Source organism: Channa argus, chromosome 12 (assembly GCF_033026475.1).
Source record: "Channa argus isolate prfri chromosome 12, Channa argus male v1.0, whole genome shotgun sequence".
NCBI lineage: Eukaryota > Metazoa > Chordata > Actinopteri > Anabantiformes > Channidae > Channa > Channa argus.
In genome coordinates this window covers 23,021,355-23,072,596 of record NC_090208.1, presented here as the reverse complement: position 1 = coordinate 23,072,596, position 51,242 = coordinate 23,021,355, and the positions used below count along the sequence as shown (strand labels likewise).

General features: G+C 37.9%; 8 protein-coding genes and 1 long non-coding RNA gene across 11 annotated transcripts; all 9 read right to left on the bottom strand.

Annotated features, from left to right (window-relative positions):
• Positions 1-1,101: 1,101 nt before the first annotated feature.
• Positions 1,102-5,373, bottom strand: LOC137138245 (uncharacterized). Its single transcript, XR_010915917.1, has 5 exons — positions 5,315-5,373; positions 4,823-5,168; positions 4,430-4,706; positions 4,278-4,312; positions 1,102-2,788 (listed from the first exon to the last, which is right to left on the bottom strand). It is a non-coding gene; the product is annotated as an uncharacterized lncRNA (long non-coding RNA).
• A 4,534-nt stretch (positions 5,374-9,907) lies between these two features.
• On the bottom strand, positions 9,908-11,525 carry LOC137138240 (uncharacterized). The gene is made up of 6 exons (XM_067525284.1): positions 11,462-11,525; positions 10,949-11,293; positions 10,791-10,832; positions 10,554-10,664; positions 10,382-10,413; positions 9,908-10,180 (listed from the first exon to the last, which is right to left on the bottom strand). Exons 1-6 carry the CDS (start codon positions 11,505-11,507, stop codon positions 10,058-10,060), a joined length of 699 nt encoding a protein of 232 aa, XP_067381385.1. The 5' UTR covers positions 11,508-11,525; the 3' UTR covers positions 9,908-10,057.
• A 4,928-nt stretch (positions 11,526-16,453) lies between these two features.
• On the bottom strand, positions 16,454-17,894 carry LOC137138243 (uncharacterized). Its single transcript, XM_067525288.1, has 6 exons — positions 17,849-17,894; positions 17,357-17,698; positions 17,217-17,258; positions 16,998-17,108; positions 16,858-16,892; positions 16,454-16,773 (listed from the first exon to the last, which is right to left on the bottom strand). Exons 1-6 carry the CDS (start codon positions 17,892-17,894, stop codon positions 16,663-16,665), a joined length of 687 nt encoding a protein of 228 aa, XP_067381389.1. The 3' UTR covers positions 16,454-16,662.
• A 2,608-nt stretch (positions 17,895-20,502) lies between these two features.
• Positions 20,503-22,299, bottom strand: LOC137138241 (uncharacterized). The gene is made up of 6 exons (XM_067525285.1): positions 22,240-22,299; positions 21,764-22,105; positions 21,627-21,668; positions 21,408-21,518; positions 21,259-21,290; positions 20,503-20,753 (listed from the first exon to the last, which is right to left on the bottom strand). Exons 1-6 carry the CDS (start codon positions 22,283-22,285, stop codon positions 20,631-20,633), a joined length of 696 nt encoding a protein of 231 aa, XP_067381386.1. The 5' UTR covers positions 22,286-22,299; the 3' UTR covers positions 20,503-20,630.
• Positions 22,300-26,220: 3,921 nt separating this feature from the next.
• Positions 26,221-28,188, bottom strand: LOC137138239 (uncharacterized). Its single transcript, XM_067525283.1, has 4 exons — positions 28,128-28,188; positions 27,335-28,027; positions 26,788-26,901; positions 26,221-26,697 (listed from the first exon to the last, which is right to left on the bottom strand). Exons 1-4 carry the CDS (start codon positions 28,180-28,182, stop codon positions 26,510-26,512), a joined length of 1,050 nt encoding a protein of 349 aa, XP_067381384.1. The 5' UTR covers positions 28,183-28,188; the 3' UTR covers positions 26,221-26,509.
• A 3,545-nt stretch (positions 28,189-31,733) lies between these two features.
• Positions 31,734-33,889, bottom strand: LOC137138379 (uncharacterized). 2 transcript variants are annotated; one of them, XM_067525511.1, is made up of 5 exons: positions 33,830-33,889; positions 33,037-33,729; positions 32,502-32,615; positions 32,368-32,411; positions 31,734-31,936 (listed from the first exon to the last, which is right to left on the bottom strand). In XM_067525511.1, the coding sequence occupies exons 1-5, from the start codon at positions 33,882-33,884 to the stop codon at positions 31,814-31,816; spliced, it is 1,029 nt and encodes a 342-aa protein (XP_067381612.1). In that variant the 5' UTR covers positions 33,885-33,889; the 3' UTR covers positions 31,734-31,813. The 2 variants fall into 2 exon arrangements, with proteins under 2 accessions (XP_067381612.1, XP_067381613.1); XM_067525512.1 differs by having other exon boundaries at positions 32,502-32,600.
• A 3,858-nt stretch (positions 33,890-37,747) lies between these two features.
• LOC137138364 (uncharacterized) lies at positions 37,748-39,970 on the bottom strand. Of its 2 annotated transcripts, none has more exons than XM_067525484.1 (5): positions 39,859-39,970; positions 39,066-39,758; positions 38,520-38,660; positions 38,386-38,429; positions 37,748-37,954 (listed from the first exon to the last, which is right to left on the bottom strand). In XM_067525484.1, exons 1-5 carry the CDS (start codon positions 39,911-39,913, stop codon positions 37,832-37,834), a joined length of 1,056 nt encoding a protein of 351 aa, XP_067381585.1. In that variant the 5' UTR covers positions 39,914-39,970; the 3' UTR covers positions 37,748-37,831. The 2 variants fall into 2 exon arrangements, with proteins under 2 accessions (XP_067381585.1, XP_067381586.1); XM_067525485.1 differs by having other exon boundaries at positions 38,520-38,633.
• Positions 39,971-42,084: 2,114 nt separating this feature from the next.
• Positions 42,085-44,376, bottom strand: LOC137137678 (signal-regulatory protein beta-2-like). The gene is made up of 6 exons (XM_067524239.1): positions 44,270-44,376; positions 43,843-44,184; positions 43,410-43,754; positions 43,002-43,127; positions 42,867-42,895; positions 42,085-42,772 (listed from the first exon to the last, which is right to left on the bottom strand). Exons 1-6 carry the CDS (start codon positions 44,310-44,312, stop codon positions 42,641-42,643), a joined length of 1,017 nt encoding a protein of 338 aa, XP_067380340.1. The 5' UTR covers positions 44,313-44,376; the 3' UTR covers positions 42,085-42,640.
• A 4,160-nt stretch (positions 44,377-48,536) lies between these two features.
• On the bottom strand, positions 48,537-50,270 carry LOC137137636 (uncharacterized). Its single transcript, XM_067524154.1, has 5 exons — positions 50,167-50,270; positions 49,351-50,052; positions 49,099-49,224; positions 48,973-49,016; positions 48,537-48,873 (listed from the first exon to the last, which is right to left on the bottom strand). The coding sequence occupies exons 1-5, from the start codon at positions 50,219-50,221 to the stop codon at positions 48,739-48,741; spliced, it is 1,062 nt and encodes a 353-aa protein (XP_067380255.1). The 5' UTR covers positions 50,222-50,270; the 3' UTR covers positions 48,537-48,738.
• Positions 50,271-51,242: the final 972 nt, after the last annotated feature.

Sequence of the window (51,242 nt, the reverse complement as noted above, 5' to 3'; positions counted from 1 at the left end):
GGAACTCATTTTTCATGTAAATTTACATTATCTGTAAAACTAAAACTTAAATATGATGGAACATTTGGGAATGGGTAGCTGCAGAAAGGACAGAGCCTTTATTCAAACATTGCCTTCATTCCTAATTTGTCATGTTTCATTTTTTCATTTTGATCACATTTTATTAAAACATCTCTGTGGTGCTTTAATTTGCTGTCAAAAACTTTGTAGTTAGAGTTAAAAAAAAAGATTGTTACTCGCTTATTTCATGTATTTGAGGATTAATGCTAAATTTATTATGTGCAGTCTGCAAGTTCACACTAGCCAACTGAAAGTTCAGTTCACACAGGTTAAAATGAATTGGCTATCTGAAAACTATGAACTACTTCATGTGAATTTCTTCATTCATATCTTCAATCTATCATTGAATGCTCTTAGTGGTTCTGAAACTCTGGTTCCCTGATCTCTGTACAGTCTGAGTGAATCTGACACACAGAGCAAAAGGCTCTCCCTCATCCCACCTCTCTAAATCTGGTTAACTCAGAGTGTAGGCAGATGTGTTGATGATTCATATGCACTGTTGACATACTTCAGTTGCAAAATGATCTGTTCAGTTCTCCATTTACAAAAAATGACTGTGTTAATAGAATAGCTACCTCGTAGTTTAGAACTTCTACTGTAAGAATTTTTAAAGTGAATCAAATGGTTAAAAACTGTTTCCTCACACGCATTATATTAGAACATACATAAAATAGAAAATAGATCACTAATGTTCTAATAATTTCCCAAGTTGTTACTTTTATCTTTCAAACATGTTACAAACGGGTACAGATTGTCCTGGGTCACAGTAATGTTAAAAAACCCATGTTTTAAATGCAGTTTTATTATGATCGTATACACATCAAGAAAGTGATGCCATACTCTTGCCATTGTTTCTCTTTAACAGCACTGTACTATGCCGGTGTACTGTGTGTATCTTAGTTGAGACTGAGAAATGAGAAATACACTGTCATCTGGCTATGAAGACATAAGGCTGCACAAAGCTTTCAATTTCCTCCTAGCAGGGTGATGATATATAAATAGAAAAATAATTTCAAAGAAACTTTCGTTTATGTGGTTTGTAAAAAAGGGAAAAGCTTTATTTATTGCGCAGGATTGTTTCACAGCATTCATACTTAATTGTATTTCTACATGTACAACAAAAATGTTTCCACATTCTAAAACAAAGCATTAAAGTTTTTGAGTTAAAGTAGTATATATAGCTGTTGTTACATGTGGTTTTACTGCAGAAAACTGCAGGCCAGTCCTGCTGTGGCTTTCGATTTGACTGATACACTGTTTGTTCACACAACAGTGGAAAATAATCGAGGGAGGGGGCAAAACACTTGTGGCTTGTCTGCAAGTGCGTACAAACACCGCCAAGAGAGAAAGTGATGCTTTTTATATTATTCATATGCAGTCACACAGTCAGGAGATCAGTGCATTATCGCCATATCTCACATAGTAAACATTAGTTTGTTTCCTAAGTGTTACAAAAAAATGTAGGTTGATCAGTCGAGTTGGTGATTCACATGTTTTTCACACTGTGTTCTTCCCTCCAAACTGGCATTGCGTACCCAACCCCACTCAGTCCTCCCTCTTTGCAGAGCTTTACTAAAAGGAGACTTCAGAGTTCTTAGCTGGCTCCTCCTCCACCAAACCGCTTTAGTCTAACGACTAATATAGAACAAACAAGTTAAATAAGGCAGACTGGCAGAGCATGAGAATCAAAACCCAACACCAGCAAGAAATTACTGTCTTTATCTTGATGCTAAATTTTATACTAATTAGATTTTAGAGTAATTTTTAGTTACAATTTGCCAATCTTAAATATGTATAACACTACACAGATCTGTTTAGGAGATAGCTGCCATAACTGTGGTGTAAATAAATATAGTGAAAAGCATCTGCAATGTAACCTGAAGTCATGTCTGGGTACATAAGGCTTCTTGAGGTGTGAAGGTAGATGTTCATGTAACTTAGAGTAAAGTACTGCAGTTATGTCCGTTTGTGTACAGTAGGAATTTAGATACAAGTAGTAATTATAGCATTATTTTGGTCTACAACAGGAAATTACTTGATGTGTGTGGTCATGGGAGAAATCTTCCTTGGAAATCTTGGTGGACGTCATTTTTGACTCATGCAGTGTTTGTCACCACAGACTCTTTGTTTGTTCCATTATTTATGTCTTCACTTTTTTTTTTGTTCAGGTCTGAACAAATACCCAGGCTAATAATGAACCAAAACTAAGTATGCCAGTTTTTACTGCTTCATTTGATACTGGGCTAAAAGAAAACTTTGAAGTTGTTGAGCTCTGTCTTGCTCAAACCACATTGTTTTGTCTTCCTGTAAAGTGATGTGTGTGTGTGTGTTTCACTTCGTCACCGACAGACCATTTGATTCTCCTTATGGGCATCAAGATAGTCATCATTTTTAGTATAATTTGTTGCTTATCCTCATCAAATATGTCCTTTATCTCTGATTATTGGAGAGAGACATGTGAAAGTCAAAAGAAAATGAAGAAAAAGAGATGTGAAGCTACCTACAGCTGCCTATTGTCCATTTATATAGAGATAAATAAAAAACTCAAACATAAAACAACTGCAGATTAATATGTCACATCAGTTATATACAGTTCCAGCTTGATTTATCAGTTGGCAGTATAAATGACATGAGTTTCCACTTCTTTCTCCAATGCAGGTTTTCTGCTTCTCACGGTCTCTGGAAGGAATCTCAGCACTGCAGAATTTGGGCGATCAAAGTCTAGGTTCTGTAAATCAAAATTGTTAATTAAGCATCTTTCAGACATGAAGTGTGTCAGTGTGTTTAGGACCTTTCTATCAAACAACTGCTGGTGTACCCTAGTGATGGAACCTTTATTTATTGTGGCTCTGATGTGCCGCCCAAAAAAAAAAAAAAAGTGTTTCCCAAATTTTCTATAATGTTGTGCCTCCTGTGTCTGCTGATTTGTGCACGGAAATTGAGCGGATTTTCACATGAGGACTGTTCTTCCTCAGGTGATCTCCCGCTGTGAGTTAATGTCTGAAAGGCCGCTCCCAAACGGGCTTTAGTTTGATTTTTGTTTCAAGTACTACATACACAAATTCCACAAAATCTAGGAGGTTTTGTAAACATGAAATAAAAAGAGAAAGCAATCTTTAGCAAGTCACTTGAAATCTACAGAATAATGTGATTGTTTTCAAAATATATGAGCTCATTTGAATTTGATGGCAGCAGCACGTCTGGACGTTGGCAAAGGGGCGTGTTACCTGTTGTTGCATCAACTTATTATTTTATCGACACTGACGGCTTCAGAACTGAGGAGACTTTAAAAGCATTTTTTTCCCCTTCTATTCTTGCTTGACATAGAATTTCAGCTGCCCAACAGCTTTGTTGTTTTTTTTGTCTAACGCACAAAATGTTTTCAGTTAAGCAACTGGACTGTTTAGCTACAGAGCCATGCTCTGTACGGCCACACATGTTTCTTTAAAACGTGAATATGTTGTGAAGCATTAAAGGTTCCCTCCCAGATGTGCAAGTTACTCATGCGGTGTGGATTGATGCAACTGCACAGTACCAAAGATGATGGGTTTTTGTACTGTGCACTGATTTAAATTTTTAATTTTTTTTTTAAATCACTCATTGAGCCTTCCATGATTTACAAGATGTATTTCAAATTTTGGCTTATTAGATCTCAGAACAGTTTTCCACATTGCCTCAGTCAAACGTTCTCTGGGATGCTCTTAACAATCTTTTACTGACTTGTTTCCAATAAACCTCTAAAGCCTTATCGCAACTTTTTTCAGACATTGCTGGTAACAACATAAAAAATGAGCATATATTTTCTTAAAGTAATTAACTTTTCATATTCAACATTTAATGTTTTGTTATTTGTACTATTTGCCATAAAAATATAGGTTTCAAGTGATTTACAAATCACTTTATGTAATTTCTAAATAAAAAATAATGACCCCCCTTTTCTGGCAATTGGGTTTGTATATGTAGTTAGAATGTAGAGTTGTAACGCAAGTGGAAGAAAAAACTTTTTTTTCTTTCTTGACTAAATATCATTTAATCAAGTGGCTGGATCATTGACATAAGACTCAAGGAATAAAAATCCCCCATTCACAAGTAGCATTTTAATCACATAAAAATTTATGTAATGCAAGTAAAATTGTTAATATTCCAAAAAAAATCACATATTCTTCATCTTAATCATCCAACTTATTTTATATAAGTAAAAAAAAGAATGGCTGTACCTTTTTTCTTTCTTGCTTTGATTGTCCAGTCACAGCTAAATAGCAAAAAAACAGAATTCTTACTTCATTATATACTGACAATGTATTTTTTATAGTGATAAGAGGGTTCACTTCACTGACTATATTAAGAAAATAGGAAAAGTCAACTCTACCTTTGTGAAGTTTCCTGATTTTAACAGCTAGAACAAAGACGACTACAGTGAGGATAACAATCAGAGCACCCAGGATCACAGTCATCAGGTTTATTGTTCCATCAGGCTCCTCTACAAGATAAAGCCTACAGTTAAACTCTTTTTAACTTAGTGCCTTAACACAAGACGAATAGTGAAAGTATTTACCTTTTTTTACTTTTCACAACAAAATCTTGAGAGTAAAAGAGAACCTTACTTTCAGTTTTAAATTAAACTTCTTCCACAGATTGACCGTTTCCTTTGAAAAGAGATGAGAATAAAATGAAGTGAGATATATTGGTTTTCATACTACTGTGACAATAAATCAGAGCTACGGTGAATCACTAACAGAGGTTATTTAAACTGTAATCTTACCTCGAACATTTAAATGCACCGCACTGGAAATGACTGTATTTTTTCCTTTGTAAAATCCACAGAAATTACAGTCCAGAGTCTGATAAATCTGCTCGCTGTATTTTAAGAAAGACTGTTGAGGAGTTGGAGCTCATTTCAAATCCATGTTGAAATCCATCACAGTATGTGGTTCGGTTATCAGATTTGTACATGGAGGAGATGCAGCGTGGCTTAGTTGTGTAGGCCAGTCTGAACCAGTCTGTCTGAGTTGGAGTGGTTGAGATGTTGGAGCACAGCAGAGTGACTTCTTCACCAGACTGGACCTCCACAGTCTCCAAAGTCTCAGAACCTGAGACAGAGATCCAGCCTGAAACAAAAAGTAGATAAAGAAGTCTGTTTGTATGTGTAATATTCAAAGGTTAATAATATGCCAACCACAACAATAATCTTACATTCTGAAGGGTCTTTTGTTACATTGTTTGTTACCCATAATAAATAAACAGCAGTACTTACTGATCCCGCAGAGAAGCACAGTTACTGTCATGACCAGGTTCTTCATTGTGCGTTTGATTGTGTCACAGCAAGGACACTTTGACAGAGCCCTTATAAAGTGGTTTAGATGGGCAGATGGGCGGGATGTCTTTTCTTTTTCATCTTAAACTACCGGCAGATGCTACTACTTCAAAACTGTGCTTAAGTACAGCACTTATTTAATACTGCTTTGTACTGTGAAGCTTATGGAATTACAAATCCAAATCAAATGTGACTTAAATAATTTGAGGCCTTAGCAGTTCTTTACATAACAATCACTACTGCGAAAAATGAAATAATGCATGTCGTAAAGAAATAATTTAAATAATTACAATAATTTGTACATAATGTAAATAATTTAATCTCAATTTATTATCCTTGTTCCTTAGCACCACACAGAAACGTTTGCCTCATTGTGCAAATATTTTTATGGAATTTTTAAGGAGTAAATGTTTAGTGAAAGTCATGTTTCCATTGACAGTTGTAGCAGCAGTCATGGTTGCAGACTGGGTACATGCATTAATCAGCAAGGGAGGTGGATCCTCTCGGAAAGTTGTGATATTAGCATTAGCAGGACATTAGCATCTTGTCCACTGACGCAATTTTACAAAAGCTGAAGAAAGCGCTTATTTTTCTTGCTGTTATTAATGACGAAGCATATATATATTTTGATTATTACAGACCACAGTTTTACACAATCTAGAACATCAATATGATGTTCACATAAATATGTCAGATATTAATGTTGCACCAATACAACTGGAAGCACCCATTAAAAAGTCTTGCAAACTTGCACATTTCACTGGGAGCCATAACAGTGATGTGGGTGCCGTCCATGCATTCGGTAACTCGACGAAAAAAGAATTGATCCTGAAATCACTTGGTTCATCATTTGGTTGATAACATTTCTGATCATCGCCATTATGCCTTTGCAAAACATGTACACACATTTCCTTACTGTTGGCTTGCACAGTTAATATAATGTTATTAAGTTCCACAGTTTCCAAGTTTTTTACAGAGGTATGGTGACTTGCATGTTAAGAGACGGCGAAAAATGCACAGTTGCCTCATCAGGCTCCATGTGGCAATTGTATGACAATGTCTACACGTGTTTAGATCATGTGCACCTGAAGATGGCGGCACTGACGAGATGTGTCAACTCACTAAATTTGTTTTTAATTTTCTTTATCTTCTCCTGCACTCGCTCTGCGCTCTCAAACATCCAAAATGACCGATACACACTTTTGGAGTTAATATCGTCGGTGAGTTTGGACTAAGCCGACCTTCAGGGACCCCTCGACAGACATTCTCCCCAGGGTCCTTTGTTTAGTCGGCTGCCACAATCTGAAAACAAGGAAAGAAAAACGTGCTAGAGTGCTGTGTAGAGCTCTTCAAATGATCAGCCCCTAAATAATAAACTGGATGACCTGCATGCACGGATTAAACACCAGCGGGACATTAGGAGCTGCTGTGTTTTGGCTTTCACAGAGACGTAACTGGAGCCATGCATCCCTGACTAGTCCGTCACTCTGGAGAACTGCTCAATCTATCGGCATGGCAGAACCAAGGACTCAGGCTCAAGTCAAAGGGGGGGAGTATGCCTTATGGTTAGCTCTGCGTGGGCCACAGACATCCGTCTTTAACAGCTTACTGCACATCAGCCCTGGAGTTTGTCACCATTAAAGTCAGACCTTCTGCATCCCTCCCCAGGCTGAAATAGTGACAAGCCCTGGATGAGCTGTACAGGATTACTAATGGACATGAAACATGTATCCAGATGCCACTTTGATTGACTTAAACAGTGCAAATATGAAGAAGGTTCTGCCAAAATACCATCACCAAATCTCTATTCCCACCAGAGAGCTGATTTTAGATCACTGTTACACTACATTCAAGGACTGCTAAAAACCCCTCCCCTGCCGTGCTTTTGGTAAAACAGATCACTGTGCCATCCTGCTGCTACCTGCATATAAACACAGACTCGAAAAAACGTTCCCAGGTCATTCACAAGTGGAACATGATTATTGAAGAGGCCTTACAGGACTGCTTTCCAATAACAGACAGGCCGATGTTTTAGGATACACCTGACTGTGACACCAGCGTGTACACAGATTCTGTCATAGGTTATCTCAGTAGGTGCATTGATGACATGGTACCCAAAATCTCCAGCTGCACTTAGCCTAATCAGAAACCATGGAATAGACCAGGGCTTCGTGCTAAAGTTAAAGCATAAAGCACTGCCTCCAATTCAGGAGACGTCAAGGCTTACAAAGAAGCTTCTGGACAAGCTCAACACCTTTTACAACCGGTTTGATGCAAACGCCTGTCAATAGACCGCATGTGGACAAAGAAGACCCCATACTTGGCGTAGACACAGCTGTAGTGAGACAGACCTTTTAAGAGAGTAACCCCCCCCATAAAGTACCTGGGCCTGATTGTATCCTGGGTCGGGCTCTGAAAGCATGTGCTGACCAACTTTTGCTGGGGTGTTTACCAACATCTTCATCCTCTCTCTAAGTCAATCACTGTCAGCCTCCATTTTTGTTTCAGTCCCAAGACACCAGCAGTTACCAGCCTTATTGACTTTCATCCTGTCGCACATACATCAGTCATCATGAAGTGCTTCGAGTGCATAGTCAAAACCCACATCTGTGCCTCCATATATACTGGACTCTCTACAATTTACCTATAGAGGATGAGGCCATTGCTCCAGCAGCACACAGCGCTCCCAAGCACCTGGACAAGGGAAATGCATATGTAAGAATGCTCTTTATTGATTACAGCTCGGCATTCAGTGCTATTATTTCCTCCAAACTGATCTTGAAGCTAAATAATCTAGGACTAGAAAACTCCATCTGCAGCTGGATATGTGATTTCTTGACCTTAGCCTCCACATCTGCTCTACATTGATCCTAAACACCAGGACACTGCAGGGCTGTGTCCTCAGCCTCCTCCTGTACCCCTTGTTCAACCATAATTGTACCTTCAGGCACAGCTCCAACTCCATCCTTAAGTTTCCTGACGACACAACCATATTGGGTCTTATCACATATAACAATGAGACCACCTACCGAGATGAGGTCAAACCTCTGGCCAGCTCGTGTCAGAACAATAACATATCTCTTACCTTCATCAAAAATAAAGAGGATAGTGGACTTCAAGAGACAGCGTGGAGAAAGACACACACCCATCCCCATTGGCAACGCTGAGGTACAGCAGGTTAAAAGCTTTAAGTTCCTTGGCTTCCACATCACAGTGGACTTGGTCACTACATACAGACACTGTGGTCAGGATAGATTGCTATCAGCTGTATTTCCGGAGACTACTGAAGAAGGCATGAACACCAGCATCCTTGCCAATTTCTACAGGTACACCATGAGTGCTGCTGACAGGCTCCTTCACAGTGTAGGAACTGCTCCAGTCACATCCAGAAAGCACTACAGAGATTGGTGCAGATGGCGCAGAGCATCTTCAGAAGCAGTCTCCTTCTATTGAGGAAATTTTCCACAGACTGTGTCTGGAGAAGCCGAGCAGCAATATTAAGGACGACAGCCATCCAGACTATTAGACTATTAGACTATTGGCTGTTACCATGGGGCAGACAGTACAGGAACCTGACTGCACTAAAAGACTGAAAGACAGTTTTTACCACCAGGCTTTCAGGCTCCTTAACTCGACATAAATCCTCAATCAACTGTAATACTACTATCTGTGCAAGATATCACGTGTGCAATATGCTGTTCATCACTTGTGCAATATTAATGTTCATCTCACAATTTTATTCAAAAACCCTACTCATACAGTAATTATGCAGACCTTTACTCAGGTACGTACAACTCTGCCCTTACATACACACACTTTATATTGTGATAATGCCCTTACACAAATTGCACATGTATATAGGTCATCTGAGCCCAAATTTGTAATGTTGTGTGTGTGTGTGTGTGTGTGTGTGTGTGTGTATATATATATATATATATATATATATATATATATATATATATATATATATTTTTTTTTTTTTTTTTTTCTTAGGGTTTGTATACAGTTTTTTTAAATTTTATAATTGAGCCAGTTGTGTCCTTCTTGTCTATAAGGATTTTATTGCATTATTAACTGGGTGTTAACTCAAACGCATATGACAGACTAATCTGAAATCATTTGAAAGTGTGACACTTTGGATGCTTACATCTGTAGGTGTGTGAAGTAATGATTGATGATTGTAATACCTCTGTTTGCTGTCATGACTGAAGTCTTTCTGTTGTAGACACATTAATCTGGGACTCCATACAATGTTTGTCTCCATAGGGTGCAAATTTAACCTATTGTTACTTTTTATTCTCCATTTAAAAAAAATGATATTTCAACCATTGAGTTTTGAGGCCTGTTGAGTTTCACCTCAGCTGTGCTCACACCACACTGTGCTGGTAAACAGTAAAACTGAAGTCAATCTCAGGCAGACTCCCCCCACAGACATTGTTGTTTCAGACTCCTCCTCCATCACACACACCAATCATCCTCTTTCCTCTTTTACTTAAGACAGAAACATTGATTCAAAGAGAAACACAGAAACAACAGACTTTATTGACAAATATAAGTCAAATTCTAATCATCTGGCATCGTGTCTTTACAACTACTACTCATAACTACACAAAACTACAATCAGATGGACATGATAAAGCATGACTTCCACTCTTGAACTGCAGTTCCAGTTGTTTCCTGAATTTATCTGGTGGCAGCATACACAACATTTGGCTCTGGTTTTCTGTCTGATGTAGGCCTATGTTTCCTTTTTGGTTTTGCCTGGAAACTTAGAGCTGCATAGTTCAGGTCATCTGAGCCTAGATTCTGTAAATGACAGTGTCAAATATTGTGTAACAAACACTGGATCTGATTTTGCAAAGAATGTAAGCAAAGATAATTTTAAACTTATTTCTACTTTAGAAAACAGTTTTAAAAAAGCCAGAATAGTTGCAACAAACATCAGATTAATATTGTTTCCAAATGCAACTAAAATCATGCATTATGCGAAAGAAAGATACACTGTACCTGGTTTCTTTCTGGGTCATGTTCGGTCACAGCTAAATGGCAAAAAAACAAAAACAAAACAGAAGTCTGATGGTACAATTGGTACAGTTTATACAAAATGTATAATTTGGATTTGTTTATGATAATCAACCATTTATAAGATGATGTGCAACAAATTATAAACTGGCTATACCTGTCCGAAATTTCCTGATTTTGACAGCTAGAACAAAGACGACTACAGTGAGGATAATAATCAGAGCACCCAGGATCACAGTCATCAGGTTTATTGTTCCATCAGGCTCCTCTACAAGATAAATCCTACAGTTACACTCTTTTTAACTTAGTGCCTTAACACAAGATGAATAGTGAAAGTATTTACCTTTTTTTTAACTTTTCACAACAAAATCTTGAGAGTAAAAGAGAACCTTACTTTCAGTTTTAAATTCAACTTCCTTCACAGATTGACCGTTTCCTTTGAAAAGAGATGCGAATAAAATGAAATGAGATATATTGGTTTTCATACTACTGTGACAATAAATCAGAGCTACGGTGAATCACTAACAGAGGTTATTTAAACTGTAATCTTACCTCGAACATTTAAATGCACCGCACTGGAAATGACTGTATTTTTTCCTTTGTAAAATCCACAGAAATACAGTCCAGAGTCTGATAAATCTGCTCGCTGTATTTTAAGAAAGACTGTTGAGGAGTTGGAGCTCATTTCAAATCCATGTTGAAATCCATCACAGTATGTGGTTTGGTTATCAGATTTGTACATGGAGGAGATGCAGCGTGGCTTAGTTGTGTTGCCCAGTCTGAACCAGTCTGTCTGAGTTGGAGTGGTTGAGATGTTGGAGCACAGCAGAGTGACTTCTTCACCAGACTGGACCTCCACAGTCTCCAAAGTCTCAGAACCTGAGACAGAGATCCAGCCTGAAACAAAGCAAAAGGAAATGTACTCCTAACTGACAAACCAACAATTAGATATTTAGCATTCAGTATAGTATTTAGTAATCTACACTTTTATATTAGTTACTGGATAAAGAAAAAGTCAGCATAGTATTTGGTGCTACGTATTAATAATTCGACCCCAGTACTTACTGTACTTGCAGAGAAGTAAAGCTGTTATTAAGGTGGTACTCCTCATTGTGTATATTAACGTGTCACAGCAAGGGCACTTTATATGGTGTAAAGGGCTTCTATGGAAAGGGGAGGAGTAGTGAACAGTACATGCTAGGCAGCTCTGTTTCACCATTTTTAAATTTGTACCAAAAAAAGATGCCACAAAGCATTTCGGACAGTTCATAAGAATTTTACAGATAGACGGCATAAACAACTCAACAATAAAGACAGAACAATCAGCACATCAGTAAACTCCTGACAATGCAACACAAAAAAGACTAATAAGTACATCATATATACTTTAGTTTATCATAAATAAAGCTGTTACTTTATTATCAAACACAGGCAGTTTCTTCTAAGAGCTGTGACCATCTCTTTTGTCTTGTCTACACAGAGTTTTCATATTGTTTTTTTTGTTTTACTTTTCTAACTGTTACCAATATGATCTCTTACCATATTATAAGCAATCTTGATTATGGAAGCAGCTCTGTGTGTTCAGTGGGCTGAGCATGTATCCCTGAGGTACACCAGTAGTTGCCATGATGGAGCAAGAGATTTATGGCCACAAATTCTGTCAGAAAATGCAGGCTATTCTCCGATGGTCACTTCTCATATCCAGCAGTATAGCAGTTTGTTTTTTAAGGTTAAGCGTTCAAAAAGTCCCCGTCTGTTAAAGCCGTAATACGTTATATCACTATCTACACAAAATCACTATCTACCACCCTTTACTCATGTGTCAATTAGTTTATTAGTGACAGTAATTTTCATACCAAAAAAACTAACTTTAGATTAAAAGTGGAAAAAGAAAAGCAACCTAACTCAACATCGGTGGTTTTGCGGGTCAGTGGGTATAACACCAAGTTGTGATACAGAAGTCTCACAGTTTAAATCTGAGCCCATGTAAAAGATGTTTACTTGAGTGAGACACTCAGCACTAGAGGAAAGATAATTCAGTCATTGATTTAAAACCTAAATACCTTAGTCACAAGAGCAACGCTTCATACATCTTTATGACCCTGATATCAGTGGACAACCCTTTCTACCAGCTGAGCCACAGTTGCACCAACTTTAAGGGTTATTTTGAAAAAATAATTCTTAAAAGGTAGAGATTATATACATTCCTTTCCAAACAGTGAGGCCAATTCCTTTATTTTTCCTGTAGACTGAAAGCATTTGGGTTGACCATCAAGAATTTAAGACTAAAACCTTCCTCTTCTTACCCCAGATGAACTCCTTTGTTTTTCTTTGGTTTGTTTTTGGTCATTATCTTGCTGCATAATAAAGAATCTCCCAATCAATTTGGTTAAATTTGCAGACAAAATGTTTCTGTAGACGTCGGAGTTCATTTTGCTGCTGCCCTCATCCGTTACATCATCAATGAATATTAATGAGCCCGTCCCAGAAGAAGCCATGCAAGCCCAAGCCATAACATTATCACCAAGAATTTCTGAGGCTTATCAATGTACTTTTTGGCAAATCCCAGCCTGGTCTTCCTATTCTTCTCGCTAATGAGTGGTTTGCATCATCTTGTGTAGCCTCTTCAGCGAACAGAAGACTGTGATACCTTTACTCCTGCCCCCTGGAGGTTGTTGCTGATGTCGCTAACAGTTGGTTTGCTGGGGCAGCAATATGAAGGTGGCAGAGAGAATGATCACAGTCAAGTGTTCCACAGAACGCTGCAGGAAATGACTTTATTATTAGTTCAATAGCCAGTGGCCATTAAACTGTTCAACTCAACCCCCTTCTGTAAAAAGGAGGGGGACTATATAGTCAAAATGGACAAATAGTGTTGTTTTAACTTTCTTTACATTTACTCCTCTAGCTGCATAGGAAAGTGGGAAAGTGCATAGGAGAAAACAACGTTTTCAATCTTTGTGTCTGTTTTCTCTTCAGGCAAGTTTACTAAAGGCTGAAGGACATTTAAACCTTGGCAACAATATTTTTAGTAATGATTAATAATAATTAAGTGCAGAATATACTTGCGCTTGCAACAGCTGTGATAGAAGCAAAAGCAACATTGTTTGCAGGTCTTAATTCAAGTGAAATACTCTATGCACTAATACAAAGGCCACTAATTTACTGAAACTCTTAGGACCAAATCACATAATAAAGTAATTTACATTGAGGTTTGGGTCACTCTTGTCACCTAAACTCTGTTATGGTAAGAACAAGCTCTTCTTTTGGGACTTACATTTGCCCCCATCTGGATGAAGTCGTTGATTAAATGCCCAATCAGCTCAATAGGATTCAAATTATTGAATCGTTGTCTTGAAATACAGAGTGATCTGGTGTCTGGTGTCTCATCCTCTTGGATGATAATTTTCTCAAAAGGTCATCTCTGATTACCTCAAAAATGACTGTGGACCCTGCTCCTAACCATGAAGTCATTCCCTAGACAGAGTTTACTGGAATGTTTGGGCTTTGGTTTGGCAACACTATGCTGTTTTGTCCCTAAACAGCACATCTTGCCACTTCTTACAACACTGAAAGAAGAATGTGCAATAATGGAAAAAGATTTTACAGTAGGCTGAGTGCTGTGCCAATTATGTACTAAAGTTTCTCTTAGGCCATTCAGCTTATGTTTCAGCATTTAGAGTTTGGCTTTTTCTTTTCTTCAATACAGGAACGTTGCCTTCTGTGATAATTATACCTGGGAGATATGAAGGCTTAACTAAGCACATTCATCTTTTTTTAAAAACATGCTGGTGGGAGAGTGTAGAATTGTTTCCCCTTAATTCTGTGCATTTGATACTGCAAAGGTTCAATGTAATTTTTGCAAGTTTTTTTGCTTTATATGTGTATTATAATGTTTAGTGGTATACTGTATATTCAAGAGGCATCATTCTATAGTATAGAAAAATACTAGCTATGCCTTAGGTCTGCTTATCATTTTGTGGTTGTCTTTTCACCCTTGCCATTTCTTTATAAAAAGAGGAGAGAGGACCGTTTTAGCCTGTGTGCCATGATGTCACAAGGTTCCCCACTGCCTTTGCAGTTTTTATGATCTGCACTGCCCATTTATACAGTGCATCTTATCGAGTTCTGAACACACTTTAATCTTTCATAAGGCTGACATTACATTTTATGTTGTAGTGACAGCACAAAGGTCAGAAAGCTGAGCTGCCTGTTTGATATCGCTGCAGATCAAGGGGTGCATATGTAGGAGCACAGATGTGAACAGAGAAGTGTTGCATTCACATAGCTCAGTGCAAATCAAGGTGTTTGTATTTGGGCCTGAGAAGTGCTGTGAATAGACGATTGAGAACTTTTTTCTCAGTTAGCCCCACGGTTTTAAGCCTGCAGGCTTTGTCTTCAAATCTTTGCCAAAAAACATTGTCAACAAAATTCTATATTCTGCTCCTTTGTCAAACCCTTAGCATTTTATATTGATGCTAAAGTTACCTTTTGACATACGTCTAAAAGAAAATCAGCAGTCCTTTCAATTTCCCGTTTTTCCACCTTTAAAACCAGAGTCAGAGCCTGGTCTGATAGATCTCAGGTAGATGTGTGTTTCTTAACCCTGTAGTTAAAAACAAAGAACCAGAAAACCTCACATTGCATTTGGTTTGGCTGCAAGATAAATTCATGTGTGTGTCAGTGTATTTAACAGGTGGTAGTTACTGTATCATATCTAAAAACGTTACAGATATCACTGAATCTTCACAGAATAAGTATAATAAGTATAATCCCGGTATGTGTAAATACATAAATAATTGACCACAAATACAATAACGTACATCAAATAAACCCATTGCATAGGAAAGTTATTTTAAACATTATGTTATGATCAGTAAAAGAAAAACGTGAATGGGGAAAAATACTTCCAGACTATGGCTGCTCCTTGTAACATCTTGTTTGTCTGTTTTTCTTCATCAGGCCTCTTCTGCCCAGTGACAGTGTTAAAACTATCAGGCTAAATACAGAGGGGACAGTTTCTCTGGATGACGAATACTGCCACAGGTAGGTTGACATAGGAGTCAAATGGAAACCCTACACATCTCATACCAATGCTAAGGGCTACTTTAAGTAAATATCAGACTCCAAATGCCGTGAAAAGGTGGCACAATATGACGTAGAACAATGAGATTGACTTGCTTTTGATTTGCTAAACCAACCAACTGACCAACGTTGCTGAGTCTTTGTGCTGAATAAACTGGAACCCCATAGCAGGGTCCAACTACTGCAGTAACACTGGTTTCCCTGCACAAACCAGAGCAATAGATGTTCACCAGGGGCCTGAAAATGGCCTGCACTATATGGTATGTTTGTACTGTAGGTATCTCATATAAAAGTCAAAAGTTACTGTTTGTGTCTGTAAAGAAAGTGACCTGTTTGAAAAGACACTGACGTAACCAAATACATGTATCCTGTACTGTATATGATAAATACATACTAGTATGAAGGAGCAGAAAAACCTTTGCATGGAAGTAGTACAGTTTTTGCTGTATGTGGTTTTATTGTAAAGTTAAGATCAATCCTGCTGTGGCTTCTGATTTGGCTGATAAGCATTGTTCTCACAACAGTGGAAAATATTAAAGGGCCTGAAGACGTGTTCCTTGTCTGCATGTAACCCACCCTCAATACATTTTACCATAGCGAGTGGTAATGACTGAAATACAAGTCATATGAATGTGTGATAATCAAATTCAGTCTGGGATGTTATGATTTTCACTCTCTGCTGTCTCTTCCTACTAAACTAGTAATGTGTAATGTGCACTGCACTCCTCTCACTTTGTAGAGTCCAAGTACACTGGCCAAATTTTAAACAATTATGTCTGTTTTCCGACATCATTTGTCTGAAAAGAAATGGCAGGGATGAAAAGACAACCACAGGATGATTTTTAAACTGCATGAATGATGCCTCTTGAAAATACAGTATAGCAGCATTCATTTACACCCCAATCCCAAAAAACTTGTGAAGATGTGTAAAACGTAAATAAAAACAGAATACAATGATTTGCAAATCTCATCAACCCATATTTTATTCATTTGTCATTTACAGCTTATCCTAATGTCATATTTAAAAATAGATCTCTCATAAAGATTGGAGACAGACAAATGTCAAAGACATAAAGAAATGAAAGAAAGAAATTACCATTCACCAAAAATGCCAACTGTTTGCTTATTTTCACCAAAATACAAATAAAATATTTTCATGAAAAAATAGCAGCTCCAGTTTTTCAGCTGGCAGTATAAATAACACAGCTTTTCACTTCTCTCTCTGATGCATGTGTGTTGATTCTTGTCACTGGAAGAAATCTAGGTGCTGCAGAGTTTGAATAATCGGATTCCTGTGAATCATAGTATTTAGAGTCACATACTGTGCAACACAAACTGTAGCTAGTCCAAAACCACTTTAAGTAAAAATTTTATACCTCGTTTATTTCAGGCTGTAGTTGTTTAGTCAGAGCTAAATGGCAATAAATAGAAAACAGTTTAATTAATTTTTTACTGACTATATACATGTTGACATAACCTACAAGATAAAGTTCAACAAACTATAAAGTGAGTGTACCTGTCTGAAGTTTCCTGATTTTAACTGCTAGAACAGTGACCACTATAGTGAGGAAAACAGTCAGAGCTCCCAGGATCACAGTCATCAGGTTTGTCATTCCATCAGGCTCCTCTATAACAAAAGTGGTTATTCTACTTTAATCTGGAGCCTTTAGACACGGTTAATACTGAACACATTCACCTTGTGTAATGAAAGTTTGAGAGATGAGGAAAACCTTACTTTTGGTCTTAAAAGCCAGTTCATTGTCAGATTCACCTTTCCCTTTTAAAACAGATCGGGAAGAAACAAAGACACATTTATTGTAAATATGTTGAGGAGAAGGGCTTTAAAGATGTTGAACTTTCAAAGTATAATCTTACCTTCAACTTTTAAATGTACTGCAGTGGAAATGACTGTATGTGAGTCTTTGTAAAAGCTACAGAAATACAGTCCAGAGTCTGATAAATCCACTCGCTTGATTTTTAAAAAGACTGTTGAGATGTTGGAGCTCATTTCAAATCCATGTTCAAATCCATCACAGTATGACGTCTCATTATCAGCCTCGTACATAGAGGAGATGCAGCGTGGCTTGGATCTGTTGACCAGTCTGAACCACTCTGTCTGAGTTGTCATTTTGGAAATGTTGGAGCAGAGCAGAGTGACTTCTTCACCAGACTGGACCTCCACAGTCTGTGTCTCAGAACCTGAGACAGAGATCCAGCCTGAAACAAACAGCAGCAACAATAACAGACTGAATTCTTATGCAAAAGTTGATGCAATAACGCAACAGCAAAAATTAATCATGTAATAATAAACACATTTACATTCTGGTGAGCTGTTTGTTAAATTACTTAATAATTACCAATACTTACTGATGCTGCAGAGAAACAGTGTTATTGTTACTGCCAAGCTCCTCATTATACATAAATTGTCACTGGAAAGGATGGTTACACTGACTCTTATAAAGGCGTTTTGATGGGCGGGTCTGTCTGTCGCTTTTCATCTTGCTGCTCAAACATAGGGCCAAGTTTTTACATGTCATTTATATTCAAGCTCCAGCAAATATCTACTAAGAGAAATGCTGACAGGTTAACCCACTGTCATGTGTGGTGCTAGGAGGGTTAACGTCCTTTGATACAATTTTACTGGATAAATGTTTCGGATGTTAAGACAAAACAAAAACTCCCTACCAACTTAGGCAACCACCTTCACATACTCTATGTCAAGAAAACAAAGCCAGGGACCTGTTTCTGGGGAAAAACTATTGAAACCACATCAGCCAAACACACTGCTCCACTAGATGATGCAATTAAAAATGGGGAAGATGAAGCTGACATGTGTAGCAAGTGGTGATTTGGAGAATCATGGGCAACAACTTTAAACAGTTTATTGAACATGCATTGTGAAGTAACAGCGCACATTACTTTGTGAAACATTGTATCTGCCACCCGTGTTTTTAATAATTTTGGTGCAGATGAATAAATTTATCCGGGTAACAGAGTGATTGACATTTTCAAGAATGTCATTCAGTTCTGCTGATGATCCTGGTCAGTTTGAAATTCTTCGCTTCTTTCTTAAGAGATTTAATTTACATGTCAAAACATGTGCCTCCATGGACCTGTTCATTTAGTGACACAGTAACAAATGCAGGAAGGACACAGTGTTTCTATTTCTATTCACTACATGTGTTAGATTCATATCACATATGAATAGCACTGATGCTTTATTTCAAATTCATTAAAATATTCCAATATTTTTAAATTGGTAAAAGTGAATATAATTGTCACTTTTTGTTTAAGAATATGTGATAGAAAGATGCAAGACTCTAATGTTGAGCCAGAGTTAATGTGGACTTGAACTTGTAACACTTCTTTTCAGCAGTTCTGAGTAATATGGTTGCTCACAGATCAGATCAGTGAGTCCCAGGGATTGGGAAGGATGGGCAAGCCTGGAAAACGGGCCAGAGGCTATTCAGACAGATTGGGTGTTGTGCAGAGGCTGTCAGTGCCCGACATGTGGTGGGGGAAGGGCTGTAGAGACATGGGAGAAAAACTGCATTGGATTGCAAGTGAAAAGTAACAAATGGGGTGGGCATATAAGAAGCCCTAAGGAGAAAGACAGAATGAAGAAGTGATCTGCAGAGGAGTGACTGAGATGTTGTTCATGGTGCAGTTCTTGGTGAGAATGAGGTCCATGTTGGTTGCCAGCTTTGTGGGTTAGGGGGTTGGGGACCAGTTTTAGATTAAACATGGTCAAAAGTGTAAATATGCTTTTCTCCTTACCTTAAACTGAACCAATCTGGACATAAGCATTTTTCTCTGACTTCTCCTGAGCCTTGGGAACTGTTTACACTGATGCCAAGGTCTCACCTGACTAATGCAGAAAGTGAAGGATTTACACATTTCTGCCAAGATAACCAGGCTCCACCTCTTTAAAAAACCTTGTCACAATAAAGCTTAACGATAAAAACACTTGATGCTCCAGATAGAAGCTTCTTTGGGTCTGAATGAGGCACCAGAATTGAATTATCTTGACTATTTTTTTGTAAATGTTGAAAAATTAGATTAATCTCACAGCCCAATATCTTAACATTTGTTACATTTGTTCGAAATGTTTTCTCTGCTGAGATGGACACCTGACAGTAATGAGGTATTTTTATACATCAGTGTCACCAGCATCCATGGCCAGAGGAGGTTTTATGTTTTTGGAATATCCACTCATACGTAAGTCCCAATCTTGTGATTGTAATATCTCAGAGTTGCCTTCAGGGACGTAACATTGGTAAACACGTCCACTGGGAGCCAAGGATGAAATTATTAGAATTTGGTGGACGAAAGGTCAAAGTCACTCTGACCTTATGTCAATCCTATTCTCATCACTAAAATATCTCAGAAACCTCCACTTGGCCTGGAAATGGATGAACTGATCAGTGTGTGAGTCTGGACAGACATACATGTAAACTGCAACTCCCCCAGTGGATGGAGGCCCACAACTGCAGGCTAGTAAATCTAGTATGTACGCTGAATGGCAGTCACTGAAATATCTCATCTATTGAATTTATTTCAGTACGAGTGTACTGAGCCATCTATCACATTGATTGCAATGATGTTATGAATTTTAAGATTATGTTGTGTTATCATGCTAATATTAGCACTCAGCTTGAAGCCTTGTTGTGGTAAGTTCAGCCACACTCAACTTCTTTTATGTAAATGCTTGTGATCTTGATGATAAATATCAGCTATATAATCCAGCTTACTTCTCTGTGCTCTTGTAAAACTATTTTACTACCTACGTCTCAGCATTGGAAACATAGCTTTTACCGGCTTCTGACGAGCTTTCACTTAAGAGGCCCTATAAGTTTCACCGGAGTTGTGGTCAGACCACACTGTGGTTTTTCTTCCTGTTGTCTGTTTAGTCTCTCTATAAGTAGGTTTGACAGGTTTGACATCAGTGTTTTACGTCCACATTAGGCGTGACGCTTTTCATCTCAGACAAAAATAAGACAAGAAAAAACACATGTACGGTATATTGAAATGTTATTCATATTGTTTTTGTCAGTGAGTCTTTCCTTACACACACAAACACACACAGATCAGTTTGACATGACAAAGCATCTGCTCCACTCTGAGCTGCAGTTTCAGATGATGCCTGAGTTTATCTTGTGGCAGAGTACACAACATTTGGCTCCAGGTCTCTCACTGTTGCAGGCCTGCAGTTTCTCTTTTGTTTGGACGGAAAACTTAGAGCTGCATAGTTCAGGTCATCTGAAGCCAGATTCTGTAGATCAAAGTATTTAGAGTCACAACTAGTACAACACCCACTATGGCTGATTTGTAAAGTTTCACAAACATTGTGCAATCTAAGCTATAATAACATGTAACTTGGCAGTGTAACTGACACAATAGATTTTTCTTTGTTGATCAAATATGAGCTGCTTTGAGTGCTTCAATGGCATTTAGAGAAATAAAAACGACAAAAGGGAAAAGGCAAAAAACAACAGATACAAACTGCATTTTTCTGACATTCTGAATAATCCTCATACTGGCAAATAAAGAATTTAATCACAAATGCAGGTTTTTATTTCAAGTTAATATAAATCATTAATTCAAAGTTGGATTGCAGGTTCAATTACAGTGAAAAATTTAAAGGCTAATTCTTTTCAGGTTAAAAGTTATGATTATGTCTGTATGATTGCCTGTAGGACGCTGTGGAACAAGCATCGTCAACGCATATGTTTCTAAAAACAACTGTTAATGTGTAAGTCAAGACATGGGTGATGTACCTTGTTTGGTTTTGGCTGTTCTTCAGTTACAGCTAAGTGGCAAAAAAACAAAAGACATGTTAGTTCGTTTTATTACTGACCATATACTTTAACTATCACATTCACACAACCTACAACATAAAGTTCAACAAACTATAAAGTGACTGTACCTTTCTGAAGTTTCCTGATTTTAACTGCTAGAACAGTGACCACTATAGTGAGGAAAACAGTCAGAGCTCCCAGGATCACAGTCATCAGGTTTGTCATTCCATCAGGCTCCTCTATAACAAAAGTGGTTATTCTACTTTAATCTGGAGGCTTTAGACACGGTTAATACTGAACACATTCACCTTGTGTAATGAAAGTTTGAGAGATGAGGAAAACCTTACTTTTAGTCTTAAAAGCCAGTTCATTGTCAGATTCACCTTTCCCTTTTAAAACAGATCGGGAAGAAACAAAGTATTTATTGTAAATATGTTGAGGAGAAGGGCTTTAAAGATGTTAGACTTTCAAAGTATAATCTTACCTTCAACTTTTAAATGTACTGCAGTGGAAATGACTGTATGTGAGTCTTTGTAAAAGCTACAGAAATACAGTCCAGAGTCTGATAAATCCACTCGCTTGATTTTTAGAAAGACTGTTGAGATGTTGGAGCTCATTTCAAATCCATGTTCAAATCCATCACAGTATGACGTCTCATTATCAGCCTCGTACATAGAGGAGATGCAGCGTGGCTTGGATCTGTTGACCAGTCTGAACCACTCTGTCTGAGTTGTCATTTTGGAAATGTTGGAGCAGAGCAGAGTGACTTCTTCACCAGACTGGACCTCCACAGTCTGTGTCTCAGAACCTGAGACAGAGACCCAGCCTGAAACAAACGGCACAAACAAAATAATAGTAATTAGAAAGTTGCAAGTTTAAATTAAAGTTGAGTTACTGGCTTAAGGAGAGGTCATCACTGAATTTGATGCAGCGTATTACTAATCTAATATCAGTACTTACTGTAGTTGTAGAGAAGTAAAGCTATTATTACGGTGAAACTCCTCATTGTGCAAATAAACGTATCACAGCAAGGGCACTTATATTGTGTAAAGGCTTTCATTTGAAAGGGGTGGAGTATTGAAAGGTACATAGGCGGCGCTAATGCATCACCACATTTATATTTGTCCTGGATGCATTTTGAGACCAAGTTATTCCTCAAAAATAATTCCAGAAAATTAATAAAGATTTATACAGTCATAGGTCAGGGCTTGTTTTGAGAATACAGACATAACTAACTAATAACTAACAATCTTGGGAATCACAAACACAAATATGTTTGACTGCATGTTAAAAAAACTGTATTATCTCAAAAAATAACTAACCTATTTTCAAATACAGGGAACCTTTCCCTAAAGTTCATGACCATCTCTTTTGTTTTTTTCCACGTTAGGTGTTTGGTTTCATTTTATTTTATCATCCAACTAGTCACCTCACTTCCTATCTGCCAATGTTTCCTTAGTGTTACTAACATGATCAGTGGGACCATTAGTGGGCTGAGCATAAATCCCTGAGGGACAACGATGGTCGAAATAATCCAGAGCCAGACATTTAATGCCCCACGTGGTTTATCTCTCAACACATATAAAAGGAAGTGTAGTATCCACAGGAGCCACTGATTATGAGCATTCTGCTTCTAATTGTGTGATCAGTTGATCTTCATAATCCCAGCATATCCCTCTGATCAACATAACACTTTGTATACATGTTTAACCTGAAGGTCAGATCCTAGTGTTGCTTACCACATTTTTCAGCCTGTCTCCTCTAGTAGGCACCACACACCTGTTTATCAAAGTGCCCTGTTTCACCAATATTGTGTTTTGCAGGTGTCATGGTTTTACTGTTCCCTTGGAAGCGTATAAAGATTCATAATGAAGCTGGTTAATACACGCAAAATTCATTCATATTTGCTGCTGCTTTTTCTAATAAATAGTTCAAATATTTTCCAGAGAATCTGAAGCTCAAAAAAAACTATTATTTTAAGTTCTTAATATTTGCAACTGTAGTCACAGGAACATCAAGGAGCTTGGAGATGATCTTATAGCCATTACCTTTAATGTGCGTTTTCTTTTTTAATCTCCTCAGACAACTCTGTCCTTTGCTTTCCCTGGTCCATGTTTGGTGTTGTGCATATGATAATACCAAGTAGGATTTAAGGAGGAATTAAACATTATTACATATTAAATTATTAAATTAAATATAATTAATTATTCTTGAACATTTGTATGTTCTCTTAAAAACTTAATGAGCTTGAGCAGGAATGTATAAAGATCAGAAATACAGCAGCTGATCAATAAAATCATAACTGTACTTAGTTCAGGTATCTTTCACATCATATCTACCTCTGATCTGATTAACTTCTTTTAGTAATTGAAATGTAAGAACTGATTTGCTCTTTAGAATTACATACTATGAAAGTCAAATTCCCTGTGGAAGTCACGATTCCCATGTTTATTTTTGCATGCGTTTTACGTCAGATGCCCCTTCTGACACAAAGTTCTGCATTTATCCAGACTTGTGACTGGCACAAGAAGACACTGGCTTGTGCCCCCTGTGGTTGCATTTCCACATGTCTACATTCCCACAGCTTAAGTTTTCTGTCACATTGAGCTTTACATTTACATTTACATGTAGTCATTTAGCAGACGCGTTTATCCAAAGCGACTTACAAGTGAGGTACAAGGCAGCAAAAATCTAAGTCAAGGAGAAAACATCAAAGCAAAGTCCTCTCAGAAAAGTGTTCACGGTTTACGAGATGCAAGTGCGAGAAAGAGCAGAAAGGACTTTTTTTTCTAGGTCCAGCCTTCTGTGCGCACGGATCATGCATTGAAATCGAGTTTCACCCAGATTGTTTAACATGTGTGAAAGGCCATTGTGGACATGGCCGAGGCTGAATTTCCCTAACGTTGTCTGGAGTTCATACTTTGTATTTGAAACAGGCAATATTCGGATTCTCTCAATGTTAAAAATGTGACTGATGTTTCTCAGGTAATTAGTAGGGTTTCAGTGTATGTGGGCTAAAGTCCAATGATATAGACTGTTCATGAAATGTAACACATTTTCTCCATAGAGTTAGAAACTGAAACCTTAAGGGGGCTCAATGAACTTAACGCTGATTTAATAAGAACATGTGTCGTGTCACTCACACATGTCAGTGCACCCTTAGAATGAATATCTGAGACTGATCCACTGACCTATACATTATTTATAACAATTAACTGTATTTTATGACAATTCTGCTCAAAAATCTTCACAAAGCTGTTTAAAGGTCCAATGTGAAGACACAATATAAGCTCCCATTACATCTCACAGTAGGTCTCAACAATATCTACAAGTTAGATATTGTTAGATATATTTTCTACTTAAATACATCTTTTCCAACACTACATTCCAAGATTGCATCTCTGTCAATTCATAGTTTTATGGCCAAGAAAACCTAAATTACATCATGAGTGTGGTTTAGTACTAAAGTTCACAGCTACTGTTTTAAATGTATCTTGTATAAAATTTTACTTCTTCTACTTATTTTCCTGTTTACTTACTTACAGTAGCTGGAATCTGTAGATTGAATGTTATATGCAATGTGTTACATAACATACATGTATGTACATGTAAGCTGTATTGCAAGGATCTTTTTTCATTTTCCTTACAATATTAATAATATAAAATGCAGCAGTGCTTCTGTTGCATGACTCTCTGAGCAAGTGACCTGTTTTACATTTGCTTGATGGCTAACTGCAATAATTATCTGACTGGTAACACATACGCTACAACAAGTCTTTGGGGGAGAAGAACTGAGAGCCACCGATGCAGAGACATCCTGCTTTAACCGCAGAGACAAAGAGAAAAACATGAGAGGCCCTGAGACCTGCTCTGCTGTTCACTGCAAAGATGTTATAAAAAAATCTCTTTCTGCCACAAACCCAGAGAAGGACAGTATGTGCACAAAACAACCTACAGAGTATTTGTGTACATACTGGGAGGGTTTCAATGGTGGAAAGTCTAAGTAGCTAACACCACCAGTATGACAGAGGTGCGAGTGTAACTTTTTAACATCTGACACCAGGTGCTAGATGTGTAAACGGTACAATATACACTCATGTAAGAACACAGACACCTTTACCCACACATAAAAACAGAATGTGTGGGGGTGTGAGCAACTCACAGATACTTCACACCATTGCACATAACTTTTAATCTACAGAATTGAATTATTTTCTCATCCACATACAAACCATTTGGGTCTGATCCCAGACCAGGGTCCACTATAAACCACCAACCTTACAAATCGCTGTTGTTGACTCTTTGCAGTTTGCTGTTTTGGCTCTTTTTTTTTTATAATAAAACTGTCATGCTGTGTGACAGGATGCAGGCTTAGCTAGTAGGTCAAACATCTTGTTGTTTAGAATCTATGGATGAACTAAACTGCAGCCTCGCTAAGAGAGAGTTTGAACTTAGTGAGGGACAAAACCTCCATCTCCTCTTACTGTCAGATCCACCATTTTGCTCCTCTGCATCATGGGTCTTCTTTGCATCTTCTTTTGGTGATAATAGAAACACAGCTGATTTTGTCAATCTATTCTGGTTCTTCAGTCAAAGAATAAGCATGATATGATTCTCCTCCTTCCTTGGTTGTCTTTTCCTCTGGGTTGGTTCTAGCTTCTCTCAGTGATGCATCTATTGACCTTAAAGGCTTTCTCTGATTACCACCAATGTTACCACCAACATTTTTCTGGCCTGTTTGAGTAGAAATAAGACTCTGGGGATATGGGTATATGCATATTTCTGTCTGTGAGTACTGACAGATTTGGTATTAAGTCTACACAGAGTTGTATGCATTTATGCAGATGGTGCATTGAAAGAACAGAGACGTTTTTTAAATGAAGAACTTCACAGGATTTTTATTGAATTCAGGTTAAGTGATATTAACAGAAATGTTGGCGTTTGAGCATTTACCATAACTGGCACAAAATACAGACACTTATCCAGCTCTCCTAATGTGCACTGAAGTACACACATTCACTCCAAGTGTCGTCCCACTCTCCTCTTGATTTGTTGACCTTGTAACCACTTGTAACCTCTTGACATGACTGGTAAAACAATAAAGGGGAATATGCTATTAAATTAGGTATAGCACAGGAGAGACACACTGAACCTGACAGGTATCATGGGACAAATAAGATATATGTAGAAAGTAATAATTTTTAGACTAATTAAGAGAAAATAACAAACATTATTTACATCTATATGCACAATAAATACTGATAATTGCTGCCTCCATGGGTGTAAATGAGTCCTGGATGTGAGTCTCCAGAGTCTCTGAAACAGTAAACACTGTGTTATAATAAATATATTGCTGTAGTAAAATTATACCCACCTCAGTATCTGGAGTAGAAGTAGTTGTACATGTTACATTTGATTCTGTTTTTGACAGAAAAAATAAAAAGGTTTTTTATTTAAACACTCAGTGTACACACAGTAGTTGCTTTCAAATTCAAAAAGTGACCTCACCTGTACACAGGGACTTGCATCTGTAGATCTTGTACACTGAGAAAGCCAGTAGAACAGCTAGGATGGTGGTGAATGTCAAAGCTCCACTCAAGAAATACACTAAGACAAGAGACTCTGCGTCATATGTAGAGAGCCAGATATCAGGAGATGTAACAAAGCAGTTTAATTAAATATTAGGACAAACGCAGCAACAAATAGGACAGATCTTTTCTTTTTTATGTCAAATGTACAAAACTGTGATACTGTGTTTAATCTATTTGTTGAAATTGTTCTATTGTAAATAAGTTACTTTGTATTATTTGTTTTATTTGATTAAAAACCTTCCTTGCTGATCCAAGGTGAAGGCAGCTGTTGAAAACCGGATTGTTGTTCTGACAAAATGCCAATTGCCAGTTCAAAGATACTAACTTGATCTACAGAAGTCAGACTGAGGAAGCCGTAGGTTTCACTTTAGAAAATATGTTTGCAGGAAACAAGATGGATTGTTTGCCTTATCTATTGTAGAGCTACTTAAAATCAGTTCAGACCTTAATGTAAAGTCACTTACCCTTTAAGTCCACATTGGTCCCATTTCCAAACAGTATGTGTCCACAAGAGGCAACGGCACAGTAATAGGTCCCAGCATGAGAACGGTTTAAGCTGTCGATTGGTAGGTTGTAGACACAGGTGTGTGATTGTGTGTCAGTTTTCTCTTTACAGTGATTATTGCTGCCTCCATGGGTGTAAATGAGTCCTGGATGAGAGTCTGCAGAGACTTTGAACCAGTAAACACTGTGTTCTCCATCACAAGTCCAAGAGTCAACTGTACAGTCAAGAGTCACAGAGCCTCCTGGCTGGATGGTCTGAGATTCAGACTGATGTAGCAAAGCTCGGTTGTAATAATCTGAATTTTTAATACTGACAGTTATGCCATCACAAAATTCAAAGTCGTATAAATTGCTCTTTACACAGTAGTAAGTAGCTGAGTCTGAAATGTGCAAATATTTTATCTTCAAGTCATTTTTCTGTTTTCCAGTTTCCAGTGAGAAACGTGGATTGTTTTCAAATTCATTATGAAAGGTGCCGATATTGTTATGCTTATAAAACGTTGACACCAGCTTTGGTTTGTGTCCCAGACTTTGCTTATACCAAAAAAACATCACTGCGGCATCATCTTTACAGACACACAGTAAAGTCACATTTTCCCCAAGATTAGCTGATTTAAACTGTAATGATGTAGGTTTAGAAGTTGTCATATGAGCTGAGGAGAAAAAGGAAGAGACAAAGCAGTTACACAAGTATGTTAATGCTGTGAATTAAAACATGATACCTATAGTGAAAAGTTAGAGAACACAACTTACCAACATTGGCCACAAACAGACATGTCACATACAAAGCAAAGTATGAAAACAACATCGTGCTTCAGATGCTGTGAGGAATGAATTAAATTTTTTTTACGTTTTCAACTCTTTACAGAGAAGGCTGTGTTTGACTGGCCAATCAGAGTGACTGTTTTTTTTGGAAACTGTGCACACATTTTTTTTTTAGCCCTCTGCCTTGGTAATTATGGTCTTTGAGAAGAGCTTCATGTAACTAAAGGAACATAACTGTTGTACTAGAAAATGATATTAAAAATCATGTAGCATATGGGAAGGGAATTAGGAAATGTGTAAATGTACGTTTAATAGCTTAACTTTGTGTTAAGCCATACAAGTTTAGCCATAAATTACTTGAGAATTTGATTTCAAGGTTCAAGATTCAACAACTTTATTGATCCCATAAGGAAATTGTGCCTTGTTACAGCTGCTCTCTGCCTGAAAGTAGAAAAGGAAGGAAAAGAACATCCAACAAATCAAGACTATAAACAAATACAAACACTGATCAATAAGTAAGAAAAAGCGAAGCTAGAGGAGTAAAAATAAATGAAATAAAATAGTAATTGTCCATTTGGGGACAAGTTAAAGAGTTTAATGGCTACTAGGAGAAAGGATCTCCTGTGCAGTTCTGTGTAGAACTTTACTGTGATCAGTCTCTGGCTACAAGTGCTCCACTGTGCAGCCAGCAATCAGTGGGTTAGGGTCAGGGGATGGGAGGGATTATCCAGCATTGAGAGGAGTTTGGACAACATTTCCCCCTCAGCCACAACATGCAGAGGGTCCAGCTCCTTCCCTAGAACAGAACCAGAACAGGCTTATTTAACATTTGAGTACATCAGGTCCAGTGTCTTCTCCTCTCTGGGGTGACAATCCACATGCTGTGTGAAGGGGGGGAGGGTCTTGGAGAGGGTTGCATGATAGTCACCTGAGATCATAAAGAGGGCGTCAACATGTCAAGTCTGGACTCTGGCTGCAACCGAATGTATGACGTCACATGCGCCATCTGTGGAGGCAGAGGAAGGAATATAAACGGTGATGAATATGGCGTGTGAGAACTCTCTGGCCACGTAGTATGGACTGTAGCCCACCACCAACAGTTCAGTGTCCAGGCAACAGACTCTTTCTTTCACGGTGACATGACCAGTATGACACCACCTGTTGTTGATGTACATGACCAGGCCCCCTCCTTTCCTCTTTCTGCTTTCCTCTCTCCTAAGATCCACCTGCACTGTCCTGAAGCCGTCAATACTGATGCCTGTGTCGGACATATTGTCCTGCAGCTATGTGTCCATGAAACACATTAGTCTACAATCTCAAGAGATATTTTCCTCACCAGTACAGTCAATTTGTCCACCTTGTTCTCCAGAGACCTCACGTTGCCCATAATCAGAGGTGGGAGATGCAGCTTGAATCTTCTCACTTGCCTGATTTCTTTTCCACCTCTCTCTTTACCAGCTCTGTTTTTCTTTTTATTTCCCCTCGGATGTTTAAAGTCAGAACAAAATTTAAATTCACTTTGCCCGATCAGTTGTTCCTGACTGTAAACAGCTTCAGCTCCATACAGCTGTTGGCGCTGGTCACAACTTGAAGCAGAAAAAGTTCAACAATGATAAAAACAAAGATAAACACTCCCTCAAACTGCATGATCAGAGAGGATAAGTTTTACACAACAAACTGGATGTTTTACCTCTATATACTAAAATACTGCACTAAAAAAGACATTCTCATCCTAGACATTTTCTATAATTTCATAATTTATCCATTATTCACCCAGAGTACTTATTCTGTTTAAGGTTGTGGAGCTATCATAGCTGTCATTGGGTGAGAGTTGGGTTACAACCTGTACAGGTTGTCACAGGAGCAAATATAGTGACAGATAATGATTTAAACCTACGGGCAATAAAGGCCCAATTCCAATTCATAGTTTTTACTTCTGCCTCTTGTTTTAAATTGTCCCCTCAAAACATAATCATAAGAGAAATTCGTTGAATAATGGGACGACCTTTCCAGACTCTTATACATCATCAGAACCAGAACATTTGTCTTCCTTGTTCCCATGTTAAGACCATAGACTTTAAAAACACAGGGACATTTCTGTAACACTGTTCAAATTTACTGTACATTCATACTGATGATACAGTTTGCAATTACAATACACTAACATTAGCAGTAAAAAAAAAACCTGTTCTCATACCCTGCACTGCTTTTAGTTGAGCAACACAATGCAGGAAGGATTAAATATGAAATATGGAAATATGAATGTAAAAATCTTGGAACTGTATTGCACTAACACTCATTTCATTAGTTAATGTTACAGGTTAGTTTGCTAACTGGCTTGTTGTCATTGGGTGAACTGATACTAGTGTTTCCATTTTTGGTAAGGAAATGCACATAATGCATGAAACAGCATTAAACTAAAGTAATTGTATGTTTAATATATATTTTTATAGGCCAAGTTACCAGAAAAATACAGATAAATACTGGCATGTTTGATAACCCTCGGTTTTGAGTCTGCGTCTGTAAACCACGAACATGCAAAAATAAGAGTTAGGACCAAATGGTGAAAGTGGAGATTAGTCCAATTAGACTAATTTACATGTCCTTGGACTGTGGGACAAAACCCAAACGAGCTAACTCTAACCGAGTTACTGTTTCATTTACACTTACTTTACTCCTGCTTGTGTAACTATGCCTTCCCAAAATTCAACAATGTGCATTACCACAGCAGCTGTACTGTAGTGACCGCCTTTCTTTTATACCCTGCCATGGCTGTGGTTTCTCTCTTTAGGGGAGGTGAGAACAGGGCAGAGTCATAGGGATGTCATGTATATGAACACCTTTAATCCCCTAGTAATGGATCATTAGGAAAAAAGTCTAAAAGCTAAATACTTCTTACTTTTTTAAGTTTCAGAGCTCTGGTTCTGGCTGGTTCTAAAACCGGCCTTTACTGACCAGTCTTATAACATATGTGTTATATCACATAGAATCCATCACACAACTTGTTACCCAAAACTTAGATTAATCACCATAATAAAATGTCAAGTAAAGAGAAAGCATGTATATAAATATATATTATTATAATATGCAGCAGTGCTTCTCTTGCAGGGTTCTCAAGAGCAAGAGCTCGTACATTTATTTTTTTAGTTTGGTTTGGCAAACTTACTATAACTATATTTACCTGACTGGTAGCAGATAACCAACAAACCTCTGTCTATGGGGGACAAGAACTGAGAGCCACTGACGCCAACATCCTGCTTCAAACCACAGAGAGATGAGAGGCTCTGTGACCTCCTCTTTCTGCTATTCACTGCATAGATGTTATAAAAAGGCTCTGACTGTATGTCTCTGGCTTAAAAGTTCTTTGGTTACACTATGATCACTATGGTCTCATACACTGTTTATCTACTGTACATGTGATGTCAGTGATGCAAGGTTGTCTTCAATAGGGTTAAAGCCTCATAGCAGCTAACAGCACCATTTCTACTGAGAGTACAACTCTTTAATATGAGAGATAAAAAATTTTACTACTAAAAAAAGACGCAGAAGAAAGATGTTTTTTCAGTGAAAAATCATAGTTTATTGCAAAGCAAACATATACAATATATTTATTGACTTTTTGGTGTTTCACAAGATTTCACATTAGCATAGCAACAGGTTGTGATTCAAAAGTTCTACTGTTTAACACTGGAATACACACATTCAGTTGCCCCTGTCTCCTCCCTCTGTCTTTTCGATCTGTTGACCTTGTGATTCCTTAAAGCAGCATAATGAAGATTCTCACCATCTTGGTGTAACTGATAACAAAAGATTAAATGGTTAAACACTATCAATTAACAATGTAACTTGTGTTTAGGAATATCACAGTTAGCACAGTGTCTCTGCTCAAAGCATTCAGATTTTAAATTTAAGCAGCTCTGAGATTTGAGATTAGATTATTTGTGACATGTTGCTGTAGCAACTAGTAGCAGCCGAAGCAGACTAGTATTAGTTGAATGTTTTAAAAAAAGGAATCACTTTTTGTCCTGCACAACACAAATGTTAATGTATTATCTGTACCCATTTATCCTGTTCAGGGTAGCAGGACAGGCCACAGCCGGCCAGGGATTCGAACTTAGGACCTGCTAGCTGCGTGGTGTCAGGGCTAATTACTTCCCCACCGTGCTGCCCATGACACAAACAGCAGAAAAGAAAAATAAAGATATTGCTGTAGTAAAATTATACACACCTCAGTATCTGGAGTAGAAGTAGTTGTACATGTTACATTTGATTCTGTTTTTGACAGAAAAAATAAAAAGGTTTTTTATTTAAACACTCAGTGTACACTCAGTAGTTGCTTTCAAATTCAAAAAGTGACCTCACCTGTACACAGGGACTTGCATCTGTAGATCTTGTACACTGAGAAAGCCAGTAGAACAGCTAGGATGGTGGTGAATGTCAAAGCTCCACTCAAGAAATACACTAAGACAAGAGACTCTGTGTCATATGTAGAGAGCCAGATATCAGGAGATGTATAAAGCAGTTTAATTAAATATTAGGACAAACGCAGAAATAAATAGGAGAGATCTTTTCTTTTTTATGTCAAATGTACAAAACTGTGATACTGTGTTTAATCTATTTGTTGAAATTGTTCTATTGTAAATAAGTTACTTTGTATTATTTGTTTCATTTGATTAAAAACCTTCCTTGCTGATCCAAGGTGAAGGCAGCTGTTTAAACCGGATTGTTGTTCTGACAAAATGCCAATTGCCAATTCAGAGATACTAACTTGTTCTACAGAAGTCAGACTGAGGAAGCCGTAGGTTTCACTTTAGAAAATATGTTTGCAGGAAACAAGATGGATTGTTTGCCTTATCTATTGCAGAGCTAGTTCAGACGTTAATGTAAAGTCACTTACCCTTTAAGTCCACATTGGTCCCATTTCCAAACAGTATGTGTCCACAAGAGGCAACGGCACAGTAATAGGTCCCAGCATGAGAACGGTTTAAGCTGTCGATTGGTAGGTTGTAGACACAGGTGTGTGATTGTGTGTCACTTTTTTCTTTGCACTGATTATTGCTGCCTCCATGGGTGTAAATGAGTCCTGGATGAGAGTCTGCAGAGACTTTGAACCAGTAAACACTGTGTTCTCCATCACAAGTCCAAGAGTCAACTGTACAGTCAAGAGTCACAGAGCCTCCTGGCTGGATGGTCTGAGATTCAGACTGATGTAGCAAAGCTCGGTTGTAATAATCTGAATTTTTAATACTGACAGTTATGCCATCACAAAATTCAAAGTCGTATAAATTGCTCTTTACACAGTAGTAAGTAGCTGAGTCTGAAATGTGCAAATATTTTATCTTCAAGTCATTTTTCTGTTTTCCAGTTTCCAGTGAGAAACGTGGATTGTTTTCAAATTCATTATGAAAGGTGCCGTTATTGTTATGCATATAGAACGTTGACACCAGCTTTGGTTTGTGTCCCAGACTTTGCTTATACCAATAAAACATCACTGCGGCATCATCTTTACAGACACACAGTAAAGTCACATTTTCCCCAAGATTAGCTGATTTAAACTGTAATGATGGTGGTTCAGAAGTTGTCATATGAGCTGAGGAGAAAATGGAAGAGACAAAGCAGTTACACAAGTATGTTAATGCTGTGAATTAAAACATGATACCTATAGTGAAAAGTTAGAGAACACAACTTACCAACATTGGCCACAAACAGACATGTCACATACAAAGCAAAGAATGAAAACATCATCGTGCTTCAGATGCTGTGAGAAATGAATTCAATTTCTTTACGTTCTCAACTTTTTACAGAGAAGACTGTGTTTGACTGGCCAATCAGAGTGACTGTTTTTTTTGGAAACTGTGCACACATTTTTTTTTTAGCCCTCTGCCTTGGTAATTATGGTCTTTGGGAGGAGCTTCATGTAACTAAAGGAACATGACTGATAATAATATTAGAAATCATTTAGCAGATGGGAAGGGAATTAGAAAGTGTAAATGTACGTGTTATAGCTTAACATTGTGTAGCTGCCATACAAGTATAGCCATAAATTACTTGAGGGTTTGATTTCAAGATTCAAGATTCAAGGTTAAAGATTCAACAACTTTATTGATCCCATAAGGAAATTGTGCCTTGTTACAGCTGCTCTCTGCCTGAAAGTAGAAAGGAAGGAAAAGCACATCCAACAAATCAAGACAATAAACAAATACAAACTACTGATCAATAAGTAAAAAAAAAAAAAAAGCACAAAACCAATACTAATTGTCCATTTGGGGACAAGTTAAAGAGTTTAATGGCCACTAGGAGAAAGGATCTCCTGTGCCGTTCTGTGGAGAACTTTACTGTGATCAGTCTCTGGCTACAAATGCTCCACTGTGCAGCCAGTACTCAGTGGGTCCAGCTCCTCCCCAAGAACAGAACCGGCACAGGCCTCTTTAACATTTGAGTACATCAGGTCCAGTGTCTTCTCCCCTCCGGGCTCACAATCCACATGCTGTGTGAAGGGGGGGAGGGTCTTGGAAAGGGTTGCATGATGAAAGTCACCTGAGATCATAAAGAGGGCATCAGCATGTCAGGTCTGGACTCTGGCTGCAACCGAATGTATGACGTCACATGCGCCATCTGTGGAGGCAGAGGAAGGAATATAAACGGTGATGAATATGGCGTGTGAGAACTCTCTGGCCACGTAGTATGGACTGTAGCCCACCACCAACAGTTCAGTGTCCAGGCAACAGACTCTTTCACGGTGACATGACCAGTATGACACCACCTGTTGTTGATGTACATGACCAGGCCCCCTCCTTTCCTCTTTCTGCTTTCCTCTCTCCTAAGATCCACCTGCACTGTCCTGAAGCCGTCAATACTGATGCCTGTGTCGGACATATTGTCCTGCAGCTATGTCTCCATGAAACACATTAGTCTACAATCTCAAGAGATATTTTCCTCACCAGTACAGTCAATTTGTCCACCTTGTTCTCCAGAGACCTCACGTTGCCCATAATCAGAGATGGGAGATGCGCCTTGAATCTTCTCACTTGCCTGATTTCTTTTCCCACTCTCTGCTTTTTACCAGCTCTGTTTTTCTTCTCATTTTGCATGGGATGTTTAAAGTCGGAACAAAATTGAAATTCACGGTGCCCGATCAGCTGTTGCCAACTGTAAAACAAAAGAGCCAGCTCCACCTCCATACAGCTGTTGGCGCTGGTCACAGCTTGAAGCAGAAAATGTTCCGCAATGATGAAAATGCATGATCAGAGAGGATAAGCTTTACACAACACAGTGGATATTTTACTTCTATATAATAAAATACTGCACTAAAAATTCATTCTCATCCTAGACATTTTCTATAATTTCATAATTTATCCATTATTCACCCAGAGTACTTATTCTGTTTAAGGTTGTGGAGCTATCATAGCTGTCATTGGGTGAGAGTTGGGTTACAACCTGTACAGGTTGTCACAGGAGCAAATATAGTGACAGATAATGATTTAAACCTACGGGCAATAAAGGCCCAATTCCAATTCATAGTTTTTACTTCTGCCTCTTGTTTTAAATTGTCCCCTCAAAACATAATCATAAGAGAAATTCGTTGAATAATGGGACGACCTTTCCAGACTCTTATACATCATCAGAACCAGAACATTTGTCTTCCTTGTTCCCATGTTAAGACCATAGACTTTAAAAACACAGGGACATTTCTGTAACACTGTTCAAATTTACTGTACATTCATACTGATGATACAGTTTGCAATTACAATACACTAACATTAGCAGTAAAAAAAAAACCTGTTCTCATACCCTGCACTGCTTTTAGTTGAGCAACACAATGCAGGAAGGATTAAATATGAAATATGGAAATATGAATGTAAAAATCTTGGGATTGTATTGCACTAACACTCATTTCATTAGTTAATGTTACAGGTTAGTTTGCTAACTGGCTTGTTGTCATTGGGTGAACTGATACTAGTGTTTCCATTCTTGGTAAGGAAATGCACATAATGCATGAAACAACATTAAGCTAAAGTAATTGTATGTTTAATATATATTTTTATAGGCCAAGATACCAGAAAAATACAGATAAATACTGACATGTTTGATAACCCTCGGTTTTGAGTCTGCGTCTTTAAACCACGAACATGCAAAAGTAAGAGTTAGGACCAAATGGTAAAAGTGGAGATTGGGCCAATTAGACTAATTTACATGTCTTTGGACTGTGGGACAAAACCCACACGAGCTAACTCTAACCGAGTTACTGTTTCATTTACACTTACTTTACTCCTGCTTGTGTAACTATGCCTTCCCAAAATTCAACAATGTGCATTACCACAGCAGCTGTACTGTAGTGACGGCCTTTCTTTTGTACCCTGCCATGGCTGTGGTTTCTCTCTTTAGGGGAGGTGAGAACAGGGCAGAGTCATAGGGGATGGATGAAATGGCAGCATGGAAAATTAGTGACAGAGAAGGATTCTCTATGTGAACATATATGGCTTCACGTAGTCCTCTCTTATACCATGTGTTTTCACTGTCCAACATGCACGTTGTTGTCCTCAAACCAATGTCCCTTGTCAGAACTAACCTCAACCCACATCAGAGTACATGTGGGTGAAGTGAAGCCATAAATGTTCACTTGGAGAATCCTCTCAACAGAGGAGAAGGCCTTCGGGAACAATCTGGCAGGTCTTCAGACGAGAGTAATTTATCTTAAAATGAGGTGAACTGGTCAAAATGGTTATAGTAAGCAAGGAAATTGACTCTGAAAGATGTGCAGATGATACAGCGTCTCTTTTTGTCCTTGGCAGTTTGAAGCACTGTACAAAATGGTCAGAAGTATTTGCTGGTGAGCCACTTAGGGAGGCAGGTTAAATGCATTTTTCACTGAAGGATTTGATGTAGGAAAAAAAATCTAAAAGCTAAATACTTTATACTTTTTAACTTTTAGAGCTCTGCAATGATGTGGTTCTAAAACCGGCCTTTACTGACCAGTCTTATAACATATATGTTATATCACATAGAATCCATCACACAACTTGTTACCTAAGACTTGCATTAACCACTAAAATAAAATGTCAAGTAAAGAGAAAGCATATATATAAATATATATTATTATAATATGCAGGAGTGCTTCTCTTGCAGGATTCTCAAGAGCAAGAGCTCGTACATTTATTTTTTTAGTTTGGTTTGGCAAACTTACTATAACTATATTTACCTGACTGGTAGCACATAACCAACAAACCTCTGTCTATGGGGGACAAGAACTGAGAGCCACTGACGCCAACATCCTGCTTCAAACCACAGAGAGATGAGAGGCTCTGTGACCTCCTCTTTCTGCTATTCACTGCATAGATGTTATAAAAAGGCTCTGACTGTATGTCTCTGGCTTAAAAGTTCTTTGGTTACACTATGATCACTATGGTCTCATACACTGTTTATCTACTGTACATGTGATGTCAGTGATGCAGGGTTGTCTTCAATAGGGTTAAAGCCTCATAGCAGCTAACAGCACCATTTCTACTGAGAGTACAACTCTTTAATATGAGAGATAAAAAATTTTACTACTAAAAAAAGACGCAGAAGAAAGATGTTTTTTGAGTGAAAAATCATAGTTTATTGCAAAGCAAACATATACAATATATTTATTGACTTTTTGGTGTTTCACAAGATTTCACATTAGCATAGCAACAGGTTGTGATTCAAAAGTTCTACTGTTTAACACTGGAATACACACATTCAGTTGCCCCTGTCTCCTCCCTCTGTCTTTTCGATCTGTTGACCTTGTGATTCCTTAAAGCAGCATAATGAAGATTCTCACCATCTTGGTGTAACTGATAACAAAAGATTAAATGGTTAAACACTATCAATTAACAATGTAACTTGTGTTTAGGAATATCACAGTTAGCACAGTGTCTCTGCTCAAAGCATTCAGATTTTAAATTTAAGCAGCTCTGAGATTTGAGATTAGATTATTTGTGACATGTTGCTGTAGCAACTAGTAGCAGCCGAAGCAGACTAGTATTAGTTGAATGTTTTAAAAAAAGGAATCACTTTTTGTCCTGCACAACACAAATGTTAATGTATTATCTGTACCCATTTATCCTGTTCAGGGTAGCAGGACAGGCCACAGCCGGCCAGGGATTCGAACTTAGGACCTGCTAGCTGCGTGGTGTCAGGGCTAATTACTTCCCCACCGTGCTGCCCATGACACAAACAGCAGAAAAGAAAAATAAAGATATTGCTGTAGTAAAATTATACACACCTCAGTATCTGGAGTAGAAGTAGTTGTACATGTTACATTTGATTCTGTTTTTGACAGAAAAAATAAAAAGGTTTTTTATTTAAACACTCAGTGTACACTCAGTAGTTGCTTTCAAATTCAAAAAGTGACCTCACCTGTACACAGGGACTTGCATCTGTAGATCTTGTACACTGAGAAAGCCAGTAGAACAGCTAGGATGGTGGTGAATGTCAAAGCTCCACTCAAGAAATACACTAAGACAAGAGACTCTGTGTCATATGTAGAGAGCCAGATATCTGGAGATGTAACAAAGCAGTTTAATTAAATATTAGGACAAACGCAGCAACAAATAGGACAGATCTTTTCTTTTTTATGTCAAATGTACAAAACTGTGATACTGTGTTTAATCTATTTGTTGAAATTGTCCTATTGTAAATAAGTTACTTTGTATTATTTGTTTTATTTGATTAAAAACCTTCCTTGCTGATCCAAGGTGAAGGCAGCTGTTGAAACCGGATTGTTGTTCTGACAAAATGCCAATTGCCAGTTCAAAGATACTAACTTGATCTACAGAAGTCAGACTGAGGAAGCCGTAGGTTTCACTTTAGAAAATATGTTTGCAGGAAACAAGATGGATTGTTTGCCTTATCTATTGTAGAGCTACTTGAAATCAGTTCAGACGTTAATGTAAAGTCACTTACCCTTTAAGTCCACATTGGTCCCATTTCCAAACAGTATGTGTCCACAAGAGGCAACGGCACAGTAATAGGTCCCAGCATGAGAACGGTTTAAGCTGTCGATTGGTAGGTTGTAGACACAGGATTGTGATAGTGTGTCAGTTTTCTCTTTACAGTGATTATTGCTGCCTCCATGGGTGTAAATGAGTCCTGGATGAGAGTCTGCAGAGACTTTGAACCAGTAAACACTGTGTTCTCCATCACAAGTCCAAGAGTCAACTGTACAGTCAAGAGTCACAGAGCCTCCTGGCTGGATGGTCTGAGATTCAAACTGATGTATCAAAGCTCGGTTATAATAATCTGAATTTTTAATACTGACAGTTGTGCCATCACAAAATTCAAAGTCGTATAAATTGCTCCTTATACAGTAATAAGTAGCTGAGTCTGAAATGTGCAAATATTTTATCTTCAAGTCATTTTTATATTTTCCAGTTTCCAGTGAGAAACGCGGATTGTTTTCAAATTCATTGTGAAAGGTGCCGATATTGTTATGCTTATAAAACGTTGACACCAGCTTTGGTTTGTGTCCCAGACTTTGCTTATACCAAAAAAACATCACTGCGGCATCATCTTTACAGACACACAGTAAAGTCACATTTTCCCCAACATTAGCTGGTTTAAACTGTAATGATGGTGGTTTAGAAGTTGTCATATGAGCTGAGGAGAAAATGGAAGAGACAAAGCAGTTACACAAGTATGTTAATGCTGTGAATTAAAACATGATACCTATAGTGAAAAGTTAGAGAACACAACTTACCAACATTGGCCACAAACAGACATGTCACGTACAAAGCAAAGAATGGAGACATCATCGTGCTTCAGATGCTGTGAGGAATGAATTCAATTTCTTTACGTTCTCAACTTTTTACAGAGAAGACTGTGTTTGACTGGCCAATCAGAGTGAGTAAGTTGTTTTGGAAACAGTGAACACATTTTCAGCGCCCTCTGCCTTGGTAATTATGGTCTTTGAGAAGAGCTTCATGTAACAAAAGAACATACCTCTTGTACCAAACAAGTTTTAATTTTATAAAAGGGAGCTGAAATAAATTGTTTGCAGGTTGATCAGTGGTTAGGGACATGAATAGCAGTCTTCCAAAGTAGTTGTCCAAAGTCCAAAAATATCATCTCTGACGTTGTGGAAGAAATATTTTCTGGATCAAAATATAATACACTTTATCAGTTCTCACTGAAATTTGTTCTGGGTGACAGGAATGCTCCATCAAAAACTTTATGGTCATCCAGCTGAACAGGGACATCTGTAATCTCCTAATCAACCTTTAAGCTCTATTACACTTCTAGTATTTGGTATGCAGGATATGACACTTACCAAATAAATACATGGATATAGGACGTCCTCACACGTGTTGAATTTGTCCTAATTGACAGTATCGCCAATGTATATGGAGGTTTTTAATGTTAATACTGAAACATTGCATTAAACATTTTGCAATGGCTGTTTGATGGTTTGGGGTTACAGGAAGCTTAAAGCCATGTCTATTTGCTGTCAAATGACAGATAAAGGCAGCCATTTAACTCTCTGTTATCCAAGGTTATCAACAATATAAGTGGTTAGTGTGTCTGTCATTTTGAATTAATTAACACTGATAAGACTGCTAATTAATATAAAAGGTTTAACTGCTCTTTTACTTCCTAGTTAAGTTTGGCTTCTGTACACTGTGGCCTGAAGGCCCCAGGCCACTCTTCCTGTGTACCTGCTATGACTTAAGTTTCCACCAGCGGAAAGCTGTTTGCAGTAGTTCACACCCTAATTCACCACAAAAGTCAAAACAAGAATCAAATGCCGTGAGCTGGCTAGTTGAAAGGTTTCACCTTCAGCTTGTTTCTTGTTAGAAGAAGGTATTAATAGATGAGAGGGGATTTTTCTTAAAGCAGCACCATTTTACTTCAGCATCCAATGCTGTACAATAAGCTGTGGTGTCATTTCACTCACACAAATAATAACCTGACAGTTAATATAGACTTTACAGACTTCTCATGTGACACCAAAGTGTTCAGCTGAACCCTTTTTATAAACCAACCGCAGTTTGCTTTGAATTTGTATTTTGTTGTTTCATTTTTGTCCTTTGAGAATCTTCCAGTGGAAGTGGCTAAAATTCTGCTCTCTCTTTCACTTTCCATCTGCGAAGCTAAATTATATTCACACAATATTAAATAAAACTTTTTTGTGGTAAATACTTTATACTTAAGTAGGTAAAGAATGTTTCGTTTTGTTTAGAGAGATCCATGTCAACCTGCCACATCAGACCACAAAACAGATGCTGCACATCAAATATTCTCTTGTGCAGTTTTGTTAAAAACACATATTGTGCAATTTGAATCACTAAGTCCAGATTGTTTTTGCATCCATGTCTACTAGCTTGCAGTCTATGTTTACTTCAGGCATTCTAACATATGTTTGCATGTTAGATCCATTTGCAGATCAGAGCAATAGTGTGACACTATAGGTCCAAATTTGTAGTCATCCATGGAAATGCATTCTTGTGCATACTCTTACAAGATGTGTCCATTTTCCTTAACATTATCTAGAATGGCATATTAATTCATTCCACGATATAGAAAACTAACCAAATAAAGAAACCTAAGCTAAGCTAACCTAATGATACTGAAAATACTCTCTGTATTCTGTGTTGCTGTTCATTTGGTATTTCACAACTTTTTGCACTACTTAAAACCTTTGGACCCAACTGCAGCCCATAATTTTAGTAAATTTCCTAAATGACTCTCTGTTAGTTGTATTGACTGTAACAATGAATTGGCTCTATTCAGATATCATTCTTGTTCATCATTTGTTTTCCTGGAATGTAATGCATTCATGAGGCAAAAAACTATTTTGGCCAGTCAGGTACATGCATGCACTCATTGTTGGGGGATTATACTGTAAATTGAATGTAGTATAATTTTGAGCTAAACAGCTCATTGTTGCAACTGCAGATATATCTCCTGCCAGAACAACTTCCTGCTTTGTATTTTATTGTCATGACAGTAAATTCAACAACACACCTCTGCCTATGCAGCCACTTACACTGTTTCAGTCCAAATACATCCTACAGTATTAGTCCTCAGACTTATGGTCAATCAAAATTAGTACACTAAACGGTGCCAGAAAATATCAAGGGCACCTGATACAGTTGGTTGCTAAAGTTTGAACTCAGGATATACATCACGGCCACCTTTCATCCTCCAGCCACCCCATTTAAGTGTCATCATATCATTAAATGTAGAGTTACAGTTAAATGGTAAATGGTCTGCACTTATATAGCACTTTTCTACAAATTGGTACTCAAAGTGCTTTACACTGCTTCTTATTCACCCATTCACACTCACAATCACACGCACACTCATACACCAATAGGGTTACGGTAGGGTTATTGTAACCCTGCTATAAATGTTAACAGAGATTTATATTTTATATATTTTATATTTTAATATAATGTGACAAATAATGTACTGGTACAACAACCCAGAGAGTAGTTTGGGAAAAGGACAAATTAAAGAAGAAAATGGAATCTAAAACCTTGTTATTGGTTCTGTTGACAGTATTTGATGTCAGAATAAATTACAGAGTCTTTGCTGTATTTCACAGTAGTCTGTCTGGGAGGAAGGCTTCTCGTGGGTGGACATACAGCTGAATAGGTTACAGCATCGCTAGTCTGTCAAGGTGAAAATTAAAAAAAAAAATAGGTTAATGTCAAACACAGAGACAACATTCTGTATGACACTGTGGGTGTTAAGACAAACTGTTACCTGATTTCCTTCAAAAGATCTACCAGTATCTGTGGAAATGATCAAAGACTACAGTCAATTTAAGTCATCGTAGATTGTGGATGAACAAAATAGGTAATCCGGTCCACAGCTGGTCAGTCCAGCCTACTGATGTACCTGTGGATTCTTTCCTCCGACTCTTAAAGAGTGTCCAAACAAGAGTAAGTGTCACAAGCCCAAGTACGATGTTGGACAGCATCAGTCCAATAACAGTTGGGCTGATTCTGATGAAGGCAGTTTCCACTTTAAACACAAGACAATAAATAAACAGAGCTTAATTTGTTGTCAGTGAGATTGATCACATTACACATAGGTACTGGTTAATTTAATATCATGTTCCACATTATAAAAAAATTTAATTTAACTACTGGTCTGGTTCAGGGTTTCTGCCTCGCCTCGTACAGACAAGATACTCTACAAACCGTCAATGACTAATTAATATACCTAAATGTGTGCTAATGTCAAAAAACGTTATTGCTAAAAGATCCCATGCTCCCAAAATGAGTAGTATCCTTATTGTCTTACTGTGAGTATTGACCCTGGTTCCCTTTCCAAACAGTATCTCTCCACATGAAGTCGCAACACAGAAATAGGTTCCAGCATCCTCAGAGCTGAGGTTCGTCATGATGAGGCTGTACACACAGGTTGTTTGTACAGAACCATTCTTTGCTTTTTGGCAGGTGTTCTGAATTTTAGAGGAGTAAACCATTTCAGGAGCTGAGTGATCAGAGTTTTTCAACCACATGACACTAATGTGTTCAGCTCTACTGTGATCTGTGTGAACGCTACAGCTGAGATTCACGGAGTCTCCTGGATAAACTGATCTATACTCTGGCTGCTGGCTGACAGAGTCACTGATCATCTTTGTACCTTAAGAAAGAAAAAAAAAATCATGATCATGAGTCTTATATAGAATTTCAGCAGAAAACATGAATCATAAGCAACATGAAACAAATACCTTTCAGCATCAAAAAAGTTCCAGATCCATACTGGATGTTGTTTAAGTTCATTACTCCACAGTAGTATGTTCCAACATCCTCGCACCTGGTTGTAGACATACTGAGATGACTGTTGAAGTTGTCAAATTTTACCGAAAAATGCTGAAATTCATTAGAAAGTACACTTCTATTATACTGTGTATCAAATTCTGCCACAAGCTGAATTCTCTTCCCTGTGGTTAGTTTGTACCACCCTCTCTTATTCAGCTTGCTCTTTATGTAACATTCAACAAGAGCAGATTCTCCGAGCTTCACTGTTTGGAAAGAAACAGGCTGAGAGATTTCACTGAACTGCGCCACACCTGAAATAAACAGACACTTTATAATTAGCTTTATGTGTGAAGACGCTTAAGAAAATTTGTAGAAGTGAATTTTTTTATTACTTACACAACGACCAGAGTGGGAGAACATTTAGAAAATACACCAGCATCGTGGTTGTTCTCTGCTCCTACTTCTTTTCCACAGCAGTTCTGACCTAATGACAGCAGATTTACTAACACCAGCGTGTCCTATATTCCACCACATCTGTCGGGTTTCATTGGTTCACTGTTCTCATCTTGCAGAATTTGATTGGCTACTATTCAGTGAAGGAAAAAAAACCCTCCATGGCCTGTTTTAACTTTAGTGTCAGCTGTGTTTAAAAGACTTTGACTTGTTTTCATGTTTCTGTGTTTCCTCTGTGTATAGAGGCCGTAACCTGTAAAGAAAGTACAGTAACTCTTTCATATTAAATGGCAACACTTAGGTAAACCACAATGAGGTTGGCACAGTAGAAACAGGATATAGTTGCAAAATTTGGAAGAGCTAGATTTCTGCTGAATTATCAAAAGGATGTCATGAGTCCCAATGTTAAACATTTGGTTTGAATAAGTGAAGTGTTACATTTAGTTCACGGAATAAAGACGCAAAGAGGGCAGCTGATCTGAGAGGCATCATGCCATTGTTGATATACTACCTACCAGCACTATCAGCAAAGCATAGGAAAGTGTTGGTATTTAGTGGTGTATGTGGCGATAACTGAAAGCCAATAGGTGGGTGCTAAGATGGATCATAGTGGTAGAAGGAGTAGTGTGACAATACATGCACTTGCCAACATGCCATAGTTTGTGGCTAAACTCAGACAACTTCACCTGACCAAAAAGGAAGTTTATATAAGAGAGAATACTCCTGTACAGGCAAACCAGAAATTCACTGACAGGAGAGATTGAGGTGGCCAAGAGAAACTATGCTGAAAGGTTGGAAAGTGACGCATAAACAGTGTGGAAAACCTTTGCAACATACCAATTTACAGGAAGCTTTGCCCACCTGCTGAGGAAAACAACCAACTTGTAGACAGTCTGAACGAATTTTACTTCAGGATTGAATGAAACAACTCCTCATCCTTCGTGTGCACTAGCTAAGTAATCACCTCCACCACACCTGTGACCACCCCCCTAAATTTAGGCCAAGACACATCCAAGAGTGCACTCCCTCCCCCACCTCCCCATCCAGACGTGAGGACTGCATACAACTACCCATGCGCTTCTCCAGACAGCCTGGATACCCTCGGTATATGCCATGAGGAGGTGAGCAGACAGACCAAGATACATACCTGTAGGTCCCTTCAATCTAAATGCCTGTGGTGACCAACTGACCCCAGTCTCCATCTTTATCTTCAACAGTCCACTGGAGCTGTGTGAAGTCCCATCAAACTTCAAATATAATTCCAATCCCTAAGAAAACTTCTATCACAGGATCACATGACTACAGGCAAATTGCTTTGATGTCTGTGTTCACAAAATCCTATGAACAACTGTGTTGAAACATCTAAAAGACATCACAGGCCCCCTCCAGTTAATCTAAAGGGCAAACAGTTCAGTAGATGGTGCAGTTAAAATGGGGCAGCATTCTGGAACCTTGACAGTCCTATGACATATGCGCAGCGTTTGTTTGTGGATATTAGCTTGGCATTGAGCACTATCAGTCCAGAAATCCTATCCTCCAAACTCTCCCAGCTCTCAGTACCCCACTCCATCTGTCAGTGGATTTCCAACTTCCAGACCAACCAGGTAAGGATGGGTATCATGCATACAGCAAACCAGTACTGGTGCTCCTCAGGGATGTGTCCTCTCCCTTCTACTCTTCTCATTCTACACAAACAACAGCATGTCCAATTAATTGACTGTCAAGATCCTAAAGTTTGCAGATGATGCAACCATTATCAGCCTCAACTGAGCTAACGACAAAGCTGCACTTAAAGAAACCTTAAAAATCCTGCGGTCCACCATCTCCCAAGACTTAAGGTGGGAGAATAACAACTATCAACTATCAGCAGAGCACTTCCTACAACAGCTGAGGAAATTTAACTCACTCACAGAAGCAGCCATGCACTCTAAACCATGACAATCCTCCCTAGTGTTTCGCAAATAACTATGAGTTGCATCTTCTCTTTCCTCAGACTCTTGCCCTTCCATAATTTTGAAGTTATTCTTACTTCCATCACTAATTAAAACTTTGTTCCAGACTTAGTACTTTGTACTTTTAAAAATTCCAACCTGGCTTTCTGATGTTCACTGCTGATGAGCTGTTTGCATCTTTTACTATGGCCTCTGAATTCTGAGTGTCATACCTGCACCATTGCTCTGTGAAGGTTGTTGGTGATGTCACCGAGTGTTTGTTAAGGTTTTTTTTTCCCTGTCATTAGCTGCTGTTGTTTTCCTTTGATGGCCTTTTCAGGTTTTTTCCAAATTATTGTCTTAGCTAATCAGTGTTGGCATATCGGACTTGCTTGTAGTTGTTGAAGATTATTAGGGCTGCACCTAATTATTATTTTTTTGTTGATTAATCTATCAATTATTTTCCCATTAAGCTCTTCTTATTTTAATATCTTATAATATAACAAAATTAATTTACCAAAAACATTTTTTAATTCATCAATTATTTGTTTTAAAATATAATAATTAAAAGTATGCACAAAGTATGCACTTAACACTTGTTTTACAGACTGATATGAAGTCTCTCCACAATATAATTGGGATTGTCTGATCGAGTTAACAAGTAGAGGTAATTTCTTTATTGTCCCAGGAACCACATCTTTGTGTACGGTTGATTTCCTAACCTTGTGACCCATCAACGCATGTTTTAGAAATCGCTGTATTATTGTAATCTATCAAGTCGACGCATCCCCCCACCCCCAAATATGATTCAACCCTCATCTGAAAGGCTTCATCAGTCCTGACTAACTGGTTCAGTTATAGGCAGGCCTATAAACTCTGTAGAGATGTTAGGCTGTTGACACCGGTGTAGTTGTACCACCCTGTTTTCGGGAGTGTTGACATGGTTTTGAGTACAGCCACCTCGTCTCATGAGAGAAGGTCGTTTGAACGAGGTTTTAAAGAAAGCAATTTATGTCACAATAAAGTGACCTTCTCTCAACAGAGGGGAGAAGGTGTGTCTTGCAATTTATGTCAGAATATAGCGACCTTATCTAAAAACCTTCAATAGATTTTACTGTAGCATGGCCGACCACATAAAATCTACTGAAAAATGCTCATTAAAAAATTTGTTGTATCCACTTATGACGTTTACTACAGGTACTGAAAGGTGTGTTTTTTATTTGTAAAGAGGTAATTACCTCAGTGATGTATTGAGCAGGTTTCGAGAAAGTGGAGATCATTGTATTTAGCTAACCTTGGTAAAGCTTGTTTAAGATTGCAGCATGCATCACACCCGAGGTGGGAAACCTGTCAATCTTTGTGCTTAGTCTTTAAAATGTAAATCTTTAATTTCAGATCATTTCAATTTTATGATGTCCTTAAAATGTGCTATATCAACAAACCAACAACTGAATGATAAAACAGCTATACTATATATTATATATTGGAAAAATTACTTCATGTACTGTTTCTGGTCAGGACACACTTTACAGTACATTGCATTTGATAGCCAAACCCCTCATCATACTGTGGTAAAACCAACAGGCAAACATTGGAGTTGTCATCATGTTCAAATTCTTCAACTTAAACTAATGTTGAACTTTTAGCCAGTCTACAGATACAAGAGTGAGTCAGTCTGCCAACCACTTGAGTCCTTTTAAGGAAACCACACAACCACCGTCACATATGTAGTGTGTAGCTCTTAGGGCGGAAAAAAAGAAAAGAAATGACCACAGACAAGCTCACTTATGTAACGATATGTTCTCACAGTGATCTCGCTGGTAGGCTCCACTTGACTTGAAGATGTGATTCAAATTTTTTTTTTTTAGCAATTATTTGTTTGGAATGTAAGCGAAATTGTTTAGTGACCAAATGTAAAACACAAAAAAAATCCTATGGCAATCATTATAGTTGGTATTTAATAAGGGACTCCAAAGACAATATTCGTCTGATTTTAGTTTTAAATCTTCTTTTTTTCATTTTATCGAGGGATCTCACTTGTAAAATAATGTTCCTCTTAATGTTATTTAATCCCGGACATTTGTGAAATTGCAAAGTGTGATTGTTTCAACTGCTTTTGTCTAAATCAGGTCAGATTAACGTAGTAAAACACATCTCACATTTTTCTTTACCAGTCTCATCACCACTTTGTTGCGAACTCTCATGATGATAATTCCAACTACAGTATTTTATTATCTGTTTGCCAAATTAATGTGAGGGAGAAACTTTCAGTTGGGTGATGGTTAAATTTTATTCATGGAAACTGCTTAGTACAATCATAAAAAAGGATGGATAACTAAACAGACACAGATACTGGACATAATTACCTTTCAGACATTTATTGTAAAGTAAGCATTTACCCATTTTGGTGTTAAACAACATTGAGAAATCACAGGGATCAGGGAAATCACATTCTGATACAGAGATGAATATGGAACATTCTTAGTTGTATTGCTTTACTGTAGTGTAGACACACTCAGTCATTGTGCTTTGTTTGTTTTGTCTGTGTCCTCTTGATCTGTTGGCTTTGTTTACCACTATTGTGCCATAATGGACATTATCCAAATTTTGGAAGCCCTGGCAAAGAAATGTAAAAGTGATAACTACATAAATTAGAAAAATTTGAACAGAATTTATTATAATATATAATTTGTATAACTGATTGGAAGAAAATACCTCTGCGTTTGTTGTGGAGGGAGCTGAAAATGCTGCATCAGATTCTAAAAACAAAGGAATGCTGTTTGTTTAATGCACTATTCAGTAATTGTCCACTATTCAGCAGATGCAAACTGTAGCTTCTACCTGTAGATTGGCAGCTGCTTCTTTTCTTGGTGATGAACAACAACAGAGCCAGTAAAACAATAAAGATGGAGGTAAATGCCAGAGCGCCACTCAAGAAATGCAACAAGACGGAAGGGTGTTCCTTGTCTACCGAGAGACAGACATGATAAGACATTGAAGATCAGCTTTGTAACTTAGTTTTAATCTTATGTCTAATTAGAGAGTAATCATAAATGTTATTAGAAGAAAGAAGTTAGCTGTAAGTTTACTTACGCCAAAAGTTTAGCTGTGTCCCATTTCCAAACAGTATGTGTCCACATAAGGCAACAGCACAGTGGTAGGTCCCAGTGTGAGAATGATTCACACTCTTCATCAGCAGGTTGTACGCACATATGTGTATTTTTGAGTTGTTTGTGCTTTTACACTGATTACTGCTGTTTCCATGGGTGTAGATGATACTTGGAAGAGATTCCTCAGCATCTTTGAACCAATAAACACTGTGTTCTCCATCGGAGGTCCCAGTGTGTACTGTACAGTTCAGAGTCACAGAGCCTCCTGCCTGGAGGGTCCCAGATACTGACTGATGGACCAAAGCTGGGATGTTTGAACCTGAACCCTTCACACTGACAACAGTTCCCTCCCCAAATGTAAAAGTTATTGAAAAGCTACTTGCACAGAAGTAAATAGCTGAGTCTGAAAAGCTTACATTTCCGATAATCAAGTGATTTTTACCAATTTCAGTGTCCAGTGTGAAGCGTGGGTTGTTCTGAAATTCGTCATAAAAAGTGCATTTTTTATCATAGACGTAGTAACTAGAGATGAGCCTAGGTTTCTGTCCCAGAGTTTGCTTATACCAGTAATACCTAGCTACCACACTACTGTCATAGAAACACTGCAAAGTTATAGTTTCACCAACATAAGTTGATATAAAGCTGCTTTTTTGCTGAAGAAACGAGGACAGATCAGTCATCTGGGCTGAAGTGAAAAGAGACACAAAACAGACACAATTAATTTAACATGTTAAGTATATTAAACTGAACACATTAGAAACATTAACACTAAAGTGGGAGCCAGAAAAATACAACTCACCCATTGTACACGAGAACAAACATGCCAGATATAAAACCAACTTTGGAGATGCCATTGTGTTCAAATAGCTGACTTGAGTGAAGTGTCTTGATCTTTTCTCTACTCTTCACAGGCAAGACTGTCTTTGATTGGACAGACTGAAGTGACTGTATGTCCTCTTAAGGAAATATGGTCACATGCTCACTGCCACCTACAGTGTCAAAGTCTGGTCTATGTAGACTTGCTTGATGATACAAACTGTTCCACAGTTTTATAAATGCTTTTTCACTAGTCATTAGATTAGATAAATATGCAGTCGTGCAAAAAGTAGCAAACACTCTTTAGTTATTTTCGCTTATTGTGTTATCAAAAAAAAACATCTGATTGTAGCAGGTTTTAGTATTAGGCAAATACAACTGTAGACAAAAAAACATAACTTTTTTCACTTTGCCATTATTTATTGAAAAACGAAACCAAAAGAGGGAAAACATGGGCAATACTAAGTGCCCATTCAGTAGCTTGTAGATCCACCTTTTTTGCAGCAATAACTTGGTGCTAACATTTCCTTTATGACTATCAGTCTCTCACATCTGAGGACATCTGACACATTATTCTTTACATTAATTCAGTTTATTGAGGTTTTGGGGGTTTTCTGCACTGCAGTCTTAAGACCCTTACAATTGGGTTGAGGTCTGGGACCAAGCTTTAGCTGTCAGACAGATTTACCTCATGTTTGCCTCTAGAATACTCTGGTATAGAGAGGAGTTTGTGGTTGATTAAATGACTCCAAGTTGCACAGCTCCTTTTCTGCTGCAATGTCGTACTTGGTTTTTAGCAAAAATGGTGATGGGTATACAGGTCAAACAACTCCACTTTGTTCTCATCTGTCCACAGTACATTTTCCAGAAGTCTTGCGGTTTGTTCAGATGCTTCCATGTTCTTTTTAAGACAGAAAACGCTTTCTCTTGGCAACCCTTCCAAACAAACCTAAATTGTTCACTCTTTTTCTAGTTGTGGCCTGTATTTCCTTTTTGTTTGTTCAGTTTGTTTTTCTCTAAGCACTCCATGCTCCGACCTTGTGGCGAATGTGCTGAACC

What these genes read in the sequence shown, in the direction of transcription:
- LOC137138240 (XM_067525284.1), bottom strand. Translation starts at nt 11,507, where the DNA reads ATGAGGAGTACCACCTTAATAACAGCTTTACTTCTCTGCAAGTACA. An exon ending in AGTTGAATTTAAAACTGAAA is followed by an intron (nt 10,665 to 10,790) that starts GTAAGGTTCTCT and finishes TTTATCTTGTAG; the next exon opens with AGGAGCCTGATGGAACAATA. An exon ending in AATCAGGAAATTTCGGACAG is followed by an intron (nt 10,414 to 10,553) that starts GTATAGCCAGTT and finishes TTTGCCATTTAG; the next exon opens with CTGTGACCGAACATGACCCA.
- LOC137138243 (XM_067525288.1), bottom strand. Translation starts at nt 17,894, where the DNA reads ATGAGGAGCTTGGCAGTAACAATAACACTGTTTCTCTGCAGCATCA. An exon ending in AATCAGGAAACTTCAGACAG is followed by an intron (nt 16,893 to 16,997) that starts GTACACTCACTT and finishes ATTGCCATTTAG; the next exon opens with CTCTGACTAAACAACTACAG. An exon ending in TACAGCCTGAAATAAACGAG is followed by an intron (nt 16,774 to 16,857) that starts GTATAAAATTTT and finishes TATGATTCACAG; the next exon opens with GAATCCGATTATTCAAACTC.
- LOC137138241 (XM_067525285.1), bottom strand. Translation starts at nt 22,285, where the DNA reads ATGAGGAGTTTCACCGTAATAATAGCTTTACTTCTCTACAACTACA. An exon ending in ACTGGCTTTTAAGACTAAAA is followed by an intron (nt 21,519 to 21,626) that starts GTAAGGTTTTCC and finishes CTTTTGTTATAG; the next exon opens with AGGAGCCTGATGGAATGACA. An exon ending in AACAGCCAAAACCAAACAAG is followed by an intron (nt 20,754 to 21,258) that starts GTACATCACCCA and finishes TTTGATCTACAG; the next exon opens with AATCTGGCTTCAGATGACCT.
- LOC137138239 (XM_067525283.1), bottom strand. Translation starts at nt 28,182, where the DNA reads ATGTTGTTTTCATACTTTGCTTTGTATGTGACATGTCTGTTTGTGGCC. An exon ending in TCTGTTTGTGGCCAATGTTG is followed by an intron (nt 28,028 to 28,127) that starts GTAAGTTGTGTT and finishes TTTTCTCCTCAG; the next exon opens with CTCATATGACAACTTCTAAA. An exon ending in ATGCAAGTCCCTGTGTACAG is followed by an intron (nt 26,698 to 26,787) that starts GTGAGGTCACTT and finishes TGTCAAAAACAG; the next exon opens with AATCAAATGTAACATGTACA.
- LOC137138379 (XM_067525511.1), bottom strand. Translation starts at nt 33,884, where the DNA reads ATGATGTTTTCATTCTTTGCTTTGTATGTGACATGTCTGTTTGTGGCC. An exon ending in TCTGTTTGTGGCCAATGTTG is followed by an intron (nt 33,730 to 33,829) that starts GTAAGTTGTGTT and finishes TTTTCTCCTCAG; the next exon opens with CTCATATGACAACTTCTGAA. An exon ending in GACCAATGTGGACTTAAAGG is followed by an intron (nt 32,616 to 33,036) that starts GTAAGTGACTTT and finishes CATATGACACAG; the next exon opens with AGTCTCTTGTCTTAGTGTAT.
- LOC137138364 (XM_067525484.1), bottom strand. Translation starts at nt 39,913, where the DNA reads ATGATGTCTCCATTCTTTGCTTTGTACGTGACATGTCTGTTTGTGGCC. An exon ending in GACCAATGTGGACTTAAAGG is followed by an intron (nt 38,661 to 39,065) that starts GTAAGTGACTTT and finishes TTACATCTCCAG; the next exon opens with ATATCTGGCTCTCTACATAT. An exon ending in ATGCAAGTCCCTGTGTACAG is followed by an intron (nt 38,430 to 38,519) that starts GTGAGGTCACTT and finishes TGTCAAAAACAG; the next exon opens with AATCAAATGTAACATGTACA.
- LOC137137678 (XM_067524239.1), bottom strand. Translation starts at nt 44,312, where the DNA reads ATGCTGGTGTATTTTCTAAATGTTCTCCCACTCTGGTCGTTGT. An exon ending in TCTCCCACTCTGGTCGTTGT is followed by an intron (nt 44,185 to 44,269) that starts GTAAGTAATAAA and finishes TGTTTATTTCAG; the next exon opens with GTGTGGCGCAGTTCAGTGAA. An exon ending in GATCTTTTGAAGGAAATCAG is followed by an intron (nt 42,773 to 42,866) that starts GTAACAGTTTGT and finishes TCACCTTGACAG; the next exon opens with ACTAGCGATGCTGTAACCTA.
- LOC137137636 (XM_067524154.1), bottom strand. Translation starts at nt 50,221, where the DNA reads ATGGCATCTCCAAAGTTGGTTTTATATCTGGCATGTTTGTTCTCGTGT. An exon ending in AAGCAGCTGCCAATCTACAG is followed by an intron (nt 49,017 to 49,098) that starts GTAGAAGCTACA and finishes CTTTGTTTTTAG; the next exon opens with AATCTGATGCAGCATTTTCA. An exon ending in CCTCCACAACAAACGCAGAG is followed by an intron (nt 48,874 to 48,972) that starts GTATTTTCTTCC and finishes TTTCTTTGCCAG; the next exon opens with GGCTTCCAAAATTTGGATAA.